This window comes from Perca fluviatilis, chromosome 10 (genome assembly GCF_010015445.1).
Source record: "Perca fluviatilis chromosome 10, GENO_Pfluv_1.0, whole genome shotgun sequence".
In the NCBI taxonomy this organism is placed as follows: domain Eukaryota; kingdom Metazoa; phylum Chordata; class Actinopteri; order Perciformes; family Percidae; genus Perca; species Perca fluviatilis.
Window position 1 is genome coordinate 17,411,350 of NC_053121.1, and position 60,948 is coordinate 17,472,297.

The 60,948-nt window shown below is 41.2% G+C and overlaps 4 protein-coding genes across 6 annotated transcripts; 2 read left to right on the top strand and 2 right to left on the bottom strand.

Annotated features, from left to right (window-relative positions):
* Positions 1-31,872: 31,872 nt before the first annotated feature.
* LOC120567258 (glutamine amidotransferase-like class 1 domain-containing protein 3A, mitochondrial) lies at positions 31,873-33,711 on the bottom strand. The gene is made up of 5 exons (XM_039814159.1): positions 33,612-33,711; positions 33,073-33,185; positions 32,646-32,817; positions 32,323-32,524; positions 31,873-32,231 (listed from the first exon to the last, which is right to left on the bottom strand). The coding sequence occupies exons 2-5, from the start codon at positions 33,178-33,180 to the stop codon at positions 32,039-32,041; spliced, it is 675 nt and encodes a 224-aa protein (XP_039670093.1). The 5' UTR covers positions 33,181-33,185; positions 33,612-33,711; the 3' UTR covers positions 31,873-32,038.
* Positions 33,712-34,242: 531 nt separating this feature from the next.
* On the top strand, positions 34,243-38,607 carry LOC120567257. Its single transcript, XM_039814158.1, has 9 exons — positions 34,243-34,376; positions 35,218-35,331; positions 35,452-37,128; positions 37,217-37,316; positions 37,397-37,545; positions 37,630-37,742; positions 37,837-37,926; positions 38,019-38,141; positions 38,241-38,607. The coding sequence occupies exons 1-9, from the start codon at positions 34,322-34,324 to the stop codon at positions 38,346-38,348; spliced, it is 2,529 nt and encodes an 842-aa protein (XP_039670092.1). The 5' UTR covers positions 34,243-34,321; the 3' UTR covers positions 38,349-38,607.
* Positions 38,608-40,299: 1,692 nt separating this feature from the next.
* LOC120567260 (cis-aconitate decarboxylase-like) lies at positions 40,300-46,902 on the bottom strand. 2 transcript variants are annotated; one of them, XM_039814162.1, is made up of 6 exons: positions 46,819-46,902; positions 46,255-46,309; positions 45,893-46,080; positions 44,693-44,785; positions 44,052-44,257; positions 40,300-41,712 (listed from the first exon to the last, which is right to left on the bottom strand). In XM_039814162.1, exons 1-6 carry the CDS (start codon positions 46,834-46,836, stop codon positions 40,785-40,787), a joined length of 1,488 nt encoding a protein of 495 aa, XP_039670096.1. In that variant the 5' UTR covers positions 46,837-46,902; the 3' UTR covers positions 40,300-40,784. The 2 variants fall into 2 exon arrangements, with proteins under 2 accessions (XP_039670096.1, XP_039670097.1); XM_039814163.1 differs by lacking the exons at positions 45,893-46,080; positions 46,255-46,309; positions 46,819-46,902 and adding an exon at positions 45,075-45,178.
* LOC120567259 lies at positions 46,898-52,873 on the top strand. 2 transcript variants are annotated; one of them, XM_039814160.1, is made up of 12 exons: positions 46,898-47,122; positions 47,965-48,086; positions 48,903-49,077; positions 49,167-50,681; positions 50,770-50,862; positions 50,949-51,053; positions 51,174-51,283; positions 51,399-51,590; positions 51,709-51,871; positions 51,976-52,141; positions 52,256-52,350; positions 52,443-52,873. In XM_039814160.1, the coding sequence occupies exons 1-12, from the start codon at positions 47,062-47,064 to the stop codon at positions 52,526-52,528; spliced, it is 2,883 nt and encodes a 960-aa protein (XP_039670094.1). In that variant the 5' UTR covers positions 46,898-47,061; the 3' UTR covers positions 52,529-52,873. The 2 variants fall into 2 exon arrangements, with proteins under 2 accessions (XP_039670094.1, XP_039670095.1); XM_039814161.1 differs by lacking the exon at positions 46,898-47,122 and having other exon boundaries at positions 47,979-48,086; positions 48,892-49,077.
* Positions 52,874-60,948: the final 8,075 nt, after the last annotated feature.

Consider the following 60,948-nt stretch of genomic DNA (forward strand, 5'->3'; position numbering starts at 1 on the left):
AAAGAGCAAATAAGGTAGGGCTGAGGCAGCAGCCCTGTCTGGTTACTCTCTCTGAAGTAAAGCTGTCCGATAGGGAGCCGTTAACTTTAATTCTTGCTGTTGGTTTGTTATAGATAGATTTGATAGATTTGATTGTTTTCTCATTAAAGCCAAATTTTTCTAAGGTTAGATATAAGAAATCCCAATTGACCCTGTCGAATGCTTTTTCCGCATCTAGGCTGATCAATGCTGCTGGTATTCTATGTTTTTGTATCCTATGTATAATGTGTAGTATTCTTCTAATATTATCTTGCGTTTGTCGACCTGGGACAAAGCCGGTTTGTTCTTCTTCTATCAATTCTGTTACTATAGACTGGAGCCTGTTTGAGATTATAGTGGTATATAGTTTGTAATCTACATTTAAGATTGATATTGGTCTATAATTTTGCCAGTATTCTTTATCCTTTAGTGGTTTGGGGATTACTGAAATTATTGCATCCTTCCATGAGGGTGGAGTATTCTCTCCAGTCATGGTCCAATTAAAGGTCCTGAGTAATAGTGGCGACAGTTCTTTTTCAAGCTTTTTGTACCACTCTGATGGGAACCCGTCGCTACCGGGTGCCTTATTAGTCTTTAGTTTCCCTATTGCTTTATGGATTTCATCTATAGTTATCTTTGCTGTTATATGTTCATTTTGCACTTTACCTATAGAAGGCAGATCCAGGGAGTCTAGAAATATTTTAGTATCTCTATGATCTATTGTTGTTCTTGAGTAGAGTTCTTTGTAGTAATATCTAAATATTTTTTCTATGTCTTTTGGTTCATATTTTGTTTGATTAGTCTTGGGATCATGCAGTTTATTGACTGCAGTTCCTGCCTGTTGTTTTCGTAATCTTCTCACCAAAAGCTTGGCAGCTTTGGGTCCTGACTCACAGTAATTTTGTATAAAATACCTTGCTTTTATCTCCATTTCCTGTTGGAGTAATTTATTTATTTGGTTTCTCATCTCTTTCATTTGTTGTTGTGTCTTTATGTCTGTTTTTTCTTTATGTTTTTGTTCCAATTGCTTTAGGTCAGCTAAGAGAGTCTTGTATTGAGTTTCTTTTTCTTTTTTCAGGTCACTTGTAATTGCAATTAATTTTCCTCGTATAACAGCTTTGAGTGCATCCCATAGTATTGCTGAGTCCGTCTCACCGTTGTCATTTTCCTCCAAATATCTCTGTATTTCAGTTTTGATTCGTTCGACAACCAGTTTGTTATTTAAAATCCCCACGTTTAATCTCCATAATGTGTTTTTTCGCCTTGACCTCAAGTAAACCTTTAAGTAGATTGGACTATGATCGGACACATCCGCGACTCCAATTTGACATTCTTGTACTCGGTCCCTGTCTTCCTTCTGCATAAAATAATAGTCAATCCTTGAGTATACAGTATGTGCTGCTGAATAATGACTAAAGTCTCTCCGTGTAGGATGCAGGTCCCTCCATACATCGCCAAACGCAAGTAGCTTTGTGGGCGGATCTCGGGCGCTGTTGCTATTATACCGGCGGGATAAATGACTCTTGCGCCCGATGCAAATCTTAAATGGGTTGGTCTGAAGTAGCTAGGTGTGGTTTGGGCGTAAGGTGAAAATAACCAATCAGAGCGTCATCTCACATTCCCTTTATGAGCAGGCGCGCTTGTTCCATGGCGGACTGCTATTATGACGGCGGATTTGCCTGACGCATGCCAGCGGGAGCTGTCCAGGATGCGGCAAAGTAATAAATGCCCGTCTTGGCCGGGCGGCGATGTTGCTGCGGCCTCTCGGGCGTATCACCTCAAGTCTGGAGAGGATTGCTGCAGCCATGGAGCGTGGGCCTCCAAACGCACCACCTGCACCTGTTGTGCCCCTTCCTCCTCCCCCCACTCCATCTCCATCCACCTGCTCCACCAGGAGCGCATCGCGCATTAGGCTACTCCATATTCACCAGATTCCACCGGAGTGTCCAATCCCACCGTAGTTCAACATCACGTCTCCTTAAGTCCTCTAATATTTCCTCATTTATGTCATCAACACATCCATGATTCATGGAAATGTTGTGTAAAACACAAAAAGCCACAAAGAATGCTGCGACTTTTTGAGGACTGTACTGTAAAGTGCCTCCTGATCTATCCAAACACCTGAAGCGCATTTTCAGTAATATTTTTCTTTGTAATTATGTATGGTTTTCAAAAATGGGAACTGTTGTAGATGAGAGAAGCGTATGCGCGTTGTGCACACACTACATTATGGCCAAGCATTCGTCCCTAAAATAGCATCTGAATAACGCACTACTGACTTTAGACCAGGTTTTTCCTGGTCAGTGGCGGAATTGTTTTCTGAAACTGCAAAATAGGACCACATAACGTTTGCGCCGGAACACGCCTCCTCTTTTCGCTGAACCGCCCCCTGGAGCGCAAATACATTCCCTAATTTACCGACGTGCGTCTGTGGAGGGAAAAGTCCGCTGTGCGTCGGGTGCGAAATAGGAACGATACATGCGTCGATGTACAAAGGCAATTGCGCTGAGTGCAAGATAGGGCCCTAGGTCTATGTTGTAAGTAGCTGTGCTTCTGTTTCCTTTAAACCAACACGTCAGTTATCTGTATCCCTTCAGGTCAAGTCATACTTAATTCTAACATTTTCTTTTTGACTCGTATTACACTTACAATATCTGTTCATCTCGTTTATACTTAGACAGGTCTGAGCAAGTGATCTTCATGCGTTGTAATCCTTGTGGTGGAATTCTTGCAGCCGTCCTTTCGCCCGTCTGGCTGTCTGCAGGGATCGCTCTCTCCCGACGCGTGTCCAGGCCTCCCTCCCAGTCGACTGGGTCCCACCATGGGCTGGGGTGTCTCCTGTATTGGTGGCTTCCTCTACTTCATACCCTCTTCTCCGCAGATCGCTGGTCGCCTCCTCCGCGCTGCTATATGTCTTCATTCCATCAGCCCAGTGGATGCGGATCTTACTGAGGGGTGTCTGGAAGCGAATGCCTTCCCTCTTTAAAATCTTCTTAACATTCTCGTACGCTTTGCGTTGTTTCAGCATCCTCATAGTGTAGTCGTGGTCAAAATAAATCCTACTTTCCCTGAGTTTGATTGTTTTCTTTTCCCACGCCCTTTTCAACACCTTCTCTTTTATATCAAACTGCAGAAAGTTGAGGATAATCGACCTTGGTGGTTGTCCTGTCTTAGGCTTCGGTGTCAGGGCTCTATGGGCGTGTTGAATCTGGAGGTCTGTTTCCATTGAAAGCTCATCTTGCAACCATTTGATCATAAAAGTCGCAACCGAGTCGCTTTTCAACTCTGCGTCTTCTGGGATGCCGTATACTCGCAGGTTGTTTCATCTGGATCTCGATTCTAGATCATCTAATTTATCCATCATTATTTTCTGTTCTTTTATTATGTCCTGCAGAGTACTTTTTGCGTCAATGCTCCACAGCTCAACCTCCTCAGTGCGAGTCAATACGGCGTCTATCTTATCATTTTGCTCTCCTACGTCGAAGTTTATTTTTTACCAGCTTCTGGTTTATGTCCTCTTTGAATTCAGTCAGCTCGTTTTTCAATTGGGTAGCGATGTCCTCTTTGAACGTTTTCAAGTCCATTTTCAGCTCGTCTTGCATGGCTCGGATTTGTTTGCTAATGCTATCTATTATTGTGTTGGCTTAAAGGAGCACCGTTCTCAAGCAGCCATACTGTTCTACCGTCACAGGAAGTCCCCCAGCTCAGCAGAGTTTTAACCAACCTCTGGTTGAAGATGGCTCCGTGATTTCACTGACGGGCATGTCATTCAATCTAATGCTATGTTTTCTTCAGACCCAGATTCTTTAAACGTGCATTTTTCATTTGTTTTTATTTAAATTGACATACATCCATGCCCTGTCCCGGGGTTACCTTCTGTTTTGGGCAAAGCGGTTTTGCCTTCTCCTTTAGCTTGTTAAGGTAAGCTAGGTTAGACTCCTTGTGCACGCTTCTCAAATGTACTTTCAAATTCGTGGGATTTTTCCCTTCAATAAATTGTCCAAATATCTGACACAAGTCATGTTTTCATCAACGTATTTTTATGCGCATTTTGAAGTATCCTAATGGGCTATGCCCATAATGCCAACACTTTGTTTGAGTCGGGATAAAAGGATAGAGTGGTTGACAATGTCAAAGTCAGCAGTTAAATCTAAAAGCACTAAAACAGTCGGGCCAGTGAAAGACTGCGTGAGATTAAAAGAGTCAATAAGATTAAGAAAATCCTTAGACATCGGTCTGGATTCGCAGCACACATGTATATTAAAATCACCAACGATTAAAAGACGATCATATTTTAACGCAATCCCAGCCACAAAGTCTGCAAAGTCCTGGAAAAAATCCTTATTATACTTTGGAGGTCGATACACCACCGCACATAACACAGACATTGGAACATTTGTCTTAAACAGCTGCAGCTCAAAGCTCCCGACACTGAAATCTCCCGACACTGAAAAGCACACTTAAACACAGCAGCTAGCCCTCCACCTTTACCGGTGGTCCGAGGGGAGCTGAGGAAGCCACATCGGGGAGGAAGAAGTTCGGAGAAAGGCGAGAACTCGTCATCATGAAGCCAGGTTTGTGTCAAGAACTCTCAGACTCCGGCTGCTGCCACTTTGCGGTTAGGTGACTTTTCTAAGCATTTGATCTCGGTCCAATGGGGGCCAGAGAAGCTGCAAAGTCACATTCAGTTCTCCACCTGCTTTGTCTGACAGAAGGGTGTAACTTTGGGTTTAATATTGAAATCTACAACTATGTAGGGAGGTCCAGGAACATGTCTGGCCAAATAGACTGTTTCACGTTCATCTGCTGATGGGTCTGAAATTCTGTTTCCTTATACTTCTGACTGTGTGCCCGCTTCTTCTTACCGAAACTTAATCAAGTATTGTTTTATGTTTTGGGGAATGAGGAAACATTAAAAACAGTTGACTTTAAAAACAACAATGTCATTACACAATGTCATGACAACCTTCAGTTTGGAATGCATGTGGGCCATGAATATGTCTTTGTCCGCTGGGGCAGAAGAGTCACTATCATTATATCCCAATACTGCAAAGCGTCAAAGCAATGCTAAAAGATGAAAGTGCAGCTCAGCAGAGTTTTAACCAACCTCTGGTTGAAGATGGCTCCGTGATTTCACTGACGGGCATGTCATTCAATCTAATGCTATGTTTTCTTCAGACCCAGATTCTTTAAACGTGCATTTGTCATTTGTTTTTATTTAAATCGACATACATCCATGCCCTGTCCCGGGGTTACCTTCTGTTTTGGGCAAAGCGGTTTTGCCTTCTCCTTTAGCTTGTTAAGGTAAGCTAGGTTAGCCTCCTTGTGCACGCTTCTCAAATGTACTTTCAAATTCGTGGGATTTTTCCCTTCAATAAATTGTCCAAATATCTGACACAAGTCATGTTTTCATCAACGTATTTTTATGCGCATTTTGAAGTATCCCAACGGGCTATGCCCATAATGCCAACACTTTGTTTGAGTCGGGATAAAAGGATAGAGTGGTTGACAGTGTCAGAGTCAGCAGTCAAATCTAAAAGCACTAAAACGGCAGAGTTTCCTGAGTCACCTGCTGAGAGAAGGTTGTTATAAACTCTTAGAAGGGCAGTTTCCGTACTGTGGCGGGGCTTAATACCAGACTGGAACTTTTCATAAATAGGTCTAAAATTTGAGAAAACTGAAGGATCCAGATTCTACTTTTTTAAAAGTGGTTGCACAACAGCATGTTTAAAAGCAGCTGGAAGACACCCTGAGCTGAGAGATGTATTATGCAAGGATAAAATACTTGACCCAACAGTGTTAAAAACATCCTTGAGTAAGCGTGCAGGGATACTGTCCAGCAGGCAGTTTGTAGGACGGAGCTGCTTAACTATGTCTGAGAGAAGGTGGAATGAAACTGGCTCCAACTGCTGGAAGACAGCTGGGCATAAAGGAGGAACAGAGGGGTCACTGGTAAAAGCAGTGGATGAAAAACTCAGACCAGCAATCTTATCAATGAAGCGTTTCAGGAAATGTTCACACAACAATGTGGATGGCACAGGACAGTCAGTTTCACAAGGGTTGATAATAGAGTTAAACACTTTAAAAAGAACCTGGGGCCTCTGGGTGTTACTAGCAACCAGGTGAGATAAAAAAAAGAGAGTTTTAGCAGATTTAACTGTTCCCTGGTATTTATGTAATGTGTCGTGTAAAATTTCAAATGACACTTGGAGTTTATCCTTTTTCCACTTTCTCTCAGCTTTTCTGCAGGCACGTCTGAGAGAGCGGGTAGTATCATTCAGCCACGGTTCTGAAAGGGCTTTAGTGCATTTCTCACTCAGTTGAGCAAAAGAGTCCAATATCTCAGTACAAGTACAGTCAAAGAGGTTGGTGAGTTCCTCAACATTAAGATTACAATCTTCGAGATTGTACAACACTGAGCCTTTAAAAGCAGCAGAAAACTGTGAGGCAGTTTAAGGGTTAACTGCACGCACACAGCGTGTGGGAGCAACAGTAGAAACATCCGAGCAGGGGACAACCACAGTAAATACGACGGGCAGATGATCTGAAATACATGTGTCGCATATTTCACTAATTGCAACACCTAAACCATATGACAGCACGAGGTCCAAAGTATGTCCTTTTTCGTGTGTCGGGCCAGTGAAAGACTGCGTGAGATTAAAAGAGTCAATAAGATTAAGAAAATCCTTAGACATCGGTCTGGATTCGCAGCACACATGTATATTAAAATCACCAACGATTAAAAGACGATCATATTTTAACGCAATCCCAGCCACAAAGTCTGCAAAGTCCTGGAAAAAATCCTTATTATACTTTGGAGGTCGATACACCACCGCACATAACACAGACATTGGAACATTTGTCTTAAACAGCTGCAGCTCAAAGCTCCCGACACTGAAATCTCCCGACACTGAAAAGCACACTTAAACACAGCATCTAGCCCTCCACCTTTACCGGTGGTCCGAGGGGAGCTGAGGAAGCCACATCGGGGAGGAAGAAGTTCGGAGAAAGGAGAGAACTCGTCATCATGAAGCCAGGTTTGTGTCAAGAACTCTCAGACTCCGGCTGCTGCCACTTTGCGGTTAGGTGACTTTTCTAAGCATTTGATCTCGGTCCAATGGGGGCCAGAGAAGCTGCAAAGTCACATTCAGTTCTCCACCTGCTTTGTCTGACAGAAGGGTGTAACTTTGGGTTTAATATTGAAATCTACAACTATGTAGGGAGGTCCAGGAACATGTCTGGCCAAATAGACTGTTTCACGTTCATCTGCTGATGGGTCTGAAATTCTGTTTCCTTATACTTCTGACTGTGTGCCCGCTTCTTCTTACCGAAACTTAATCAAGTATTGTTTTATGTTTTGGGGAATGAGGAAACATTAAAAACAGTTGACTTTAAAAACAACAATGTCATTACACAATGTCATGACAACCTTCAGTTTGGAATGCATGTGGGCCATGAATATGTCTTTGTCCGCTGGGGCAGAAGAGTCACTATCATTATATCCCAATACTGCAAAGCGTCAAAGCAATGCTAATAGATGAAAGTGCAGCTCAGCAGAGTTTTAACCAACCTCTGGTTGAAGATGGCTCCGTGATTTCACTGACGGGCATGTCATTCAATCTAATGCTATGTTTTCTTCAGACCCAGATTCTTTAAACGTGCATTTTTCATTTGTTTTTATTTAAATCGACATACATCCATGCCCTGTCCCGGGGTTACCTTCTGTTTTGGGCAAAGGGGTTTTGCCTTCTCCTTTACCTTGTTAAGGTAAGCTAAGTTAGCCTCCTTGTGCACGTTTCTCAAATGTACTTTCAAATTCGTGGGATTTTTCCCTTCAATAAATTGTCCAAATATCTGACACAAGTCATGTTTTCATCAACGTATTTTTATGCGCATTTTGAAGTATCCCAACGGGCTATGCCCATAATGCCAACACTTTGTTTGAGTCGGGATAAAAGGATAGAGTGGTTGACAGTGTCAGAGTCAGCAGTCAAATCTAAAAGCACTAAAACGGCAGAGTTTCCTGAGTCACCTGCTGAGAGAAGGTTGTTATAAACTCTTAGAAGGGCAGTTTCCGTACTGTGGCGGGGCTTAATACCAGACTGGAACTTTTCATAAATAGGTCTAAAATTTGAGAAAACTGAAGGATCCAGATTCTACTTTTTTAAAAGTGGTTGCACAACAGCATGTTTAAAAGCAGCTGGAAGACACCCTGAGCTGGGAGATGTATTATGCAAGGATAAAATACTTGGCCCAACAGTGTTAAAAACATCCTTGAGTAAGCGTGCAGGGATACTGTCCAGCAGGCAGTTTGTAGGACGGAGCTGCTTAACTATGTCTGAGAGAAGGTGGAATGAAACTTGCTCCAACTGCTGGAAGACAGCTGGGCATAAAGGAGGAACAGAGGGGTCACTGGTAAAAGCAGTGGATGAAAAACTCAGACCAGCAATCTTATCAATGAAGCGTTTCAGGAAATGTTCACACAACAATGTGGATGGCACAGGACAGTCAGTTTCACAAGGGTTGATAATAGAGTTAAACACTTTAAAAAGAACCTGAGGCCTCTGGGTGTTACTAGCAACCAGGTGAGATAAAAAAAAGAGAGTTTTAGCAGATTTAACTGTTCCCTGGTATTTATGTAATGTGTCGTGTAAAATTTCAAATGACACTTGGAGTTTATCCTTTTTCCACTTTCTCTCAGCTTTTCTGCAGGCACGTCTGAGAGAGCGGGTAGTATCATTCAGCCACGGTTCTGAAAGGGCTTTAGTGCGTTTCTCACTCAGTTGAGCAAAAGAGTCCAATATCTCAGTACAAGTACAGTCAAAGAGGTTGGTGAGTTCCTCAACATTAAGATTACAATCTTCGAGATTGTACAACACTGAGCCTTTAAAAGCAGCAGAAAACTGTGAGGCAGTTTAAGGGTTAATTGCACGCACACAGCGTGTGGGAGCAACAGTAGAAACGTCCCGAGCAGGGGACAACCACAGTAAATACGACGGGCAGATGATCTGAAATACATGTGTCGCATATTTCACTAATTGCAACACCTAAACCATATGACAGCACGAGGCCAAAGTATGTCCTTTTTCGGTTCGGGCCAGTGAAAGACTGCGTGAGATTAAAAGAGTCAATAAGATTAAGAAAATCCTTAGACATCGGTCTGGATCGCAGCACACATGTATATTAAAATCACCAACGATTAAAAGACGATCATATTTTAACGCAATCCCAGCCACAAAGTCTGCAAAGTCCTGGATAAAATCCTTATTATACTTTGGAGGTCGATACACCACCGCACATAACACAGACATTGGAACATTTGTCTTAAACAGCTGCAGCTCAAAGCTCCCGACACTGAAATCTCCCGACACTGAAAAGCACACTTAAACACAGCAGCTAGCCCTCCACCTTTACCGGTGGTCCGAGGGGAGCTGAGGAAGCCACATCGGGGAGGAAGAAGTTCGGAGAAAGGCGAGAACTCGTCATCATGAAGCCAGGCTTGTGTCAAGAACTCTCAGACTCCGGCTGCTGCCACTTTGCGGTTAGGTGACTTTTCTAAGCATTTGATCTCGGTCCAATGGGGGCCAGAGAAGATGCAAAGTCACATTCAGTTCTCCACCTGCTTTGTCTGACAGAAGGGTGTAACTTTGGGTTTAATATTGAAATCTACAACTATGTAGGGAGGTCCAGGAACATGTCTGCCCAAATAGACTGTTTCACGTTCATCTGCTGATGGGTCTGAAATTCTGTTTCCTTATTCTTCTGACTGTGTGCCCGCTTCTAGTTACCGAAACTTAATCAAGTATTGTTTTATGTTTTGGGGAATGAGGAAACATTAAAAACAGTTGACTTTAAAAACAACAATGTCATTACATAATGTCATGACAACCTTCAGTTTGGAATGTATGTGGGGCATGAATATGTCTTTGTCCGCTGGGGCAGAAGAGTCACTATCATTATATCCCAATACTGCAAAGCGTCAAAGCAATGCTAAAAGATGAAAGTGCAGCTCAGCAGAGTTTTAACCAACCTCTGGTTGAAGATGGCTCCGTGATTTCACTGACGGGCATGTCATTCAATCTAATGCTATGTTTTCTTCAGACCCAGATTCTTTAAACGTGCATTTTTCATTTGTTTTTATTTAAATCGACATACATCCATGCCCTGTCCCGGGGTTACCTTCTGTTTTGGGCAAAGCGGTTTTGCCTTCTCCTTTAGCTTGTTAAGGTAAGCTAGGTTAGCCTCCTTGTGCACGCTTCTCAAATGTACTTTCAAATTCGTGGGATTTTTCCCTTTAATAAATTGTCCAAATATCTGACACAAGTCATGTTTTCATCAACGTATTTTTATGCGCATTTTGAAGTATCCCAACAGGCTATGCCCATAATGCCAACACTTTGTTTGAGTCGGGATAAAAGGATAGAGTGGTTGACAGTGTCAGAGTCAGCAGTCAAATCTAAAAGCACTAAAAGGGCAGAGTTTCCTGAGTCACCTGCTGAGAGAAGGTTGTTATAAACTCTTAGAAGGGCAGTTTCCGTACTGTGGCGGGGGCTTAATACCAGACTGGAACTTTTCATAAATATTAAAATCATCTAAAAATGATTGAATTTGATTAAAAACAACCATCTCCAAGACTTTTGATAGAAAGGGAAGCTTAGAAATAGGTCTAAAATTTGAGAAAACTGAAGGATCCAGATTCTACTTTTTTAAAAGTGGTTGCACAACAGCATGTTTAAAAGCAGCTGGAAGACACTCTGAGCTGAGAGATGTATTATGCAAGGATAAAATACTTGACCCAACAGTGTTAAAAACATCCTTGAGTAAGCGTGCAGGGATACTGTCCAGCAGGCAGTTTGTAGGACGGAGCTGCTTAACTATGTCTGAGAGAAGGTGGAATGAAACTGGCTCCAACTGCTGGAAGACAGCTGGGCATAAAGGAGGAACAGAGGGGTCACTGGTAAAAGCAGTGGATGAAAAACTCAGACCAGCAATCTTATCAATGAAGTGTTTCAGGAAATGTTCACACAACAATGTGGATGGCACAGGACAGTCAGTTTCACAAGGGTTGATAATAGAGTTAAACACTTTAAAAAGAACCTGAGACCTCTGGGGTTACTAGCAACCAGGTTTCCTGGAGGACAACAATACGCACCATCCAAGGCTGCAATATTACAATACACACTTTAACTATGTTCAGCCTGTTGAAATCTCACTTGGGTACAATGATAGAGGGGCAGAAGAGTCACTATCATTATATCCCAATACTGCAAAGCGTCAAAGCAATGCTAAAAGATGAAAGTGCAGCTCAGCAGTTTTTTTTATTTTTTTTTTTACTTTCCTTTATTGCGTTTTTAAAGTATCGTTAAAGATGGAAAGAGAGCAATAGAAAATAAAGGATGGAAGTTGAGAAATTAAGGAAGAACATTGTGAAAAGTGCCTGTTTGGGGACAATATACATTACATACAAGCAATATTTTACTCTTATGCCTTTTTTATTTCGAGTACATTTGCCTTTTAGCCCAGCCTTCAGAAGATGAGTCTTCCATAGTTTTTAATCTATATGTGAGTTTCTCCATCGTTTGAATGTCACTGATAGTGGTCAGCCATTGTATGTGTTTAGGTGCATCAGTCTGGAGCCAGTTCTCAGTGATGGCCTTTTTTGCAGCCGCAGGAAGAATCTTGACCAAATATTGGTCTCCCTTATGCACAGATCCTTCCAAATATCCAAGGTATAGAACCAAACAGTTTTGTGGTATGTTGTAACCTAATACCTCACATATCACAGAGGGCTAGATTTACTAACACTAGCGCAGTTTGCGCTGCGTCTGTTTATGCGAGTGATCTGTAACGCTAAATGATGTTGTGTTCACTGACAAAGTGTGATTCTTGTGTTAAAAATATTTTCAGTCTCGCCTATGTCTTCGTGTTGCTCAAATTACTGTTGCCATTTCACCAGCGGCATAAAGGTCTACGAGGAAACTCGATTGCGGCTGGTTTAGACCTGCTTTTAAGAGGCAGAGAATTTCCCCCGCAGAATAGAGGCGCGCTCTTACTGACAGTCACCACGGAATATATAATTAGGCGCACTTTGCGCTTATCCTCCCACCTTTTCGGGTGGAACTCCCACTTTCCCCACGACCCTCCCACAAACGCATGTTGACAGCGCAACTTGGCTCTTCTCGCTCATGTGGCAGACAATCTGCGATTTTACCTAAGTGCGCCCTGTTTGTAAATAGCCCGCATTGGTTACGTCCGTCTTTGCGACCAATTAGCGCCTGGAAACAGGCGCAAACGGCTTGATAAATCTAGCCCAGAGTGTATACGATTCCAGAAAGGTTGTATTTTCATGCAGCTCCAAAACATGTGTGTATGGTTTGGATCCATATAATTGCATTGTCTCCAGCAGGGTTGTTGAGTATTTATGCGTTTGCTAGTAATCTTGGGCGTGATGAAAAAGCGAATTTGGTTTTTCCAAATGAATTCTCTCCATCCGTGTGATTGTGTAGTTGTCTGGTGTACTTTCCACATCTCATACCACATCTTGTCCGGGATGTCTTCACTCAGTTCTTTTTCCCATTTAGCTTTGACATATAATGTTGAATAATTTTTTGCTTCCATCAAAGTAGTATACAGAGTTGACACAGCTCTGGGTATAAGATCCTTGTATGATTGTGCTATCACCTTAACCAAGGGATGTATCTCGTCAGTTTTTTTCTTAACCCTTTTTGTATAATAATCCCTCATTTGTAGGAACCTGAATAAATCCTGATTATTTAGGCCAACTGTATTTTGTATTTCTTGAAAGCTTCTCATTTCCCCCTTATGAATAAGAATAAGAATGTGCATATGGCTGTTACGCCCATCCTAGTCCATTGTTCAAATCTGGTGTCAGACCTTCCTGGTGTGAATTCATTATCAAAAGCTATCCATTTTAAAAGTCCTAGTTCCCTTCCCACTTTCAGTTGTTTAATAATGGAATACCACGTTTCCAGGGTGAATTTTGTAATTGTGTCTAATTCTTCCCCTTCTTTAATTTGGGCAGGAATTTCTCTTTGCCCTACAAGTGGTAGAATCAGGGGCCCCGACCCAGAAATTTCGATTTCTTTCCATCTTGCCACATATTCGTTATTGCACCAATAGATAAGTGGACGTATTTGAGCTGCATGGAAGTATTCCTTTAGGTTTGGAAGTGCCAGTCCTCCCTTGTCCTTAGGTAGCTGGAGAGTGGTATAGCGTATTCTTGGTCGCTTGCCATCCCATATAAATCTAGATATGGATTTATCCCATCTATGGAACTGGATCTGTGGTATACTCACTGGCAAGGATTGAAACAGATATAGTAAACGTGGCAAAATGTTCATTTTTACTGCGGTGATCCTGTCTATAAAACTCATCGGATAAGTTGACCAGTTTTGGATATCCCTCCTTATGTTGTTATCAATATGTTCATAATTATTTTGGTATAGGTTTGATACATTTTTGGTTATGTTTATACCCAAATATTGAATTGATTTAGCTTTCCAATTTAATTTTAGTTCCTTCAATTCTTGATTTGGAGAGCAGTAGAACATGAGAATTTGTGTTTTAGATATGTTTAGTTTGTAACCCGAATATACTCCAAACTTTTCTAAAACTTGCATAAGTTTCATAAAGGAGCTTAATGGGTCTTTTAAAATGACCATTACGTCATCTGCAAACAGACTTATTGTATGTTCTTGGTTATTGATGTCTATTCCTTTGATTGTTTTATCCTGCTTGATCATTTGGGCTAATGGTTCTATATAAAGAGCAAATAAGGTAGGGCTGAGGCAGCAGCCCTGTCTGGTTACTCTCTCTGAAGTAAAGCTGTCCGATAGGGAGCCGTTAACTTTAATTCTTGCTGTTGGTTTGTTATAGATAGATTTGATACATTTGATTGTTTTCTCATTAAAGCCAAATTTTTCCAAGGTTAGATATAAGAAATCCCAATTGACCCTGTCGAATGCCTTTTCCGCATCTAGGCTGATCAATGCTGCTGGTATTCTATGTTTTTGTATCCTATGTATAATGTGTAGTATTCTTCTAATATTATCTTGCGTTTGTCGACCTGGGACAAAGCCGGTTTGGTCTTCTTCTATCAATTCTGTTACTATAGACTGGAGCCTGTTTGAGATTATAGTGGTATATAGTTTGTAATCTACATTTAAGATTGATATTGGTCCATAATTTTGGCAGTATTCTTTATCCTTTAGTGGTTTGGGGATTACTGAAATTATTGCATCCTTCCATGAGGGTGGAGTATTCTCTCCAGTCATGGTCCAATTAAAGGTCCTGAGTAATAGTGGCGACAGTTCTTTTTCAAGCTTTTTGTACCACTCTGATGGGAACCCATGGCTACCGGGTGCCTTATTAGTCTTTAGTTTCCCTATTGCTTTATGGATTTCATCTATAGTTATCTTTGCTGTTATATGTTCATTTTGCACTTTACCTATAGAAGGCAGATCCAGGGAGTCTAGAAATATTTTAGTATCTCTATGATCTATTGTTGTTCTTGAGTAGAGTTCTTTGTAGTAATCTCGAACTATTTTTTCTATGTCTTTTGGTTCATATTTTGTTTGATTGCTCTTGGGATCATGCAGTTTATTGACTGCAGTTCCTGCCTGTTGTTTTCGTAATCTTCTCACCAAAAGCTTGGCAGCTTTGGGTCCTGACTCATAGTAATTTTGTTTTAAATACCTTGCTTTTATCTACATTTCCTGTTGGAGTAATTTATTTATTTGGTTTCTCATCTCTTTCATTTGTTGTTGTGTCTTTATGTCTGTTTTTTTCTTTATGTTTTTGTTCCAATTGCTTTAGGTCAGCTAAGAGAGTCTTGTATTGAGTTTCTTTTTCTTTTTTCAGGTCACTTGTAATTGCAATTAATTTTCCTCGTATAACAGCTTTGAGTGCATCCCATAGTATTGCTGGGTCCGTCTCACCGTTGTCATTTTCCTCCAAATATCTCTGTATTTCAGTTTTGATTCGTTCGACAACCAGTTTGTTATTTAAATCCCCACGTTTAATCTCCATAATGTGTTTTTTCGCCTGGACCTCAAGTAAACCTTTAAGTAGATTGGACTATGATCGGACACATCCGCGACTCCAATTTGACATTCTTGTACTCGGTCCCTGTCTTCCTTCTGCATAAAATAATAGTCAATCCTTGAGTATACAGTATGTGCTGCTGAATAATGACTAAAGTCTCTCCGTGTAGGGTGCTGGTCCCTCCATACATCGAAAAAGCCCATTTCTTCCCATGTATTTTTCACTAACTTTGTGATAGATTTCTTATTTCTCTTATAACTAGTTGTGTCCAATTCATAGTTCATTATCACATTGAGGTCTCCTCCACATATACATATACCTTCAATTTCCACTGCAATCAAATCAAATAGTGACTTAAAGAAATGTTTGTCACTTTCTGGTGGGGCATATATGTTTACCAATGTTAATGTCAATTGTCCCTTTATAATAATATATTGACCCTCTTTATCTTTTATTTCTTTTTGACATTCGAATTTGATCGCATTGGCAATTAGTATTGCTACTCCTCTTTTACGGGTAGTAGTAGTAGTGTGGGAGCTATAAAAAGTGTTTTTAAATCCAAATCTTTTCAACTTCTCATGTTCTGCTTGTGAGAGATGAGTTTCTTGCAGAAAGTTAATCTGAGTTTTTTCCTTTTTTATTTTGGTTATAATTTTCGCTCTTTTGACTGGGTTTCCCAAGCCATTAACATTTAGTGACATAAGTTTAATACCTTCTTGCTTGGTATTCATAGACTGTTTTTGATCTGTCCATATTGTAATGTCTCCCACTCAGGCTAACCGCAGGCACTTAACCATGCTTTAAACGACAAAAAACATCCTAACTTAACTATAAACAGAAGAGGTGACCTCCGATAGAAGAGGTCAACAACCTTTATATGCTGACACTCCTTTTGTTTTAGGGGGGAATGCCTTCCACTGAAGAAGGGCCCCCAGCTAGTAGTAAGATTTAACCCATAAGGGGTTGATCTGTCCATACTAGGTCTATGTTGTAAGTAGCTGTGCTTCTGTTTCCTTTAAACCAACACGTCAGTATCTGTATCCCTTCAGGTCAAGTCATACTTAATTCTAACATTTTCTTTTTGACTCGTATTACACTTACAATATCTGTTCATCTCGTTTATACTTAGACAGGTCTGAGCAAGTGATCTTCATGCGTTGTAATCCTTGTGGGGGGGGGGGCGGGGGGGGGGCGGGGGGGGGGGGGGGGGGGGGGGGGGGGGGGGCCCCGGGGGGGGGGGGGGGGGGCCTTCTTCCCCGCCCCCCCCCCCCCACCATGGGCTGGGGTGTCTCCTGTATTGGTGGCTTCCTCTACTTCATACCCTCTTCTCCGCAGATCGCTGGTCGCCTCCTCTGCGCTGCTATATGTCTTCATTCCAGTAGCCCAGTGGATGCGGATCTTACTGAGGGGTGTCTGGAAGCGAATGCCTTCCCTCTTTAAAATCTTCTTAACATTCCCGTACGCTTTGCGTTGTTTCAGCATCCTCATAGTGTAGTCGTGGTCAAAATAAATCCTACTTTCCCTGAGTTTGATTGTTTTCTTTTCCCACGCCCTTTTCAACACCTTCTCTTTTATATCAAACTGCAGAAAGTTGAGGATAATCGACCTTGGTGGTTGTCCTGTCTTAGCCTCGTTGTCAGGGGCTTTATGCGAATCTGTTGAGGGTTCTCTTGAAAGGCTCATATGCAACCATTTGATCATAAAAGTCGCAACCGAGTCGCTTTTCAACTCTGCGTCTTCTGGGATGCCGTATACTCGCAGGTTGTTTCATCTGGATCTCGATTCTAGATCATCTAATTTATCCATCATTATTTTCTGTTCTTTTATTATGTCCTGCAGAGTACTTTTTGCGTCAATGCTCCACAGCTCAACCTCCTCAGTGCGAGTCAATACGGCATCTATCTTATCATTTTGCTCTCCTACGTCGGCGTTTATTTTTGCCAGCTTCTGGTTTATGTCCTCTTTGAATTCAGTCAGCTCGTTTTTCAATTGGTTAGCGATGTCCTCTTTGAACGTTTTCAAGTCCATTTTCAGCTCGTCTTGCATGGCTCGGGTTTGTTTGCTAATGCTATCTAAGATCGCTTGCGATGTAGCCATAGCGTTACCTTCTGTTAGCTTGTCTTTTCCCTTTTCATCATGATTTATATCTTTACCTTGTCCATCCGGGATTTTTTTCGTCTTTGCTTTAGTTATCCCTCTGCTCATTGTCAACAGCCCCGTGTCTCTCTGCGTTTAATTATCGGGTTTTGGCGGAGTTTATTGCGTTGGCTTAAAGGAGCACTGTTCTCAAGCAGCCATACTGTTCTACCGTCACCGGAAGTCCCCCAGCTCAGCAGAGTTTTAACCAACCTCTGGTTGAAGATGGCTCCGTGATTTCTGACGGGCATGTCATTCAATCTAATGCTATGTTTTCTTGAGACCCAGATTCTTTAAACGTGCATTTTTCATTTGTTTTTATTTAAATCGACATACATCCATGCCCTGTCCCGGGGTTACCTTCTGTTTTGGGCAAAGGTGTTTTGCCTTTTCCTTTACCTTGTTAAGGTAAGCTAGGTTAGCCACTTTGTGTACGCTTCTCAAATGTACTTTCAAATTCGTGGGATTTTTCCCTTCAATAAATTGTCCAAATATCTGACACAAGTCATTTTTTAGTCAACGTATTTTTATGCGCATTTTGAAGTATCTCAATGGGCTATGCCCATAATGCCAACACTTTGTTTGAGTCGGGATAAAAGGATAGAGTGGTTGACATTGTCAAAGTCAGCAGTTAAATCTAAAAGCACTAAAACAGTCGGGCCAGTGAAAGACTGTGTGAGATTAAAAGAGTCAATAAGATATATTAATTTATATTATATTATATATTAAAATCATCAACGATTAAAAAACGATCATATTTTAACACAATCCCAGCCACAAAGTCTGCAAAGTCCTGGATAAAATCCTTATTATACTTTGGAGGTCGATACACCACCGCACATAACACAGACATTGGAACATTTGTCTTAAACAGCTGCAGCTCAAAGCTCCCGACACTGAAATGTCCCGACACTGAAAAGCACACTTAAACACAGCAGCTAGCCCTCCACCTTTACCGTGGTCCGAGGGGAGCTGAGGAAGCCACATCGGGGAGGAAGAAGTTCGGAGAAAGGAGAGAACTCGTCATCATGAAGCCAGGTTTGTGTCAAGAACTCTCAGACTCCGGCTGCTGCCACTTTGCGGTTAGGTGACTTTTCTAAGCATTTGATCTCGGTCCAATGGGGGCCAGAGAAGCTGCAAAGTCACATTCAGTTCTCCACCTGCTTTGTCTGACAGAAGGGTGTAACTTTGGGTTTAATATTGAAATCTACAACTATGTAGGGAGGTCCAGGAACATGTCATGAATATGTCTTTGTCAGCTGATATAAAATTCACCTCTTTTGATTAATTCTATTGAATTGGTATATTCAGATTCATACCAAATTATCATCCCTCCTGATTCTCTGCATCATAATGTAGCCAGGGAAAGTCCTTGTACCACCGCTCTTGGAAGGAGAGAGTTCTGTTACACAGAACTTGAGTGTCAATTAACCCTCCTGTTATCCTTGGGGTCAATTGGCACCCATTTAATGTTTAACATCTCTAAAAAAGTGCTTGACATCATTTTTTTTGCTTCATATTGAATGACTTTTCCTAATTTAATGGGGACAACTGGGTTAACATAAAATTAACATGATGATATATTTTCAATGTCCTGTATGCATTTTGTACGCATCGGTGTTCCTTGGGGTCAATTTGACCCCAGTCTGTTTTAGCTGTAAAAAACATAGAAAATATGAACATTTTACACAAATTTGCTGAGATTGTTTTGGCTGATATTGAGGTCACCTTCTCATGCAGGTTTTTGCAATTTCACAATCTTCAATTCCACTCCCCCCACCGCACACACGCACACACGCACACACGCACCCATCCTGTGAGGGAGGGAAAATATTCTTCCTGCACTCTGAGGGAGGGAAGATATTGTTCCCGCACTCTGAGGGAGGGAAAAAATGGTTCTCGCAGGGATGGTTTGTATCACATGATACACAGGGGAGGGGCAAACATATAAAAGCTCACACTCAGGCACCGCGGCCTTCTAAACCATTTCTCTTGGTGCGCGATATGCTCTCTCTGTATAATCACTTTCATTTGAAAATGAAAGTTTTGTCACAGCTCTTTGACACTGAAAGTGATATAGAGGAGAATGTGTCCGAGACTGAGGATAATGTTGAGGAGGACCCTGATTATGAGGCATCCTCCTCTGAAGACAATGAGACTCTTGGGGTTGACCCTTCTGTTGTCTCTCAACCACCAGCAGACACATTACCTTCCAAAAACGGGAAATTATTATTGTCCCTCTCCCCACTTGAACGACAGGGTAGACTTAGTGCTGCTAATGTGATAAAAATGATTCCAGGCCCCACCAGATATGCTGTCAGCCATGTCCACGACATAAAATCAGCATTTGAGCTTTACATGACACCATCAGTTGAAAAAGATATACTTGAGATGACAAATTTAGAGGGAAGTCATGTGTATGTGGACAGTTGGAAAGATGTGGATGTGACAGACCTCCATGCCTACATTGGGTTGCTCATTTTAGCAGGAGTATACAAGTCAAAAAGTGAAGCAACAGCAAGCCTTTGGAATGCTGAAACTGGAAGGGCAATATTTCCAGCCACTATATCTCTGAAAACATTCAATGTTTTCGTGACAAATTGGCAGCAATACGGGATGTATGGGACAAGTGGGTGCAGCGATTACCCTTTCTCTACAATCCAGGCCCCCATGTGACTGTGGATGAGGGTCTGGTTGCATTTCTTTTCAATTTAAGTTGAATCAGGGAGATTTTGTAGTGATTTTCATATGTTTCAATAGTCACATAATAGGTATTCTGGATGTGTGTGTGTGTGGGGGTGCGCTGTCAACATTTTCTAGTTGCCAGTTTAGGCTATCAACATAAAAATTTGGTAAAAGTTTTTTAATTATCAACATTTTCTGGAGGTTTAAAATCCTGGGGTCAAATTGACCCCAAGGATAACAGATGTTAGTAAATTTGAGGATAACAGGAGGGTTAATTGTGGCTGTGGCTGATATGACTCTGTCCTCTGTCCCCTGACTTCAGTGTCTCTCAGCTGTCTGTCCCTGCTCTGAACACCCTAAAAGGAAAACAGTCCCAATGTCACACAATGCGACAAGACTCTCTAACATACCTTTCCTATCAAAAATCCTGGAACGCTCTGTTGCTAAAATGTGATGTGATGTTACTAAAACATCACCTTCTTTCCAATCAGCTCTACGAAACCTTTCAGTCTGGATTCCGCTCTCATCACTCGACTGAAACGGCACTACTCAAAGTAACAAATGACCTCCTGCTTGCTTCTGACTCTGGTTCCCTCTCTATTCTACTTCTACTTGACCTCTCTGCCGCTTTCGACACCATTGACCACTCCATCCTTCTACAACATCTGGTGGGGACGGGGGTCTGATCTGATAAATGACACATAAATTCGTACAAATAATTTTTTTTTATTTAATTCAGCATTTCTTTGTGTGTGTGTGTGTGTGTGTGTGTGTGTGTGTGTGTGTGTGTGTGTGTGTGTGTGTGTGTGTGTGTGTGTGTGTGTGTGTGTGTGTGTGTGTGTGTGTGTGTGTGTGTGTGTGTGTGTATGTGCAATAATTAATACTTTGTATTGTCTGGATAAAATGAAATAGCCTAGGCCAAAGGTTTTCACAATGGGGGCTGGGAGGTTGTGCTGTAAAAATAAAAGGAAGGATAAAACTAAAAATATTCCAAATTATTATGGGTATTGTTATAAAAGTATCATGGGTAGGCCTATTATAAAATGGGTATTTTCATAAAAATATAAAACTAGAGGTTTTAGAGTAGCCCTGCAGCCAATTCAACATGTAGCTATAATAATAATAATAATAATAGGCGCAAAAGCTACCCAGTGTTTCCTCTATGTTGATTTCTGCCACCACAGTATCAGAAATAGGGCAGACGCACAACAGGGTTTCCGCTATGTACATGTAGTATATAAAGTCATAATTACACGATTCTACAGAGCTGTGTGCTCTACTGAACTCATAGATATACACCTATGTACTGAACTCAAGCGAACTGTCATCCGCTCTCTCTTCCCTCAACTGGAACAGTGACAGGACGTCATCACTCGCGAAGTCATGGCAACCAGATAAACAACAGGGCGAGTACACTTGTCACTTAATCAAAGTCAAAGTCACAAACAGCGACGAAAGCCGCAACTTGAAATCCGCACTCACTCAGCTGGTGTGTGGCAAGGCCTTCTGGGGAACTCACTTGATTCCTCTACCTGTTCCACTGTTTAACAAATAGCGGCGCAACTTGGTGGGCGTTATCCTGGTAATTTCTCTGCATGAGAAATACAAGGTGTGGCGTGTGAGCGTGTGAACGGGTTGAAATGCGTGTGTCTCACGCCCAATGCGTGAGACTTGAGAGGTACAGTGCCTTGCGAAAGTATTCGGCCCCCTTGAACTTTTCGACCTTTTGCCACATTTCAGGCTTTAAATATAAAGATATAAAACTGTAATTTTTTGTGAAGAATCAACAACAAGTGGGACACAATCATGAAGTGGAACGAAATTTATTGGATATTTCAAACCTTTATAACAAATAAAAAACAGAAAAAATGGGCGTGCAAAATTATTCAGCCCCTTTACTTTCAGTGCAGCAAACTCTCTCCAGAAGTTCAGTGAGGATCTCTGAATGATCCAATGTTGACCTAAATGACTAATGATGATAAATAGAATCCACCTGTGTGTAATCAAGTCTCCGTAATAAATGACCTGCTCTGTGATAGTCTCAGAGGTCCGTTTAAAGCGCAGAGAGCATCATGAAGAACAAGGAACACACCAGGCAGGTCCGAGATACTGTTGTGGAAAAGTTTAAAGCCAGATTTGGATACAAAAAGATTTCCCAAGCTTTAAACATCCCAAGGAGCGCACGCAATCGATAATATTGAAATGGAAGGAGTATCAGACCACTGCAAATCTACGAAGCGCCGTCCCGTCCCTCTAAACTTTCAGCTCATACAATGAGAAGACTGATCAGAGATGCAGCCAAGAGGCCCATGATCACTCTGGATGAACTGCAGAGATCTACAGCTGAGGTGAGAGACTCTGTCCATAGGACAACAATCAGTCGTATACTGCACAAATCTGGCCTTTATGGAAGAGTGGCAAGAAGAAAGCCATTTCTTAAAGATATCCAAAAAAAGTGTTGTTTAAAGTTTGCCACAAGCCACCTGGGAGACCCACCAAACATGTGGAAGAAGGTGCTCTGGTCAGATGAAACCAAAATTGAACTTTTTGGCAACAACGTTATGATTGGCGTAAAAGCAACACAGCTCATCACCCTGAACACACCATCCGCACTGTCAAACATGGTGGTGGCAGCATCATGGTTTGGGTCTGCTTTTCTTCAGCAGGGACAGGGAAGATGGTTAAAATTGATGGGAAGATGGATGGAGCCAAATACAGGACCATTCTGGAAGAAAACCTGATGGAGTCTGCAAAAGACCTGAGACTGGGGGACGAGTTTGTCTTCCAACAAGACAATGATCCAAAACATAAAGCAAAATCTACAATGGAATGGTTCACAAATAAACATATCCAGGTGTTAGAATGGCCAAGTCAAAGTCCAGACCTGAATCCAATCGAGAATCTGTGGAAAGAACTGAAAACTGCTGTTCACAAACGCTCTCCATCCAACCTCACTGAGCTCGAGCTGTTTTGCAAGGAGGAATGGGCAAAAATGTCAGTCTCGCGTATGCAAAACTGATAGAGACATACCCCAAGCGACTTACAGCTGTAATCGCAGCAAAAGGTGGCGCTACAAAGTATTAACTTAAGGGGGCTGAATAATTTTGCACGCCCAATTTTTCAGTTTTTTATTTGTTAAAAAGGTTTGAAATATCCAATAAATTTCGTTCCACTTCATGATTGTGTCCCACTTGTTGTTGATTCTTCACAAAAAATTACAGTTTTATATCTTTATGTTTGAGGCCTGAAATGTGGCAAAAGGTCGAAAAGTTCAAGGGGGCCGAATACTTTCGCAAGGCACTGTATGTGTATGTGTGTTCGAACTTTTGAAATACTTAGATTAGGTGTGTTACTGTGCAGGTAATATTCGGGGAGCATCTCGCATGATTGTGAATTCTACTGAACCAGACTGAGAGACCATTTAAAGACTCAGGAACCCTTTGCCGGTGTTTTGGATTAATTAGCTGATTAGAGTGGGACACTTTCAGCCTACAATATTGAACCTTTTTACAATATTATAATTTTCTGAGGGTTTTCATAAACTGTAAGCCATAATCATCAAAATTATAACAAATACAGGTAGGGCTGGGTAATGAACGTCGATACTTTTATGGCACCGAAATCCAATCCAATCGAAAAATAATTTATCTTTCGGTGCCAAATTTCGGTTCCAAAAGTGTCTGAGCGCGTAAACGCGGAGCTCCGACCGACACACACACAAACACACACGGAAATGGTGTGGACGGAGTAAACTGTCTGCAGTTTTGTTGAAGTCACAGAGAGTCGCGGTTGGTTTCAAGTGTGGTTACAGTTTTTCAAAACTTCACGCAGACAGCGTTTGCTGTGATATGATATTAATGGTGAGCCGAAAGCGGTCACTGTGCTGTTGACGTTACACTTCCTCTTAGACAAGCAGGCAAAACTGTGGTTTCTCTGCCCTGATGACTGACTGGCACTTTTAATAATGTTACTCTGAGTGAGCAGTTTTACCAGATTTTTTAATTTTGATAACTGTTTTGATTCACAAGTAAAGTGAAAAATAAAAGCTTTCTGTTTAATGTATTTTTGTTGATGTTGAAATTGATTTTAAAACATATGGTATCGAAAAAAAGTATCGTTAGGAACCGGCATCGAAACTGAGGTATCAAAATTGGCACCAGATCGAAAGATTTTGAACAATACCCAGCCCTAAATACAGGCATGAAATATCTCGCTTTGCATGTAATAAGTCTATATAATATATATGTTTTACCTTTTATGTTAAATTACTGAAATAAATTAACTTTTGCACGATATTCTAATTTTGCTTCTGGTTCACCTGTTAATAAAGCATAATCGCCCCTTTGTACATATGGTTGTAATGGAGACTGAATTCTTGCTGTTAATATGAAAGTCCATAACGAAACAACACACCATTCTACTTTTGAGGGCTAAATTAAATGAAATATGGCTCGTTTCCCATCTGAACACATTGTCATCAATATTAACAAGCTTTTAAATGACCCATTTTTAAAATTTGGATATCGTTTCAAAATCGGAAATCAAATGAACGAAAAAGTACATGGGACCAATTACAGTAACTACATGAAAACTTAACTGTTGCATGAAATGTCGTTTGTGTTTAGCCTACATCATCAGTTTCTATCTAATGTAAAACAAGAGGCTATATCATATCCTCCATACCAGGCTATCTTTTTTTTTTACAGTACGTACAGATACGTAAACACATTGAAAACATTAAAGGGGTGATAGAATGCAAAACTGATTTTACCTTGTCATAGTTGAATAATGACAGTTTAGTGGGTAAGTAGGACATACATAGAACCTCTAAATCCCACTGACACCTCTTTCCTCTGCAAATCTCACTATTTGAAACTGCCTCTGAAAACGGGCGAATCTCAACGAGCCCCATAGTTGACGTCATCTATTACGGCTCCTCCTCATTTGGCTCTAGTCTCTCTCTTTGTCACGCCCCAACTTTTGCATAGGCTACACAACTGACCTGAGATCAGTTAGTTTTCTGAATCTAGGTCGTGCAGATCTCAGAAGTTGTATACATTGTTCATCTGCTATTTTACCATTCAATTCACTTCTGAGACTTTTTTATGCGAGAAATCAACTATGTAGAGGTCAAATTGCAAATTTTGTCCTACTGTGTCGGAGTTCAGAGGCCGGTGCTGCCAGGGTTGCTGCCTCGCCGCCTGGTCTGCCTTTCTTCACAGACCCCGACCTGCTGTGAGGTAGATGGAGCACAGTCACGGCTGGCAATCCACAGCACTCCATACCCGCGCAAAGTCACCGTTTTGGGCTAATGGACTACGAAACGCCGCTGCTCTGACAGAGCTCCAGGGCCTGCAACTCCCCTCTTCCTGCTAGCTAAATGCCCGGTGTATGCGAGTGAAAGCACGGTCAGCGAGCTTGTTACGCCAGCATTCTCTTACCACAGGTTCCAGTTACTCTTTTAATGTGTGTAATTATAATGTGTTGAGTTATTTAAACAAACGATTGGGGAAATAAACGCTGCTTGTCCGTGAGTCTCATTAATAGAGCCTGCGGCTGGATGGAGCTCTATCAATGAGAGCTAGCTAGCCTCCTCTTAGAATTCCTCTGAAATTCACAAAAATTCATTAACTTGAAATCGGACACCGTTGTTAGCTTTATAAGACATTTAGTTAGATGTTGTATATCTGGCGTGACGAAATTCAAAGTGTAAATATACTCGAATTACGCCGAAAATTAAGCTAACTATCCACGATTTGTAGCTACATACAGCTAGGCTTGAAGGGACAGTCGCAGCTAACGAAACCCTTACAGTTCACAAATATTCATTAACTTGAAATCGGACACCGTTGTTAGCTTTATAAGACATTTAGTTAGATGTTGTATAAGTGGCGTGACGAAATTCAAACTGTAAATATACTCGAATTACGACCAAAAATGAATCAAACTATCCGTGATTTGTAGCTACACATAGATAGGATTGAAGGGACAGTCGCAGATAACAAAACACCTAAACTTCACAAATATTCATTAACTTGAAATCGGACATCGTTGTTAGCTTTATAAGACATTTAGTTATGTTGTATTGCTAAGTGGCGTGACATGTGTGTAACATGTGGTAAGAGATTGCTGGTGTAACAAGCTCGCTGACCGCGCTCTCACTCTCACACACGGGCCATTTAGCTAGCAGGAAGAGAGGAGTTACAGGCCCTGGAGCTCTGTCAGGGCAGCGGCGTTTGGTAGCTAGTCCATTTGCCCAAACGGTGACTTTGTATGAGGTGCTGTGGGCTGCCAGCCGTGCCGGAGCTCAATTGAACTCACAGCAGGCCGGGGTCTGTGGAGGAAGTCAGGCCGGGCGGCGAGGCAGCAACACAGGCAGCACCGGCCGCTCAACTCCGACACACAGTTTTACCAAATTTGCAATTAGCCATCCATTTTCGTAAAACGGCCCATATTTGAGCTTTATATAGTTGATTTCTCGCATAAAAAAGTCTCAGAAGTGAATTTGGTAACGAAACATTGCGGAATATGAGATTCTGTCGCGTCTCTAATGCGTGTGTATGGCGATTCGCTCGACCAATCGGCGCGCGTCTCTACGTGTGTGTACGGGGATAAGGCTCAACCAAGCAGCGCGCAGCTCATCTAAATATTCATGACCATACCATATTTGGAAGAAAAGCTCTTGTTACAAATAGGGCCAAAACACAGGGATGCATAAGGGCCAATAAAATATCAACCAGGCCATTTTCAGCCCAACTAATGTTACATGCCCCATTAGAAGACCATAAGGAACAGTGTGAAATACCCTATATAATCATTCTATCACCCCTTTAAATTAATACATACATACACGAAAAAGGGGCGCATGAACTTTACATAAAAGAGGTGTTAATTGTAAATGTTCATTGTCTGGATGGCTTTCTTATTTGTCAGTCGTTTTAAAGTTTCAAAATATAATTTCATGTCATTTTTAAATTGGTGAATATTCGGTTTTCTTTCAGATCATTTACATTTATGGATATAAAATTTTCAAATAAAATTAAAAATTCAAATGAAAAACGAAAATGAAAACATGGCATTTATCCAAATAATTTCCTTCATAGTAAAAAATGTTACCAGGCTGTCTTGGTCCATTCGAGCGTATGGGGAGTGACGTAAGCAAAGAAAAATGGCTGACTTGGATTGAGCGGGGTGTCAGTACCCGATCCGTTCCACCTGCACAATCCGTTCTGCGTATGTGCAAGATGACACGTATGCCATGACGTAGGCGCAGATGATAATGCTGCGTTCATTCCACCACCACCTTGGAATAACGGCACCGCTTCCACCTGCACGATCCGTTCTGCGCATGCGCAAGATGTTCACACGCTAGCCTCCAGCTAACGTTAGTTAGCTAATAGCTAATTCGGCGGACCGCTAGGTGATTATAGCGGTCTGCCGTTAGCCTCCCCCGGGAAGCTAATGTTAGTTTAGCTAACGGTTAATTCGGCGGACCGCTAGGTGATTATAGCGGTCTGCCGTTAGCCTCCACCGGGAAGCTAACGTTAGTTTAGCTAACGGTTAATTTGGCTAACCGCTAGCTGATTGCAGCGGTCTGCCGTTAGCCTCCACAGTTAAGCTAACGTTAGTTTAGCTAACAGCTAATTCGGCTAACCGCTAGCTGAGACAGCATGTAAACTTTAAAAGACCCTCAAAATAAAACTTGAAAATAAACGTTAACATATATAACAGCTGTTATGTCAGTTCTACTTTACTTGTGCTCATTTAAAATACAATCACTCAATACTTGTCTTTATTGTTATTACTGTAATGTCTTAATTTAGCTGTAGCTTGCTTTTCCCATTAAGTTTGACTTAACGTTATTTTAGACTGAATCTAGCTGCAGAAACAACGTAACCAGTGGGGCGGTGCCTGTTATTTCGAGGTGGCATGAACGCAGCATTATCATCTGCGCCTACGTCATGGCATACGTGTCATCTTGCACATGCGCAGAACGGATTGTGCAGGTGGAACGGATCGGGTACTGACACCCCGCTCAATCCAAGTCAGCCATTTTTCTTTGCTTACGTCACTCCCCATACGCTCGAATGGACCAAGACAGCCTGGTAACATTTTTTAGCTAGCTAGGGAAGGCGGGGCTTGATGTCAAGCCCCGCCTTCCCTAGCTAGCTAGATGTTGAATCACAACATCAGTTTAACGGTACAGATCCACTTTTGCGACACGACTGTCGGGTGGTGTCGCGACGTCATATAGCCATGGTTGATGCTCCACGCCCCTAACCAGCAGCTGATTGGACAAACGCGTGACGTGGGTGTGGCTACTCGATAATTTCAACAGAGTGTCATGGCGGCTCGTTGAGAATACGATCTCGTATTTTACAAAAATAGTTCACCGAAATGTGTTTCTGAAAACATTTTAAGCGAGAAATAGGCCATGCAGTTGCTGAATATGTCTTCATTTCAGATCAACAAAGGTCAGTTTGAAAGATTTTCGTCTACTTCTACTGGATAGTCGCGTCGCGTTCAACGCGATTCATTTGCATAAAGCTGGGCATCGGCAAGCTTTTTGACGCGAAGCATTTTTTCAAATGTAGCGCTGCCTTCCCGGAATGCTTTGCAGGAGCATTGAAGTCGCTTGACGTCACCCATAGGAATAGAGCGGGGCGCGACGCGACAGAAGCGTCGCACGGACAAGTGTCAACGAGCGGCCATGACACTCTGTTGAAATTCTCGAGTAGCCACACCCACGTCACGCGTTCGTCCAATCAGCTGCTGGTTAGGGGCGTGGAGCATCAACCATGGCTATATGACGTCGCGACACCACCCGACAGTCGTGTCGCAAAAGTGGATCTGTACCGTGAGCCGTTGAGGGGGCCGGTGACAAGACGCTGTGCTGCGCTTTCAAAATAAAAGCATGCAAGTTAAAGATTTCAAAATCAAATATTTTTATTAATATTTTTATTAATTTTTGGGTGGGACAAATGCGACTGTCTCCAATATTGGGGGGGACACGTCCCCCCCAATATTGGAGACCCCCAATATTGGAGACCCCTTCCCCCGGTTCCTACGCCCTTGAAAACTAACTTTACATGATTATTTTAACCAACAAATGGAATTCAGTCAGGAGAGACTTCGTTGCTGATATGCAAACATTTATTTGTAAGTTACAAGTGTAAAGTAAGAAGGTACATGAACTTTGGAGATTAGACTCCATTCGTAAAAAGGTATATATATATTTTAGAGGTTTAGAAAAACCCAAACATATGCCCCGATGGAGCCTAGACACTGGTGGTGGTGACTAAAAACCCGAAGACCGGACGAAAAAGCCAAAAGGGAGCTGTCAGCCGGAAGAAGACAGAGAACACCGTGGTTGAATATGGCTGGAGGTGGAAGGGGAGGAGGCGGGTCGCAATCTCGTCTGAAAAGACAACTGACAGAAGCAGGGGAGAGAACAGATTTAAAACATGGTTGTCATGCTGTGATTGGCTTGAACATACGTGCCCGATTCTGATTGGTTTACGCAAACATAATTCCCACAAACCAGCTGATCAGTTTAAGAGAAGAGAGTTAACGTTACTGAAGTCTGCCTGACATAATTTACGCTGAGCTACATTTCTGCACACAATTCAGAATTAACAGAAACATAAGATTTATTATATTTCTATGCTTCAGACTGCTAAACTCTCAGCACAATTCCACTGTTTTTACTTATAAAAACTTCTAAATCAACCTGAATTGAAATCGTAGGCTGGGTAGCAACAAGGACAAGTTTAATCTAAAATCAATTCTAATCCCAAATAAATTGCAAAAATAAAAAGTAATCTTGGTTTAGTATTGATCTAAACCAATGATATGCTGTCAGGACGTCGGAAGTATAGGCTATAAAAGGGTGTTAACTACAGTGGCCCTGAGAGGCCACAGCACGCAACAATAAGACAACACATGCAAATAAACCACAACACGCAATAATAAGACAACACACGCAAATAAACCACAACACGCAACAATAAGACAACACATGCAAATAAACCACAGCATGCAATAATAAGACAACACACGCAAATAAACCACAACACGCAACAATAAGACAACACATGCAAATAGCCCACACCACAACGGAAGTGTTTCCAGGGGACACTTTTAAGCGATGGACACATACACACATGCCTCAACCATTGGCATTTCCGGTACATAGACAGATCAACAACAGGACAATTTTCGCCATTTTATTCATCACTAAATTCACTTCTGAGTACATTTTAGGCAAAAAATGAACTCTTTAGATTTCAAATATAGGCAGTCTTGTGAAAATCGTTTTCAATTTTCGTTGTGGCCATGTGTGTGTGTGTGTGTGTGTGTGTATGTGTGTGTGTGTGTGTGCGTGCGTAGGCGCCGATTTATGTTTTCCCCCATGAGTGCTCACGGGCGCACGCCCTTCAAAAGAAAAAATTTGTTTGCATTTCAGAACCTTAGGAAATGGACAGCGGCCGACGCGAACACATACGCCTATTAACTCGATAATTTAGCCGTAAAGTATGCTTTCAACTCAGGACAGCGCCACTTCTCACTAATACAGATAGGATTGGAGATGAAAAGTTTAACTGACACATAACCGCGAGCAGCTTCGTGGGAAATTAAGAATCAATGACACCAACATAACCAATCACACTATGACAGACGCTCCACTTAGCACCAACTGCAATGTTTAATTTTAAATTAATGTAGCCTACTGGAAGTCTGGCACACGTAGGGTGCTCAGTATTTCGGCCTGTGTGTGTGTGTTTGTGTGTGTGTGACGGCCGGCCAGCGAGGTTGTTAAGCCTGAAAGCGTTTGTGAAGTTTAACTCTGAAAATGCAGCTAACCACAGGTTCCCATTAATCTTATGATGGACATGTGTTGTGATATTTAAACAAATGATCCATCAACGGCGAAATAAAAGCCTCTTATTTACGAGAGCGGTCTGAGAGATCTCCAGCTCACAGCAGGCTGTCTGAGCATGACTGTCTGAGCGACAAGCTAGCGGCACCGGCAGGCGCTAGCTGGCTGTCGCGTCACTCAATTCCGAAAACTTTGAAGCAAATTGTCAATTCGGCAACGATTTTCACAAGACTGCCAATATTCGAAATCCAAAGAGTTAATTTCTTGCCTAAAACGTACTCAGAAGTGAATTTAGTGATGAATAAAATGGCGAAAATTGTTAAAATTGTCCTGTTGTTGATCTGTCTATGTACCGGAAACACCAATGGTTGAGGCACGTGTGCATCACCTAAAAGTGTCTCCTGGAAACACTTCCGTTGTGGTGTGGGCTATTTGCATGTATTGTCTTATTGTTGTGTGTTGTGGTTTATTTGCATGTGTTGTCTTATTGTTGCGTGCTGTGGCCTCTCAGGGCCACCGTAGTTAACCATTCTTTTTCAGATGCTCTGCATCAGGCTTCTGTATTCCAAGAACAAAAAAAGTTATTGTACAAAACATTGTTTTCTAGCTAGCTTTTGATGGTTGCCAGTAAGACCCTCAGTTGGGAAATGGAGAGATTTAATTTTCCACTCTTCACTGTTATAGCAATATAGCCAAATAATAGCTGGCAATAATCTAGTGGCATAAAATCTTAAGGCTACCAGGAGTTGCCCGGCTATTACAAGTTAATACGGGGCTGGTGGATCGAAAGGTAATTTAAGACCATTTTTTGACAGACAGGCTAAAGGACAGTTTTCAGCCTTTGCCTTTTCCACTATGCTGAGTGTAATGCTCTTATCCTGACCTGCTGTAGTCAACAGATCTTATGTCTTAAAAGAAACTCTTAACACAGTTCATATAGGCCCTGAGGTGTAGTCGCCAGTTATATTGGTTTTATTGGGCAGGAAGAACAAGGTGGTGCTCAGTGCAACAGTATATGTGAATATTGTCCCACAGTTTTAATGTTGCAATTTTAATTGTTTTATTTTAATATAGAAAAAAAATTAAAATTGTAATTTGCAGTAACTTTTATTGTAAAATCTCAAAACAACACATTGATGTATTAACATCCGAAACATAGCCTACATGCCATAACTTGCTATTGTATGCTTGTATGGGAAATCCCACTTGGTGTTAAAGTCAATAAATGCAAACATCCAGAATGTAATTAGAGACTTCTTAAGCCAGTTTCAGTGTCTCTTTAACCATGACTCCTATTCCATCAAAAACACTGTGAAAGGGAGCATTGCACATGAATGCACTGGTGGTGACCAGCTTATTTTTGACATCAACGTGTGCTTTCTCCACACCCGTGTTGACATGTTTGCAGCCCATCTCCTTCACAGCGCCTGCTGTCTGAGCATACGGCCACCTAAAGACAAAAAGAGAAGGAAAGTTAGAATTCTAGATTTAATTTCTTTTATATCCATAGACATCTGATGATAAGAAACCATTTTACACACTTTTCACACTCTTTGTCCTGTCCCACAGTGAGCTCACAGCCAGGCAGGATTTTGGCAGCGAGGATGGGGGAGATGCAGCACATGCCCAGTGGCTTTCCGGCTTTGTGGAAAGCCTTGATGAGCTTCTCTAAATGTGGCTGGATGGTGCAGTCCTTATTCTTCACTGCCCAGTCACTCAGGTTCTTCGCCACACCAAAGCCCCCTGAATGAAAGCACACAGGATTTGTTCAGAATATTATAAAAGTGGAGGTGAAAAAAGGTGAAAGAGAGCAATATAAAATATTTGACTCTGTGGCATTTATTAATGGCTGGGTCAGACTAACCTGGGATAATGAGGGCATCAAATGCTGAAACATCTAAATTGGCCAGATCAGTCACGTCACCCCTTGCAATGCGAGCACTTTCCTGCAGGATGTTTCTTTTCTCCTCAGTAGGTTTCCCCTCACAGTGATTTACAACATGCATCTGATCTGCATTCGGAGCAAACATCTGCACCTGAAATGAAGCATGTAAAACTTAGTCTACGTAGCTAAGGACTTTGGGATATTTTCAGAGTTGTTATTAAGACCATCTGCATCTTAGTTGGTCTGCTTTATGACAATGCTCTTGTGTTGCAAAATGAATGGACAGAAACATAGACGTGAAAGCTGAAAGTACCTCTAAATGGGAATGGATCCAGTAGTTTGACATTAAATAACAGGTAAATACACTATAATAAGTTAACTTGTCTTCTTTTCTTTCTGCCCTTACTTTTGCTCCAGCCCGACTCAGATGGACGAGGACAGCGGAGGCCTCGTGGATCTCTGTGCCGTCATAGACTCCACAGCCTGAGAGAATAACTGCAACACGCTTTGCCATGGTTCCTATAAAACACACACATAAAGCACATACATTTATCTAAAGTGTGTATCCCCTTTTTGTTTCCCTATCAGACATGAAGAGCACTGCTCCTGAGCCACCTGTTGCACATTTATATTAGAAATATACAGAGCCAGGGGACAGAGGAGTCACAGGAGGGCTGCTGCTGCTAGACTTTTGATACCAGTAAAGACAAGTAACAAGAAGAGGTTGGATTCTGCTGTGCAAGACTCCACAGTAGAAATACATATATTGTGAAATGAGACAGTTTTTTAACATTTCACCATTTCCCTCGTGAATTTTGCGGTGCTGCTTTGCATTTAATCATTATGGTCTAAAATCATCCTGTGTTTGTCCCTAAAATATTAAGAGAAAGCATTGGTTAATTAAGTCTAGATAGCAGAAGTGAAGACAGTGTAGATGGATCTTACCTTGAATACGTACAGTAGGTAGCCTAGCTGTGTGTGATCAGGCTGTTCAGCAGAGGTGTGCTGACTGAACTCTGAAGCAGGCTCTTTATAGTCTGTCTGTCTTCCTGTTTCCTCCCACAGCCTGCTGTCCAAAAGGCTGACATCACCTTCAGGTAACAAGGAACTGTTTGGTCAGCTTTGGAGATAAAATGCTGAATCATTCCTCTCAGGAACTTAGTTTTTCATTGAACAATAAAACTGATGTACCAAGGGAACATTTAAATGACATCTTACTAGGTTATTTAATCCTTTGTGTTTGAGAATTGAGAAAAAAATCACCTTTAGCTAACTTCCCATACCTAACACATTTACATGCTCTAATTTTGAAAATTTGATAGATAAAAATGTATTAATGACTATGCTACATATATTATGAAAAAAATACCAAGTGCTTTAAGTATAATATGAATGTCAGTTTTATCCTTATTTGTATTTTATGAAGCACAGTTGGGAGAAAAGGATTAAAAAGAAACAGGCTAATAAATCACCAGATCTGTGTTATTTGAATTATACTGGTAAAAACACACCTTTTTTTCCCATGGATGTATTATTATAAGTTTTCCTTCGATAGGCTAGCCTACCAATAGTTGTCGTCAGTGGTTTTCCATTCGAGCTGACGTCACCCCGTGTGTATAAAGTGCAGCCTCACGTCTTCAGAAATAACTCTTGCTATGGCTCGACTTCACTCACTGCATGTGTCTGTCGGCGTACTGAGCATCTCTGGCGGTAAGCTTTTTTTTATACACAGATTTATTTTTGATTTCGCCGCAGTTACCAAACCATCATAAGCCTACTTTTACTTCATTTTACTGACTTACATCCTCGACTATATGCTATACCTGATCATCGCACACATACTTGGCTATCCTGAACTTTTAGACAGACCGTTCAGTCCGCTCGAAGTGATGGTCGTTGTTTTGAAGCTGTAGAAACTTAAACTTAAAAAAAGAGTCTAGGCCTACTGCTAATATCAGAAAACAAATCTGTTCTTAAAACCAATCATACTGCTACAGATGTTTTTTATTAAAGGAGCTGTAATCGATAATCAGTAAAAAAAAAAAAAAAGTGGTCTGGGAATGCCTTCACAGACTGTTCTTCAACTCGTCATATACCGATTGATACGGACGCACAAGGTCTCAACGCACTCACCTGCATGAACACGCACGCGCGGCCGCACCACCTGTCAAAACAAAGAACAGAGAAGTTTAGATTACTAACACACAGAGAGGGAATGAGACTTCATTCTTTGCTCAGGACGCCATTACTCCACTATATCTTTACATAGTAAATTGCCTTTGCTTAATGCTATATTAACCTTCTGAATATCTAGTAGGCCTACAGCCTCTTAAAATTAATAATTAGCTAGCCTACATAGACTAGGAAATCATGTACTCATGTGAGGAAATCCAAATATGGAAACTTCTCAGTTAGCCATACTTTTAGGCAGAGACCTGATCTTGATAATAAATAGGGGGAAGTCACATTTTCATTTTCATCAAAATGTAATTATTAATTATTATTAATTACCAGCAGGTGGCTCTAGATAAGGCTTGTTTCTTGCTTATAGGTTCTCTCCTGCTTTTGGTAAACAACTATGGCAGCTCACCTGAAAAAGACTTCATCCCCCATACTGCACTGGGGATTTTGCTGCTCATCATTGCAGTCCTCTTAGCGTATGCAGGTTGGTTGTGATGAATGGTCATTACACGTTTCCTTTAACTCATTCATTTGTAGTATTGGTTGATTTGTATTTGGGTGTAAAACTCTCAATCCTCTGCTCTGTTTCCTCTTTGTCTCTTAGGTATCTGTTGCAGTCTGTCCAATGCCCAGATGTTTTCCTCTCTGTGTCTGACTATATCTGCCCTGTGGTGTGGTTCAGGTCTGGTATACATCCTGGTGGGACAGGGGGTGCTGCAGCCCACAGAGCTGAGACCCTCTCTGGTCCCGGGCCTGGCAGCATTTACCTTAGCCCTTCTCTTCATCGGCGGCATAGTAGTCGTAGTGAAAAAAGCAGTTCTAGCTCTCATAGCTATTGGCATTAGCTTAGCATGTGCCCATCAAATCGCCGGTTTGTCAGCTGCAGGTTTTGGTCAGTCTGCCACAGCTGCTAACTACCTTCTGGTCTTTCTTGTGGGTGTTTACTTTGGTTTTGGACATCTGCTGTCCACCATCACTGATGGTAAAGTGGAGCCTCCAGGAACGGGCCTGGAGAGAAAAGCTGAGATGAAAACAGAGCAGAACCAGGGGTGTAGTGATGCGGTGTCAGTAGGTCTGGTGATGAACTTGCTGTCTGCCTCTGTGTTAGCCTGTCCCCTGTTAGGCGTGGTCCCGCAGCTCTCCGTTGGTCACGTGCCTTGGCTGTGGACAGCTGGGGTCTTCCAGCTTGGCATGTGTGTCCTCTTCTACCGAGGCATGGACACACTAGCTGCCACTTTTTACGGCTTCACTGCTCTGCTGAAACTTGCAGAGGGCTACAGCGCTCTCCTATCATTCTACTCAATTCAGCCTTTCTCCCCTGTTCCTTTCCCCGTTGTCTTCTCTGTGCTTTTCTCCATCCTGGCTCTGTTCAGTTGTCAGAAGAGCTTGCTGGAGGGGCTCTACCTGTTATTCTATGCAGCTTATTGTATTGCCATTGCAGCCCAGCCTCAAGGCTTCTTCCAAAGAGGCACGCAGGGTGTACAGGGAGCTATATTTGTATTCTCTGCTGGCATGCTTTTAATTACCACATTCAATATGGTCTCCACTACAATGATTCCCACAGGGCAGGGCTATTTCAAGGATTTAGTAACCAGAATCCAGGGTCTTACTCTCAGAGTCCATGATAAAGAGCTTCATGTACCTCACCTGGGCTACTCCAAGTATGCTGATGCAGAGGTGTTAGGCCACGCCTGCAGTGTGCTGGCTGCTTTTGCCATCACTGCCACAGTTGGTGACAGAAACCCTCTGTCTGTGCTGGTTCTGCCCTGGGTGGTGGCGGCCGGAGGGGTACTCCAACTGCTCTGTGGCTCAGTAGCTTTTGCTCGAGGTAAAACCTTTGAGAGCACAGTTTTTATTCTGTACGGGGTGATGTGGGCAGTGTGGGGGTTGACACGATACGGCGGCCTGTACGGTGAAACCAGAAGCTTTAATGTGGCTGTCGGGATCATTAGCTTCATGCTGTTTAACTGTTTAGTGACAGCTGCAGCACTGTTTCTAAATGTCGCCTGGTTTGCTTACGCACTCACCTTCCAGCTCATCCTTATTAGCTTCCTGCTCGATGCAGTAGGTGCACTGCCTTATGGATATGACATAGCAGTCACCATCATCTTTGGTCTTGTCAGTTTTTATTGTTTCCTTGCGCACATTTTCAACAGCACCTTCCAGTCCCCTCAGATCCCCTTAGGAAAACCTTTAGTGAAGCTGAGTGGGGTTGGGGGAGGTGCAGATATCTGTCCGCATGTACCAGCCCGCAAGGCCACATCGGTCCAGCAGATTGCAGGTGAGAATCTGTTAAAGAGATCAATGTTGATAAAAAAGCACAGTTGTTTACATGTTACATATTATTTTTCCTCTTCTTTAATCTCCAGAAATCATGAAAAATGGTGGCATATGTGGAATGCCTACTGACACCGTCTATGTTCTGGTGGCAGCTTGCAACAGGCCCGACGCAGTCGTCAAAGCTTACAAGTGAGTTTCCAGTGTGCCCTTATCTGCATTCATTTATTAATAAAATGTTCTTACTGTCTAATTGCTGTGTTTGATTTCAGGGTGAAGAAGCAGGCGCAGGACCGACCCATGTCTCTGTGGATCTCCTCCATCAAGCAGCTGGAGCCGGTGCGACACCTGCTGAGCCCCCTGCTCCTGGACTTCATGGAGGCTGCGTGGCCTTCCTCCATTAGCATGGTCATACCCAGAGGTAGGTGTGTGTTTATGGATGCATACTTGTACATGTAACATTGTGTGTTTTATGAGCATCATATCGGTTTCTTGTCTCACACAGGCACCTGGATGGACATCTTTGGTTTAGGAGATGCTGCCAAACACATAGGGACACCACAAAGCATTGCAATCAGAAACCCAGACTGTTCTGTAGCCACACACCTCATTAATTTGGTAAGGGCTGTGGGAATGAATCACTACAAGTCTTAAAGTGAGTCAAACTACTCTGCAGGCCCTTTAGTAAAAATAAAAACCTCTTTGTTTACAGGTGGGACCCATCGCTGTAACCTCAGCCAACCCTACAGGCGAGGCAGACACAACTCACCACAACCAAGTTTATGCAAAGCTAGGCAAAAGGGTGAGGACAACATTCCAGTTTTATTAAGTACAACAGGCACTAGATTTTTTTAATTTTTTGCAGTAAACTACATGTGCATTTTGCTTGGTTAGGTTGATGGAGTGTTATGTGACGGACCCTCCCCAGAGAACATTGCGTCGACTGTGGTTGACTGCACTAAGATTGAAACAGGGCATATTGGCTTCTTCAGAGTGGGTCTCATTCCTAAATCTAAGGTAATATTAATATCCCTGTTTGTTCTATTCATTCTAAATACTCAGTTTCAGTTCAGTGTATGTCTACACTAATACCTGCTGCTTTTGTTTGCTTTGAAGGTTCTTCAAATCTTCGAGGAGGTTCAGAAGCGACACATACATGGGCAGACAAATCCTGCTTTTGAATATGAACTGCAGCTGTCCGATACACAAAGGGACAACAGTTGAGGAGAGGACGACACAGTGTCAGGAGGAGGAAGTGAAAACTCAACACCATTAACAGTTTCACCTGAACAAAGTCCATTCCTTAGAAGTGGGTCATAGTATCAATGAACTCCTTAAAACTTCTGCAAAATTGTTAAATTAAGAATCCACACATCGCTGTTTGAGAAAGTCAAAGTCAAGTTTATTTCATCCATAAAAATGGAAATTACAGGCCTCATGTACCACCAAGTATAGGGACAACGCTACAGGTGAAATTTCTATAATGCACTATTTATATATATATATATATATATATATATATATATATATATATATGTATATATATAAATAATTATAATATAATTTGACTAGCAGGATAACTTTAATTTGTGTTTTTTGTACTCTATGTAATATCTTTACTTTTTAATTGTCTATCTGAAAGTTGTAGTATTTTTAATACATGAATGTACTACTTTTACATGATAAAATATACATTAAATACAAATACAATATAAATTATTTTCAAAAGCACGTGCAATTATTAACACAATACTGTTTTAACAAATTGACTGTGTTTTCCTATATTCTATGAAACATTCTCATTATAACATTTACAGATCACTATATGCATACGGAAACAGCCACATAATAACTATTATATATTTTTATATTATATATTTATATATTTTATATTATATAATATATATAATATAATATATTATATATATATATTATTACTTACTTAAACTGTCAATTAAAATGAGCTTCATTCCAAAATAAAATTAAGTCCATTGAAAAAGGAATAAAAACACCCACTTATTCATTTTGGCTGCTCACTTCAATTTGATGTGTATCATAAAGTCAAAAGAAAAATAATAGACAGATAAAATTAGTGATAAATATGAAGAAAAACAAAATCAGTGTTGGATGAAAGAATCACGTATATGTTCATCCAACAATGTCTGATGATGCCTGATTCAAGTGGGAAATGTCTAAATATGGATAAACAGCATTATAGAATAATACCCATCATTTACAAAGAATCTTTTTTTGTTTTTTAAATGCCATGCTAATTTTAAAGCCCAAACCCACCCAAAGTTCTCCCACGGTTCTCTCTATGGTTTTCTTTCAGTTAGCCTAATAGCTGGTTTGATTTGCATTGAGAGATGATGTTATGGAAAGTACCCCATGCCAATCTCTAGGTATGGTGAAGGGCATGTGATGATGTGGGGCTATTTTAATTCCAAAGGCCAAGGGAACTTTATCAGGATGCATAGTATCCTGGATCCATGAAATAACTGGCCTTTAAAAATAAAAATCTGCCTGCCTCTATGGGAATTTAACATAGGGGTGTTTATACTTATGCCCCCTGTATTTTAAGGAAGAACATTTATTTATTTAAGATACATTATTCATTCACAAAGAAAATTGGTGTTCTCAAAGGTTAGATTTTTCCTTATTCTTTCAATTATGGCATTAAGATCAATTTCCAAAAGATGATTTTTGTATTCATCGTTTTAGTCAACTTTAGCAGGGGTTCCTATACTCATGAGCAGCACTGTAAGTGTGTAGGTTCCCTCCTTCCTAGTAATGCTTTACTTTGCGACATCTTTAATCATTCATTTTCTCTACAAAATATTTTCTTCTGTAGGGAAATACAGTTGGCTATATTTTCTCTTACAACATACTCTTATGCTTTCATTTTCAAATGTGTGTTTAAATATGTGTGGTTAAGGACTCGCAGGAAGAGATGTGAGAATTTTTGTCTGCCAAGGAGAACACATTCAGATTTGCTCACACCATTTTCTTCCATCATCAATTTAATTTTTAGTGGTTTTTTTTGTAATTTTATTAAAATTTAAAACACAAACATGCCTTTTTGTAGTGACGTGGGAATGTCAAAGAGGAAACAGTGTTGTATTTACATGAGCATCAAATATTTGCATTGTATAACTTTAACTTAATCAATCCATTATTTGGCACATAAACACAGTATAAAGTACAGAATTTTGTAATATTTGTTAAATGTTTCTATCTGAAAGTATGAATACATAATAAACCTCATAAATACATTATAAAGTACATACATCTTTCTTAATTTCACTTTGCAATGTAACTAGATCACATTTTACAACTCATATTGATTTCTTAATTTAAAAAATTAGAATAATACAATGAAATAATTAGGCACAATGTAAATCAGAAAAATATGTTTTGACATGTCTCAACAGATATTTCAGTATTTGTCAAACGAGACATAGCATATGGAAACATAATTGCAGTGCACAGTGTAGTGGCCTATAGCTCTTTTTCCCCATTTCCAATAGGTAAACATGTGATATTCCTTAGCATTGATTTGGACAAATGTGTCATTTTAAATAAATGTTACTGTAACTAATTTGGTATATGTATTTATGTGCAATGATTTCTGTGCTGCTCTCATTGTGTATGTCTGAGTTCTCATTGCAGCTGTGAGAGAAGGGCCCTGCAGTCCCCAAGTCTGTCCAGCTCCTCCACCACATCAATCAGCCTCTCAACCTTCTCTGAGGGAAGCACGGCCCCCGCGTTATTTCTGAACTTCTTCCTCAAGCTCTCATTGGTTAGCGGGTTGCGCCAGTGACCGTAGAAGGTGTCACAGTGTCCCTTCAGAATGTCTCCCCCAACAAGTGTCACCTGGACTTCACCATACATACTGTTAAAATTAGCTGGGTTGTCTTGGGGATGCTCCATGCGAACACGGCTCAGCAGAGCGAGTAGGTCAGGGCGTCTTAAGGCAGCGGGTGTGAAAGACTGCACAGTCACCTCCCCATCCAGGAGAGCGCTGCAAGCATTGAACTGGAAAGAGTGGCGTGCCTCATGCTCAGAGTCAGGGAAAGGCCTGTTGATGTACTTTGATTTGGGGACCCTGAGCAGGATGTCTTGGACTTGAGCTGGGGAGACAGTGCCAGGGCCAAATCCCACAAGAATCTTATGGACCGAGGCTGCAGCATCTGCCACCCAGTGCATCCCTAGATGGGCAGGGAAGCGCTTAAAGCCCATGTCCTGCTCCTCTAGTAGGAACATATGGCCGTCATCATTGGATAATTCTAAAGGCTGCGGTACATAGTCTTCATAAAAAGCATTGAAACCAGCCACACCAGTGACAGCATCCAGGACCAGAGAACTCGCCTCTAGGCCTCTGGATGCTAGCAGAGCAGCCTCCAGCCCCAAACGTGAGGCATTACCGATGTGGAGTGGTTTAGACTGAGTGGCAGCATTAGCCATTGGGGCTCCAGATAGAGAAGTAGCTATAGCCAAGGCATGACTGCACTGGGAGGGATCCAAAGACAAGAGGCGAGCACAGGCGGCTGCACTTCCCATGGTCCCCACCACACTGGGAGGGTGAAACCTGGTGATGAGAAAGACAGAAAGAAAGAGACTTTGGTCAGGTGTTTTGGTACTTTTTACTCTTGTCACTAAAGGAGCATGTTAAATGGCTGCTCTCCATCATTATGGTTAGAGCTCCAGCATGTAAAGATGACTCTTTGTACAAACAGCTACTCCTTCACGAGAATTTCCACTTTCAGAGCTTACTTCAGGGATGTTAAAGGAAGTAGGTTTTTGGCCATTTCAGTATTTGATAAACAAGCAAATAATGTGGTGGGTCATTTGACTTGGTGTAAACACTTGCCAAAGAGTCCTGTGTGATATTCTCCTCCACATGGCTAATTGTGCTTACAGTACCCACAGAGCCTCGGCTGTCCTTGAGATGAACATAATAACACGCCTTTTACAGCTCATTGACACCACTAAGAGGCTGCACATTACACTGCACAGGCCTCCTTGTAAACCACACTGCAGAGATCAGCAGAGTCAAATATGGATCTCTTTAGAGTCATGTGGATACTTGTTCTCCATGTAGAGTACAAATAAAAACTGCTCAACAGTAAACTGGCTTTATATCTATTAAATCATCACTGTAATGACCTAGTAATTTACAAAACCTACTGCAATGTTGCTTTTAGACTACAGTTTTTCACGATTGCTATGACAATTTTTTCAATACTTTTAACAACTTTCCTAAACTCTTAACGCACCAACACACCTACAACACACGTTTGGCAAAACAGTTAATTTCATGCTCAAAATCACACATTGTAAACTAAACTCCAACACTGATTTTCAAAATACAATAATTCACTAACACAATACACTATGTTTACCAAAACAATGCAAACATGTCTCAAAATCAAATAATTCTTCCAAAACACTAACACATGTTCTCTCCCAACAGGAACATTTAGTCAATCATAGAACAATATCATACAAAACACTAACACATGTTCTCTCCCAACAGGAACATTTAGTAAATCATAGAACAATATCAAACAAAACACTAACACATGTTCTCTCCAAACAGGAACATTTAGTAAATCATAGAACAATATCATACAAAACACTAACACATGTTCTCTCCCAACAGGAACATTTAGTCAATCATAGAACAATATCATACAAAACACTAACACATGTTCTCTCCCAACAGGAACATTTAGTCAATCATAGAACAATATCATACAAAACACTAACACATGTTCTCTCCCAACAGGAACATTTAGTAAATCATAGAACAATATCAAACAAAACACTAACACATGTTCTCTCCCAACAGGAACATTTAGTAAATCATAGAACAATATCATACAAAACACTAACATCCCATGGAATTACAGAAACTGCTTTATTTTATATGTGTCAGTCAGGTCTGCCCTTATACAACAGATAATAGTGATTGTATTGATCATATATTGTGTTTTGCACTGCAGTTTCTCTTGAAGCCTCTCTCCCTTTTTTTGGGAGGGGGGTTTAGTAAAACTTTTTTAAAGATAATTGTTTTGGCTTTTCCACCTTTATTTGACAGGACAGCTAGTTGAGAAAGGGGGGAGAGAGAGAGAGAGAGGGGGAAGACATGCAATAAATCGTCATAAGTTGGATTTGAAAGTTTGGACCTCTGCATCGGGGCACAAACCTGCAGGTATATGTGCGCCTGCTCTACCCAATGATCCAACCCGGTCACCATTTTGTTTCTTTTGCTGCAGAGATTCAACACAAAAAATGAATAATCCATCTCAGAGTAGCTTTATATAATGTACGATTTATGAAAAAAAAGGAGACAGAGACAGAATTGTCCTGGTACTCCTCTTCCTCTCCCTCGTGAAGGCATTTTTCTTGTAATGTGTTCATCTACAGTATATTGTTCAAATAGGTCCTCTTTTACTGTACTACCATATGATCATGCGATTGAAAGAACCTCAACACCTGAGTGTGTTCAATCAGCTGTTTCTCAATAAATGCATGTATAAAATGCAGGGGATATATTTGTGTTTATTTTGTTCACTTTGACTTTAGCCTATAAGTTAGGTTTAGAACAGGATGTTATCTGTTCTGACATACAGTGTGAAAGCATTTGTAAATTTGGCAGTAAAGATCCATTGTTTTGGTTTTGGTGGAGCTTGTGTGTAAAAGATGTTCAAGCATTTTAAATTTGTGTTAAATGTATGCATTTTGTGTCTAAGCAATAAGAAATGTGTTAATTGTATAGCCTACACAGACAGATGTTGTGCTAACCGTGTTAAGAGTTTAGGAAAGTTGTTAAAAGTATTGAAAAAAGTGTCATAGCGATCGTAAAAAACTGTAAATAAATTACAGTGTCTATGTCCAATAGGACTCACGCCCTGAGGTTTTTACCTCTTGGGGATGTTGTGGGCCTCATTAGAGAACCTCATCAATCTGCCCTGGATCTCAATGCCGATGTTGAACGCCAGCAGGAAGTCCAGGCCACTGGGTTTGCTGTTAGCAGACATCATGTCACTGAGTGCTAACACAGCAGGAAGGACTGCTCCTGAGGGATGAGTGGCAGGGTGCCATGTATCATCAAAGTCCATGGAGTGAGTCTGCAGCAAAGAAAAAAAAAAAACAATTTCAACAACAAAATAATTGTACATAGAGTAACTGTGCTTCATGAAATAATACAGTAGCTAGCTTTTAACACTGTGTCTGTGTGTAGTGTACATGATGCAATTCATCTCTTTTCTCAGTTAACACTCACTTTGGCCATTATAATTTATTTTAAAATACTTTTAATTGCCGTAACATGGCTTCATCCACTGGAGGCAAATACATGTGGCATAAATTAGCTTGACATCCTGATGGTTTCTTTACGAAGGAGGCCAGCGATGTTTACAGACGTTATGCTGGAAATGTGGGTTCAATTTAGTGTTAGCAGATGGTACCATAGATGAGTATAAAATATGTGTACTTTGCTTGTGGTAATGGGTTAGGTGCATCTGAGGTGCGCTGGGGACAATGTCCCACCCATTAATACTCACAGCCACTCCATTGACGAAAGCTGCCAGTGTCGGGGAGAGCCTGGTGCCCCTGCGTCCGTACACAGAGCTGATGTCATCAGGAGCATACATGTGCTGAAGGGGAAAAGACGGAGACAGGTAAACACAGGGAGTTGTCACAAGGACATTTTTAATACAAGAGTTTACAGTCACAGATTGTGTCGTCACATATTTAAAGTGAACTTTACTTTAAAAAGCTCGGCATATAACTCTTCAGTTGAAGCTGAATACGTTTCTTTTTAAGTCATATGTCAAAAACTGAAATTTGGAGAAAAAGGTCACGGAACATTAACAACCCTGCCTGTCCACCAACGCGCAATTGAGCATAATAATAACCTGGGATTTATTTATTTTTTTGACTCACCTCATCTGTCCACACTAAGGTATGGATACCCGAACTGAGCCCGACGGGTCCCGGACGGGACGGGCCGGGCCGGGTTCGGACAGATATTTAGAAATTATGGTCTGGTTCGGGTCGGGCTCGGTCACATCAGCGCAATAAGGCATTTGTTGTAAAATGGTGCTGCGGCTCCTTTAAGAGAGTTCAGTGAGTGTGTAAAGTGGGCAGAAGAGAGAGAGAGAAAGAGGAAGCAGACGTGTAGATGCGACCGGAGCAGAGTTGGTGGAATAAGTTTATGTTTTGTACACAGTGTGTGCGGTGTTCGAGATAAACCCCAGACTGAAAGCGAAGTTCATTCATTTGCTCACCAGAAACGGGATTTTAACCCCCACGTTATTCATTTAATAACGTCGACCCTGGAGGAAACGAGTCTCCCCTTTCTGACCATGGTCGGAAGCAATCAAAAAAGGTTTAACACATTGAACATTTTAACAGCTTATTAACGTGCGCTTGTTTCCCCGTGTGCGCTGATGCGCTCATCTGTTGACATTTCCGAATGCCTTCCTACAGTTGCTTAATAAAAGCGGGCTTAGCCTACCACACAAACAAACGTAGGCTACATGTGTCATTAGTATGAGAAAAAATGATATTTTAACTGTGTCGGGCTCGGGCCGGGCTCGGACAGAAAAATTCGGCCCGATCCGAACTCTAGTCCACACACAGCTGTTGCACTGATTTACGACTAGGCTACTGTTTGCATAAGGTCAAGCAATTTCTTTAATCTGTCTTACTGCCTCATATCAGATAAGACCTTAGAGTTATTTCTTTCCCCTCTGCCTCACCTGGCAGTGCTGCAGAGCCAGCTCAAACACGTTTGTTGTGCTGCCAATCACACCAACTCCAATGCTGTCCAGCACCATCCTTTTACTGCGGTGGAGCACCACAGAGGACAAGTGCTGGGGCTTTACTTCACTGATGAACTTCCCAAAGCTGGCTGTGACTGTGTCCTCAGGGGCCGGGCGCCTCAAGACTGCAGGGGGAAAGAGCAAAAAATGGTGTTTGCACAAATAAAGAACAAGATCTGGAGTAGATACAAGAGAAATGTTTAGTTTTAGTATTTGTCTACAAGTAAAAATGCTGTTTGGAACGGCTGAACCATAGAGAAATGTCTTGTATTTGGACAAGAGAACAGAGTTAAGTTTACCTTCCACTGCAGATTTATGCAGTCCTCTGACAGCCCACACTGGTCTAATGGTTTTCTGCAGGACAGTACAGAATATCTTTACTTGCACCTGTAAACCACTAAGTGTGACTTAATTGTATTATAATTATGTTTTATTTTCTTACAGATTCATTACAGGTCACAAACACATAGATGGATTTTCTGCCTTTTCTTTGTTAGACTCAGATCTAATTAAATGGACCTTTTAATGGATATTGGCATCACCTAAGTGAAAACTGAGCCTGTGTGACCCTTTAAAAGAGCTATTGTATAGTGTTACAGGTGTAGTACAGTATGTGTAATTTGCGCAACATTTAACAACAACTCTGTTAAATTCTCCCCTACCATCTTCTCAAGAAAACACCTACATTGTTAAAACTATATTGTGATTCTAGAGTTTTGTATTAAATCCTAGACTGGATAAAGTTGAACAGTTTTAGGCATACCTAGCAATGTATTTGACTTACTCAAGGCTGAACAAAATTCCTGATTACAGTAGATCCTTATTAATCAAAATAATCCTGTAAAAATATTTTATATCTTTACCTGTAATTTGGAGATCATAGCTTCAGTCAGTTCTTGCTCTTCTTTTTTCTTTCTCTTAGATGCAGTAGGTTTGCAGTCAACAGGTTGTTGAAAGGATGGTGGTGCTTTTTGGATTGTGACCTGCTTTATATAACCCAGGGCTATGACACTGGCCTGGGAGGAACAGGGAAGTGCCAGCAACAGAGGTGTATCACCTTATCAAATTAAATTTTAATTTCCACGTTGACCACCATCATCATCGTCATGACCAGCATCACCATACTCAGAAGAGGAGGAGGAAGGAGTGGAACTGTATTGTCCAATGGTGAGAAGAGCACGTTTACAAGCTGTCAATTTTCGGGTTATGATCGGGTTAAGGTCACTATTCGGGTTTCTGAAACATTCGTAATAACCCGTTTACATGCGTGATCATAGAGAGTTACTCCTGTGTACATGGCATTTGTAATCAAATGGCAATATCCCGACGTAAACGGCGACGCACGGTTAGCGTCTGGACGTAGCCTACGGACAACCTTAAGACGCAATAACTTTTCGGTCACCTTCTTAAAAATCTCACTATCTCGGTACTTTCTGCCGTCAACAAAATACATTATATTCATGGGTTTCACCACACTAATGAAGAAATTGGTTTCCTCCTCGCTCCAAAAGTGTGGTGCTGTGCTCGCGCCGCACGTTTACCTCTACTTCTTGTTTACTTCTGGTATACTGCGCGCAGGTTTTCTGCATTGACATATATATATATATATATATATATATATATATATATATATATATATATATATATATATATATATATAACTATATTATTATAGTATATAATTATTATTATAACTATGTTTTCTGGCACATACAAGAAGTTCCTCTACTCAAAAGACCAAGATTCCTTGCGAATAGAACATGCGCAGAACACAAATCAATGTTCCTTTTGATGGGGATATGCCGATACGCGTTTACATGACCAAAATTTCGGGTTAGAAAAGGGGTAACCCAGGTAGCATATTCGGGTTTTTAAAAACCGGAATATGAGCATATTCGGGTTTTTGCCGGTGTTTACATGGCCGTGCGCGACCGGGTTATTGCTAATATTCCGGTTTTGAACGGGTTATTGGCTGCATGTAAACGTAGTCACTTGATGTCACCTCTCAGGTTGCAGACTGTGGGGGATTTTCATGAACTCCTCCTACACACGGGGAGGCCTTATTTATGACAAACTTTCATCCCTGCTTCAGAACAACTCAACAGTTCATCTGTCTGAGCGTCTTCACCAGGTAAGACTTTTTTGCCATTTGCTAGAAAACCGCTTTAGTTATGAAAAAAACAGAATACCATAACAACTCTGAAAACATTTAAAGGACATAATCAAACCCAGGCGTGTCTTTTGGGTAAATGTCAGTAAATATCAGTCTGTTTGTTAGGAATAAATTGCTCACCTATGCTGGCACCAGGGGCGATTAAATAAATTCTGGGCCCTGTATAAAGTTATACTCTACGGGCCCCTCCCTTCTTCCACAGCTATTTATTCAAGCATCCAGTCTGACACCCCTGGCTGGCACCTGCTGCTTTCCAGACATTAGAGCAGGATTGGTTAATACAGCTACTCCTCAGTGTCTCTTGCTACAGTGGGTCAGCCCACTTATGATAGGGCAGGGCTAAAGACTCTCTATTTAGGGAGAGAAGACAGAAAAAAGACAGTAGGACTTTCCATTCAAATTTTGTTTTCTCACAGTTTGTCATATGTGCTTTACAGTATATATATATTATATATATATTATATACTGTATATATACAGTATATATATTTTTAAATGTAATTAGCTTTTAGTCTTTAAAAAAAAAAGTAAAATGCTGTGCAAACCGTTAAGTTGTGCTTTCCGACCACACACAACAGTGACCTCTCTCTCTCTGTGATTTTAGTTTGCATCCATATTTGAGCAACACAGTGACACTGTTTAGATTAGACTGTTAGATTTTGGGGGTGATTTCTGTATTTGGTATTGCACATTATACTTACTTAATGGAAAACATACATACATTCATGCATATGTTTTCTGTGTCATTTGTTTCATTGTTTCAGTGAAACTGCAGCTTGACAAGAAAGACAGGATGGCAACATCAGATGGGTTTCCAGCCAGTTTCTATGGTGAACCAGGAGTGTTAGGCATGTTATCCAATGGGATAAGTGCATTCCTCGTACTGCTACAGAACTTCAATACAGCACACACTGGCAATGCACCAGTTGGAGTGGAAAACATACTTGCAGGTAAACCTTTTAGTAAATCTGCGAAAATTATATTATAAAAAAATAATATAAAAATGTCTTAGTAATTTCAATTCCATGTTTTTTTATAGGTGTTCATCTCATTTTGATTGGTGGTATATGCCAACTGGTGGCTGGACTGATTTCCTTTAGAAGATACGATCATCTGAGTGGCACTGCGTTCATTGGCTATGCTGCTCTTTGGGGCAGTTATGGTGCCACCCGAATCTACTTCGGTGCCTTAGCTGAAACTCCTGCAACAGCATCTATGCCACATCAGATGATGAACAATTTGTCCCTGTCCACTAACATGATGAGCAACATGTCTCTGAATGCCACCACAGAGATTCCAGTTAGCCATCTTTTGCTGTCCATAAAAGAGTCAGCAATCGCTGGTCTGGTCCCTTATATCCTTCTGTCCTTTCTCCTAGCCTTCTGCTCTGCCACAGTCAATTACATCATGCCTTTTGTTTTTGGGGCCATCACAGCCACCTTAGTTTTTGAAGCAGTGGGTCTGGTAGCGAGCTCCTGGGCTCTCGTGGTCTCTGGGGTTCTGGAGTTGCTCATTCTGATTTTTGCCATCTATGGTTCAGCTGCACTGCTCGTAAAAGGTCTGACTCAACGTCTAGTCCTCAAAGGCTTCGGTACCCCCCTTTTTAATGTTCTTCTGCTAGGGACCCCCAACTCAGCAAGCGCCCAGAGCATTGGCCAGGAGAAGAAGAAAAACACAAAATATGCAGAGCCCATGGCCTTGGGTTTCTTCTGTGACACTGTTGCCTCTTTCATCTTTGCTTTCTACAGCTTTGGGTACATGAAGTCCTTTGGCTTAGGAGTAGCATGGGTCTCAATCATCACAGTTGCCCAGCTGTTCTCCAGCTACTACGCCCATCTGCGCCAAGACTGCTACCACACCACTAAGTTTGGTCTCCATGCCACATATTGGCTGATCAAAGCTTGGGATGAATTTGTGGTATCTGCTCTGGTTGCGGAGGACATTAATGTGGCCTCAGGTAGGGTAACAATGGTGGGAAATTGGTTCTTTGTGATGGCAGGCGTGGTGCTCTGTGTGGGAAGCCTGAACACAGATGTCCTAGAGCTGATCCACAACATGTTGTTTCTCCTGCTTACGCTCTCAACAATCCCCCAGATTCCTCTCCAGGGATACTACATCTTCTTTGGTGTAGCCTGCTGCCTGTTCACCGCAGCCTCATTGTATGGCACTTTCTCGCGTCTCATCAACACCATAGCAGAGAAGTCTCTAATCCCTGTAGGACCACAGCCCATTTCCTCTGACCAGTTGAAGAAGGCTTTGAAGTGCTGCAGGGCCGAGCAGGGGGACCCAGAGCCCCTACCCCAAACTGACCAGGGTTCAGACACCCTGTTCTACCTTTCAAATGGGATTGCAGCTCTCTCAGCTCTTCATGCAAGTTCATCCAGAACGAATCCTACCTTTCTTCATCTGACTATCCCTTGGGTCCTCATCTCTGGAGCCATCATCCAGGTCTATGTCAGCCGACTGCAAGTAACAGGAGGTGGCCATTTTGGTTCAGTCATCTCATCCATCTATGTAGCAGTATGGGCAACCTGGACCTGGTTTAGGTTTGCAGGTACAGTATGTCGGAACAAACATGTATTAAAAAGAAGACATGTTCTCATTGATTTACACAACATTCTGATCCCAAGTTTTTTTTCTAGGTGACATGCTTCAGCTTTCCACAGAGGAAGCTTACGGTTTTACAGCCGGAGCCATTGCTCTCTTGGTCATTAATGCTTTCCTTATGCTGATTGGTAAGGTCAACAGGATCTTTTAATAGAAGACTTAATTAATTAGTTTGTTTTTGAGCTTGATTTGATCCTTCCTTTGTCTATGTCAGCTGCCAACAGGAACCTGGTTTTGCTGTTTCTAACAGCAGTCATGGAGGTTGTTCTGGTCTGTTTCCTGCTTTCCACTCTGCAGCGACTGCCTTATGAGCTAGAAAGTAAGTATGGACAAAGCCTCATTCTGATCACATTTATGTTTTAAAATAGAAATAAACGAAAATGAAAATAATATCAGTAAAAACTCGATATATTGAAACATTCTGACATTTTCTTTACAGTTGCCATGCTTTCACTACTTTCAATAATTTGTATATATGGAGCTCTGGCATCACTGGTGAACTGTATCTTCTCACAAAGACTGCTACCTATGGGCCCTCCCTTAAGAAAGGTAACCAATTAAAACACTCTTTTTGCCTTCTTCTGCTAATTATACAGTGGTCTGTCATATTTGATCCTGTTAATTTTTTTCTTTAAAATGTCCCTCCCTCTGTGGCCTGTCTCAGGAGAAAGTGAAGCAGGAATCTGCTCCGGAGCTTCCCTGTCCCGTGGCTAATTCCCGACTCACCAGTGGTCTCCTGAAGATCTCTGGCCTCCTGAAAGAAGGAGGAGTGTGTGGTATTCCCACAGACACTGTGTATGCCCTGGCTGCCTCCTGCAAGAATCCTCAAGCTATAGAGAACATCTATAATATTAAAGTAAGAATGAAAAACATGCTGGTAGTTGGTATTATTTGGAAGTTTGATATAACACAGATACTTTTATCCAATTTCATCATTTTGTCTTCATCAACCTGTTATCTGTGACCCCGTCCAGGACAGACCAGCAGAGAAGCCCATCTGCATTTGCATCTCTAACGTGGAGCAGCTGGTGGCAGCCAAGCCTCCCTTCAGCCCTCTGCTCTGGGAGTTTATGAGGAATGTGTATCCAGGCGGCATCAGCTGCATCGTCAGCAAAGGAGACTGGCTGTTCACACTAGGTAAACTGTTCAGTTTAAATGTTACTGGATTCAGTTTACAACTTTTTCCAGTTTATTAATATGAATTATCAGTATTCACCTCAGTTTTAATTTATCCTGTGTAGGAGTGGGGCCAGCTTATGACCGTGTTGGCACCAAGGATAGCATCATGATCCGCGTCCCTAACCACACGGTGACAGGCCACCTATGTGACATCACCGGACCCCTTGCTATCACGTCAGCCAATCCCAGCGGAGAGCCAGACAGCACCCACCACACCATGGTCATCAAGTACGTGTCTCTTCACAGAACTGACCCACTACATACCATGGCATCCCAGTATATTGCTAATGAATTCACATTCACTCACACTCTCTCCTATCATACCATCTCTTTTTGCTGCAGTCGACTGGGACACAAGATCCAAGGGGTTCTGTGTGACGGAGACTCAAATGAAGTTGTTGCTTCCACCGTGGTTAACTGCCTGAAGATTGATGAAGGTGAAACACAAAATATTCCCAATACGTTCCCTCTTTTTTATTTTGTTTTCACAGGCACTTTCTAACTCAAGCCCATCTCACTCTTTCCACAGGGACCATCACCATCGTAAGGGAAGGATGTGTCCCTGCAGTAAAAGTCCGACAGATCTTCGACAGAGTGAAAAGCGCTATGGTGTGATTGTCTCGTACCTCATTTCTCTACCTCAGAGAGCCTCATCATGACTTGTTCCCTACAAGAAAAGAAGAAACACTAAATGGATGATATGTGAATGACTGAGTGAAAGCATGTGTATTGCTGGTTGTGTAGCCTATGTGTGGTTTTCTTGGCAAATGTTACAATAAAAAAAACATTTGTAGCTCACAATGTCACGACATGAATTACGCAGTTATGTTTATAATAAGCTGGGTGAAATAGATACATTTTCTGTTGCTGTATGTATTAAGCTCACAGTGCAAACAATGAATTTGACTAATGTTGTGCAATGTTTGTGTCCAAAAATAAAAATAACAATGTCACAGATTACGTCATTTTCAATTAATCCATTTTTAAAAACATTTTCATAGCATTTCTGCCTATATTCAATAGGTGACAATTGAGAGGTGACATGAAAGAAGGGGAGAAAAAAGAGGGGGAATGAAATGCAACAAAGGCCTCCAGCTGGAATTAAACCATGGATTTAGTGCGCAGTGAGGAGGTACTCCATTTAAAATTGAAACCAGTGTCCAAAATGACAATACAGACTGCAATAGCCGTTTACTATTGCTGGTTGTATTCCCACAACCAGCTGCATATTGTTCCCACTAGTACAATAATTAACCAGTGGATCGTTCAATGGCCATAAAATGGATAACCTGAATTTAGATTCCCTAGCTTAAAGGAAATGTTTATAATTTTTCACATCTGTGTTAAAACAATAATCATTGAAACGGTGGCCATTAAGAGATCCCTCCCTAACGTTATTTCAATGTAAGTGATGATAAAATAAGTAGATGCATAAATGACGCCTTACTGAAGCTATGATGCCTGTGTTTTGTACCGAGATGTAACATTACTCACACAAGCAACCCGTCTTACTTGTTTTTCCACATCGGGTAAGATAACTCTATATGTGTTGTGGAAATTAGCTAATGTGCTAGCAAGCAACCAGCCAAGCAGCAAGTAAGATGACATATTGTGCAACGAGATATATAGTTCACTAAGCAGTTTCGCACAAAACTAAGTGGTACTAAGACAAACACAACAAACGTTGCACAATTTTCTTATACTTAAAATCTTGTCCATGCATCCACGAAAAACAAATTCTAATACCATGACATAATTTTATCAACCATGAAAACCTAGAGGACATTACACAACATCTAAAATATTCCTCATGTTGCCTTGATTTTCTGCCAACAGTTTTTTGTTAATGTTTCAAACAGTGACGATCAAGAAACGACCCTGGCATTTGCAACACACCGGCCCAATTTTTGTCAATAACCTAGCTTGGAAATTAGGAACTCTGCCTTCCGAGTGAATCTTTTCACACATTAGTAGTGGCCCATCGGAGGGCGGCCCTGCTGGCATTTCCCCAAATTCCAGAAGGCCAGTCCGTCACTGGTTTCAAATTGGATGGCATCACATTTTCTATAAGCTCTAAACAAGTCTCCTAAATCATGTGTCTTCCCACAGACCCTGAAAACTGCAGTCATCAAGCCACTTATTCCAGACACATCACTAATAAACAATTATAAACCCATATAAAACCTCCTGTTTTGAAATAAATAATTGGAAAGTCTTTTTTCAACAGCTAAACTGGTTTGAATCCTACTTAAAATACTCAACTTGTTTGAATCCTAAGAACAGGGACTACTTTGTGTCTTGTGTCTTTGAAAAAACTTGAAGTATGGGCATGTACTGTATGCAATGGAAAAGAAATTTCCTTGAATTTTAACTCAATCAAATCAAAACCCTTGTTCCTTGAAGAAAATTATTTTCCTGGCCCTCAAAGACATCTGTAACGGGAAGGAAATATAGTTGGTTTTTCTTTGCCCCACCAACACCTAACCCTACTGAAACATGATATCATTGAGATTTCAAATAATAAATATAGGCTTACAGAATTACCGTGCAGATAACACACTGTAGACTTCAGCGCACACAGCCTCAATGACTCCCAAAACGAGGAAATAACACATTTCTGGAAGATAACATCCTGGCCAGTATGGTTCTTGGTTCTTATTTATCAGGTGAAAGTGTACATGGTTTGAATCATCTTCACTGAGTAAGAGTTAGGAAGAATTTTATACAGAAGAATAAAAAAGAAATACAGGCCAGTGTTTGCCTAAGATTTCTGTAAAGGAAGTTAATTTCTGCAGGTGTTTCTTCTGGTAACACTTTTTAGTCAGATCAGTGTTAATAAGCACCTATAATGTGACAAAACCCACAAGTCTACATGTTGGTTAATCATTTTGAGTAGAGTCAGGAAGTATTTTCAGAAAAACAGAAACATTGAGAGCGTTTACTGGCATTAGTAGAAAAGATTGCTGCAAAGGAAGTTTTAGGTTTTGCAGGTGTTTCTTCTGGTAACACCTTGGAGTCAAATCAAAGTTGATTAGCACCTACAGTATCTCACAAAAGTGAGTACACCCCTCACATTTAAGTAAATATTTGATTATATCTTTTAATGGGACAACACTGAAGAAATGACACTTTGCTACAATGTAAAGTATTACGTTTCCAGCTTGTATAACAGTGTAAATGTGCAGTCCCCTCAAAATAACTCAACATACAGCCATTAATGTCTAAACCGCTGGCAACAAAAGTCAGTACACCCCTATGTTAAATTCCCATAGAGGCAGGCAGATTTTTATTTTTTATTATTATTATTTTTTGTTATTTCATGGATCCAGGATACTATGCATCCTGATAAAGTTCCCTTGGCCTTTGGAATTAAAATAGCCCCACATCATCACATGCCCTTCACCATACCTAGAGATTGGCATGGGGTTCTTTCCATAAAATCATGTCTCAATGCAAATCAAACTAGTTATTAGGCTAACTGACATACAACCATGCCAATCTCTAGGTATGGTGAAGGGTATGTGATGATGTGGGGCTATTTTAATTTATTTTCATACGCGACCGGCCTGGCCGGCAGCGGAGCGCTGTGTCTGTGTGTGTGTGTGTGTGTGTGTGTGTGTGTGTGTGTGTGTGTGTGTGTGTGTGTGTGTGTGTGTGTGTGTGTGTGTGTGTGTGTGTGTGTTTCAGACCGGGCCAAACCAATACTTTCAATCTTGAGGGGGGATACTTGAGGGGCCCCTCCTAACTTGGACTGATCCTCGTTTTTCCTGACATCCAATTGGCTCAAACTTAAGGCGCCGAAAAAAGAGTTTACTTTCAGTCAGGTTTGGATTTGGTGACACTCTCATCAGGAGGAGAGAGAGGAGGAGGAGCAGCAGGAGAGAAGAGGAGGATGAGGAGGAGCAGCAGAAGAAAAGAGGAGGAGCAGTAGAAGAGAAGAGGAGGAGGAGCAGCAGGAGAGAAGAGGAGGATGAGGAGCAGCAGCAGGAGAAAAGAGGAGGAGGAGCAGTAGAAGAGAAGAGGAGGAGGAGGAGCAGCAGGAGAGAAGAGGAGTAGCAGCAGGAGGAGAGAGGAGGAGGAGGAGAGAGGAAGAGCAGGAAACAGACAGGTAGAGGGGCAGTGTGCAGGGCTGGGTAGGCAATCATATTAGGCATATCAATCAATCAGATATTTACATATTGGATAAAATGCCAATAGTTCCACATACTAGATAGTAGTATACTGTGACTTATGTGTTCGAGATTAGGTTTTGCTGACCTGGTTGTGTTCAGCGCAGTGGTGACTTGCTTATACAACCTGAGGAGGCAGGTGTCATCCTAAAGTTTCTTGAAGGTCTTCAGCGTAATCTGATTCTCTATACCATAAAAACACGATTAGAATTAAAATAACTGCAAAAAATCCTTCTGCTTGTGCACCAAGGGCACTCGCGTAAGAGGCCTCTCCATCTTAAAGTCCCGGGCTAAATTTCAGTCCCAGTACAGCCCTGGATCCCTCCCTAACAATCTTTCAATGTAAGTGATGAGGGATAAAATCCACAGTCCCATCTTTAACAGAAAGTGTACTCAAAATATTATCTGAAGCTGATATGATGCTTCAGAAATCCAAATTAGACAAATACAGTGGTAATCTTTCAAAGTTAGCGTCTTATACAAAATGTCCTCTTTCTGCTGTTATTTCTCCAGTGCAGCTAAACAGGAAAACACTGTCTACAAGAGAGAATTTTGTACTAAGAAAGGCTGTTACTTTGGAAAAGATGTATTAAATGTATCTAACTATGACGGCAGAAGCCTCATATTAGTTCCAGAATAACACTTTAATACATTGTTGCATTGAAAGAGGGCCATCTCTTCTCTCCCCCATCACAACAAGCCCTTTAGGAAAGGATCTTCTAAAGGTCAGTATGAAGTTAGTCTCACATTGCCAGACCTTCCTCCACAGCGCTGCAGAGGAGGGTCTGACTAATCCACACAACATGGATGGGGGAAAAACGTGCTCTGGTTTATTGGCATTTCTTTAAACCAATCACAATCGTCTTGGGCGATGCTAAGCACCTCTGCAAAATAGCCTCGGGAAGGAATTTGTTTTGGTTCAAAAGTTGTTTTAGTTGTACAACAGAAAACTCAGATTGGAAAGATAGTCTAGCTAGCTATGTCGATTTACCCTGCAGGGATCTGAGCAGCAGTTAAACATAGTTCTCATAGCTCATAAATCGACCCGAGTTTAGACTTTGAGTTTTGACTTGAGTAAGAGTCAGGAAGTATTTTCAGAAAAACAGACACATTCAGAGCGTTTACTGGCATTAGTAGAAAAGATTGCTGCAAAGGAAGTTTTAGGTTTAATCTCTGCAGGTGTTTCTTCTGGTAACACCTCTCAGTCAGATCAAAGATTATTAGCACCCTGCGTTGTTCACGTCTGCAAATCATGTAACCTAACCCTAATCTTTAATTACACAATTGAATTTAAACATCCACTAATCTTTCAATGGCCGTAAAATGGATAACCTGAATTTAGATTCCCAAGCTTAAAGGAAATGTTAAATGTTAATGTTAAAACAATAAACATTGAAACGGTGGCCATTAAGAGATCCCTCCCTAACAATCTTTCAATGTAAGTGATGAGGGATAAAATCCACAGTCCCATCTTTAACAGAAAGTGTACTCAAAATATTATCTGAAGCTGATAGGATGCTTCAGAAATCCAAATTAGACAAATACAGTGGTAATCTTTCAAAGTTAGCATCTTATACAAAATTTCCTCTTTCTGCTGTTATTTCTCCACTGCAGCTAAACAGGAAAACACTGTCTACAAGAGAGAATTTTGTACTAAGAAAGGCTGTTACTTTGGAAGAGATGTATTAAATGTATCTAACTATGACGGCAGAAGCCTCATATTAGTTCCAGAATAACACTTTAATACATTGTTGCATTGAAAGAGGGCCATCTCTTCTCTCCCCCATCACAACAAGCCCTTTAGGAAAGGATCTTCTAAAGGTCAGTATGAAGTTAGTCTCACATTGCCAGACCTTCCTCCACAGCGCTGCAGAGGAGGGTCTGGCTAATCCACACAACATGGATGGGGGAAAAACGTGCTCTGGTTTATTGGCATTTCTTTAAACCAATCACAATCGTCTTGGGCGATGCTAATCACCTCTGCAAAATAGCCTCGGGAAGGAACTTGTTTTGGTTCAAAAGTTGTTTTAGTTGTACAACAGAAAACTCAGATTGGAGAGATAGTTTAGCTAGCTATGTCGATTTACCCTGCAGAGATCTGAGGAGCAGTTAAACATAGTTCTCATAGCTGATAAATTGACCGGAGTTTAGACTTTCAATTGAAGGTGACGGACGTCCAGCTAAAAATGAGAGACATCCGGCGGAATTCCCGGCGGCACCTGAACAATCCCGGAAATCAAACGTCGTTGATATAGACTAGTATAAAGTGAACAGGAGGAATGATTACAGCAAGAACAACTTGTTTCAATGTCCATATGGGCCCCTGACTTTTGTTTTAAGACAGACTTCAAGTATGCATTAAAGATATAAAATCATGGATGACCTACAATTTTCTGATGTTAAACTCAAACAAAACTGAAGTTATTGTGCTGAGCCCTAAACACCTCCGAACCTCATTATCCGAAGATATAATTACTCTTCTTGGATATTTTTGATCAGGATATATCCTTTAACGCCCACTTAAAACAAACCTCTAGAACAGCCTTTTTTCACCTTCGTAACATTGTCAAAATTAGGAACATCCTGTCTCAAAACGATGCTGAAAAACTAGTCCATGCATTCGTTACTTCCAGGCTGGACTATTGTAATTCCCTATTATCAGGATGCGCAAATAAAACCCTTAAGACTCTCCAGCTGATCCAGATTCTGATTCTGTATTAGCTTCTCTGCATTGGCTTCCTGTAAAATCCAGGATTGAATTTAAAATCCTTCTTCTGACCTACAAAGCTCTAAATGGTCAAGCACCTTCATATCTTGAGGAGCTCTTAGTACCTTATTGTCCCACTAGAGAACTGCGCTCCCAAAATGCAGAGTTACTTGTGGTTCCTAGAGTCTCTAAAAGTAGAATGGGGGCCAGAGCCTTCAGCTATCAGGCTCCTCTCCTGTGGAACCAGCTCCCAATCTGGGTTCAGGGGGCAGACACCATCACCACTTTTAAGAGTAAACTTAAAACTCTCCTCTGCGATAAAGCCTATAGTTAGGGAGTGAGGAGTTGCAGCGTTCGACTATACCGGCAGGGAGCGTGTGTAGCCACAGTCATGGCGCACCCCCATCCTATCTCAGCTTCTCCCCATAAAAAGCTTCTGTATACTTAGGGAGTAAGGAGTCGCAGCGTTCAACTAGAACGGCAGGGGAAGGTGTGTAGCCACAATTGCGGACCACAGCCTCCCTATCTCTCCTTCCCTGCAGCTCTTAGTTATGCGGTTATAGTTCTAGACTACCGGGGTACCTCCTTTGACACACTGAGCTTCTCTCTCCTCTCTCTTTCCATCTGTGTGTATCCATGTCCCAGAAATGCTTGTTGCTAACCTAGCTCCGGGGAGCTTATTCCCCAGAGTCCTTATGTTCTTTTTCCGCCCAGCATGTTTCCTTGGATCATGATGGCACCTACATCATGGTGACAGCTGTCGGCATGGTCCTGCTCTACGCCCTGCTGTGCCCTATTACACCCTGCTACGCTCTGCAATGCCCGGCTTCGGCTTGCTATGTCCGGCCAACGCCCTGCCACACCCTGTTACGTCCTGCTGTGCTCTACGACACCATGAATTATTACAACTACTACTTCTAGCCATTATCTTTATTGTGACTATTATTGCCATTGTTCATGACAGCCCCAACCGGCACCGTCAGACGCCGCCTACCAAGAGCCTGTGTCTGTCCGAGTTTTCTTCCTAGAAGGGAGTTTTTCCTCTCCACTGTCGCACTTACGCATTCATACATGCTCTTGGGGGAATCACTGGAATTGTTGGGTCCTTGTAAATTATAGAGTGTGGTATAGACCTACTCTATCTGTAAAGTGTCCTGAGATAATTCCTGTTATGATTTGACACTATAAATAAAATTGAATTGAATTGAACTTGTGAAATATCCTTTAGATTCAGGACATCTCTACATTTGTACTAAGGCCTACTTTGTGGCTATTATAGGGTGTTGTAAAATCTTCATTTGACAAATCATTTACTTTAATCCTAATCTACATAAGTATAAATCTATAGATTTACACATAACATCTATGCATGCCAATCCCCATTATTTTGAGTTCAACTGAAACTCAATAGTGATTTTCCTGAGACAGAGCAGTCACCAGATAGTGTGTGAGTAACTCATGTAAAGATGAGGAAATAACATTTTACTGTCTCCCAGAAGAGAAGGACTGGGCAGCATGTTTTTCAATAATGAATATTAAAACACCGTCGTCATAAAACACTAATGAAATTCCAGAGGGTAAAGTTGCGGAGCTTTTTTTAGAAACCACCCACCATGGAAATTCACACAATCTAACGAACAAAAAGAAGACAAGTGATGTATGTAATTTTATCCCTGGTAAATACAAATCTTCCGGGAAAAGAAAAGTGAGCAATAGGCCTTTACTGGCAGACTGAGAAAAAAATTATTTTATTATTGGATTTTTATGTTAAGAATGCTTGGTCAACTGACATTTAATGATCCCATTTTATTAATAAATATATTTAACCACAAAATGTGTAAGGTTATATTCTTTTGGTTCAGGTTTAGTTCCTAATTTATAATGGAAATACAGCAATGGATGAGAATAGGTGACAAAGACACTTTTACAATAGATCTGTTGTCATTGTATGGCATGGAAATAAAATATTTCCTTATGAATACACACCTCATACAGCAATAAGGAAAGATTGAGAAAATCAAAAACAACTGCAATGTGACCAATATAAGGTGGGGCAATAATAAGATAATGCAGTAGCCCATAAATGTGAAACTGTATTTTTATAGAGGGATAATTGTGACAAATGTACAATAAGGAAAATCAATTATTTGTTCTAATGC

Bases quoted from the DNA above. Each gene is read 5' to 3' on its own strand.
- LOC120567258 (XM_039814159.1), bottom strand. From the start codon at position 33,180: ATGGCAAAGCGTGTTGCAGTTATTCTCTCAGGCTGTGGAGTCTATGAC. The intron at 32,525-32,645 runs GTTAGTCTGACC...GCTTTCATTCAG, and splicing joins TGATGCCCTCATTATCCCAG to GGGGCTTTGGTGTGGCGAAG. The intron at 32,232-32,322 runs GTGTGTAAAATG...TTTTGTCTTTAG, and splicing joins CAGGACAAAGAGTGTGAAAA to GTGGCCGTATGCTCAGACAG.
- LOC120567257 (XM_039814158.1), top strand. From the start codon at position 34,322: ATGGCTCGACTTCACTCACTGCATGTGTCTGTCGGCGTACTGAGCATC. The intron at 35,332-35,451 runs GTTGGTTGTGAT...TTTGTCTCTTAG, and splicing joins AGTCCTCTTAGCGTATGCAG to GTATCTGTTGCAGTCTGTCC. The intron at 37,743-37,836 runs GTAAGGGCTGTG...CTTTGTTTACAG, and splicing joins CCACACACCTCATTAATTTG to GTGGGACCCATCGCTGTAAC.
- LOC120567260 (XM_039814162.1), bottom strand. The intron at 46,081-46,254 runs GTAAACTTAACT...TTCCCCCTGCAG, and splicing joins GCATAAATCTGCAGTGGAAG to TCTTGAGGCGCCCGGCCCCT. The intron at 44,258-44,692 runs GTGAGTATTAAT...TCTTTGCTGCAG, and splicing joins CTTTCGTCAATGGAGTGGCT to ACTCACTCCATGGACTTTGA.
- LOC120567259 (XM_039814160.1), top strand. From the start codon at position 47,062: ATGACCAGCATCACCATACTCAGAAGAGGAGGAGGAAGGAGTGGAACT. The intron at 47,123-47,964 runs GTGAGAAGAGCA...GTCACCTCTCAG, and splicing joins TGGAACTGTATTGTCCAATG to GTTGCAGACTGTGGGGGATT. The intron at 51,872-51,975 runs GTAAACTGTTCA...TATCCTGTGTAG, and splicing joins AGACTGGCTGTTCACACTAG to GAGTGGGGCCAGCTTATGAC.